At 38.2% G+C, this 72089-nt stretch overlaps 3 protein-coding genes, 1 long non-coding RNA gene and 1 other non-coding gene across 8 annotated transcripts; all 5 read left to right on the top strand.

Annotated features, from left to right (window-relative positions):
- Window positions 1–6177: 6177 nt before the first annotated feature.
- Window positions 6178–8432, top strand: LOC119988111. Of its 2 annotated transcripts, none has more exons than XM_038833045.1 (2): window positions 6178–7816; window positions 8149–8432. In XM_038833045.1, exons 1-2 carry the CDS (start codon window positions 7255–7257, stop codon window positions 8184–8186), a joined length of 600 nt encoding a protein of 199 aa, XP_038688973.1. In that variant the 5' UTR covers window positions 6178–7254; the 3' UTR covers window positions 8187–8432. The 2 variants fall into 2 exon arrangements, with proteins under 2 accessions (XP_038688973.1, XP_038688965.1); XM_038833037.1 differs by having other exon boundaries at window positions 6178–7852.
- Window positions 8433–12246: 3814 nt separating this feature from the next.
- Window positions 12247–14036, top strand: LOC119995264. Its single transcript, XR_005467642.1, has 4 exons — window positions 12247–12445; window positions 12560–12634; window positions 12837–12898; window positions 13654–14036. It is a non-coding gene; the product is annotated as an uncharacterized LOC119995264 (long non-coding RNA).
- A 4444-nt stretch (window positions 14037–18480) lies between these two features.
- LOC119995752 lies at window positions 18481–18598 on the top strand. Its single transcript, XR_005467711.1, has one exon. It is a non-coding gene; the product is annotated as a small nucleolar RNA Z247 (small nucleolar RNA).
- A 4570-nt stretch (window positions 18599–23168) lies between these two features.
- LOC119995183 (sodium/hydrogen exchanger 8-like) lies at window positions 23169–63021 on the top strand. 3 transcript variants are annotated; one of them, XM_038841602.1, is made up of 23 exons: window positions 23169–23584; window positions 25988–26038; window positions 26183–26274; window positions 30796–30873; window positions 30971–31128; window positions 31323–31424; window positions 31502–31619; window positions 32611–32663; window positions 32738–32803; window positions 39011–39055; window positions 40220–40275; window positions 41411–41595; window positions 42080–42127; window positions 47757–47864; window positions 48190–48418; window positions 56707–57009; window positions 57799–57896; window positions 58237–58368; window positions 58468–58686; window positions 58815–59021; window positions 59246–59510; window positions 61734–62023; window positions 62454–63021. In XM_038841602.1, the coding sequence occupies exons 1-23, from the start codon at window positions 23365–23367 to the stop codon at window positions 62763–62765; spliced, it is 3435 nt and encodes a 1144-aa protein (XP_038697530.1). In that variant the 5' UTR covers window positions 23169–23364; the 3' UTR covers window positions 62766–63021. The 3 variants fall into 3 exon arrangements, with proteins under 3 accessions (XP_038697530.1, XP_038697531.1, XP_038697529.1); XM_038841601.1 differs by having other exon boundaries at window positions 23172–23584; window positions 61722–62023; XM_038841603.1 differs by lacking the exon at window positions 39011–39055 and having other exon boundaries at window positions 23171–23584; window positions 61722–62023.
- LOC119995184 lies at window positions 50759–51928 on the top strand. Its single transcript, XM_038841604.1, has 2 exons — window positions 50759–51536; window positions 51764–51928. Exons 1-2 carry the CDS (start codon window positions 50792–50794, stop codon window positions 51790–51792), a joined length of 774 nt encoding a protein of 257 aa, XP_038697532.1. The 5' UTR covers window positions 50759–50791; the 3' UTR covers window positions 51793–51928.
- Window positions 63022–72089: the final 9068 nt, after the last annotated feature.

Raw genomic sequence — 72089 nt, 5'->3', positions numbered from 1 at the left:
AGCTCATTGAGAAGTTCTAGCAAGGTATAAATCCTTTTGTTCATGTTATAGTTCATCCGAAAATTCTCATCGCTATCAAGAAGAGATTGAAGTATGATATTAATCTGGCTTTCACCATCAATATCAGCACCAAGTACTTCGAGCTCATTCAAAAGACTCATCATCTTAAGAGTGTGCTCACTTACATTGGCTCCTTCATTCATCTGGGTGTTTAGGAGTGTTTTCATGGTAGTCTGTCTTGCGGCTCTGCCTTGATCACCAAACATCTCCTTTAGACTATAAATGATATCATGGGCACTTGTCATATTCTGGTGTTGTGTTTCAACACGTTTGACATTGATGCTAACATGTAGCATCTAGCCATTTCATCAGCCTTCTTCCACTTCTTGTGAGCACTGATGTGCTCATCAGTGGCACCCTCTTCATGCAATTCAGGACATACTTCAGTCAACACAAATTTGTACTCTTCAAAGGTGAGCACAATATCCAAATTTCTTTTCCAATTGACATAGTTTGTTCCATCCAACTTATGGTCTTTCAGTATAACAGATAATGGGTTGAATGAAGGCATTTTGAAAAAACTAAAAAATGACATATTCAAAAATTAATTTATGGCATACATGATTCAAATTATCTAAAACTGCACCCAAACTAATCATATAATTTGTTAACAATCGAAACACTTTAGCATGAAATTTCCTCTCCCAATGGGAGGATAAATTTCATGTAATTTAGTTCACATTAAATTTCATTGTCTAGATAACACGCCGTGTCAAATGTAAATTTAATTAGTTAACTTGCTTTGGTCCTATAAATAATGGTATTGATTTTGATGGGAAATATTTCCATAATTTATAGTTAAGTGTATAACCATCACTTGATCATAATCTCACCATCTTCATAAAACACCATTTTCATAAAATTTATTCCGATAGGAAAATAATTTTATAATAAATGACTACCCATTATGAATATCAAGAAAAATAAAAATCCGAGATATCTGTAGTCAAAATTTTCAATAGGGAGGAAGGTTTAAGCCAACACATATTTTCAATTACATCTCTATTAAATTTTCTATTTCTGTAATTCCAAAACTCCTGCAATAGAGATATCTTAAAAAATACATTGACCGGAATTTACGCATTTTGGTATCATTGCCCAAAATTGAGATTCGTTACAGATTTTCTCCATGAAGTGAAACCGTTATCGTAGCACCATAGGTTTTCAATTTAACGATTAATAAATCTAGCAACCAGGTCATTCCCAGGAAAGAGGGTGCTTTCCGAAAAACGGTGAGTAATTAAGTAATCTCAATCCTCGACAGAACTTTCTAGACATTGCATTGTTAATCATAAATTAGAATACTTAAATGCATGTCAGAATTGCACACTTTGGTTCCGAAAAGAATTTTAAGTTAAAAACGGATTTTCCCAAAATAATATCGTAGTCACATTTAATATCTCAACTTTCCGAATTTTATCATTACATATTTTTCTTTGAACCAATGATGGAGACCGTAGGGTGATGTGTAGCCCTTCTCCCACTTAATATTTTATTTTCGGGTGATTAGTATTTTAATTTCCATATTTAGATAACATCCATAAATAAATAGGAATCTTAATCTAGAATGGCGTTTAATTACAATCATACATGCAATTAAAATAGGAGACATAGTTAAAATAGGAAACCAAATCAATCAAGAGTCCAAGCTATCATGATCTTCAATCAAGCCCGAATCTTTACTCGATTAGGAATTCCTGTTTGGAAACCACTCGAAACACTACTGCCTGGACTGCCCCGTAGCCACTGCCCAATCTGCCCCCTACCACCCACATCTATCCGGCAGCTTCCGACAGTGACCGCCTGCTGTCCAATGCGCTACAACAGCTGAGAGCAACTACCTGTGCTGGCAGCAGCATTTCAACCCGCAAAAACAAGTTAGCAATAAAACCGAAGAACATAGATTATGCTAACAAATTAAATTTGATAATTTTTTTATTTTGTTTAGCATCGATTACGTATCTATGACCGCCTCCGATACCAATTGTTGGAAACATGGAACTCGCGAAAGCGTATAAGGACCTCATAGGCATAACGATAGCTAGACAAGTTTCAAAAATTTCTTATCAAATACTAATCACCATGGCATAAACCATATATCAATTAATTGCAAGTAGATTATTTACCTTGAGATCTCTCTGATTTGATCTCTAATAATCAGGAATGAAGGATGGAGTCAGCGAGTTTGATACTAAGCTCAAACCTGCGGATCTTCCACCGTATGCACCAATTCCCAAACTTAGATTGAGAGGGTGGTATCCTTTCTCTAAAAACCTAAAGAACACAAACCAAAACTAGTGCAAATGATTAGAGAGTAGAGAGGTCAATTGGTGTCTCAAAACTTACGAAACAAAACACACCTAGGGGCCAGCGCCTATCGCTCTCCCTCTCCTAATTCCAATCTGTTTTGGTTTTTCTGTATCTTCTAGTATTGCGCTTCTGGGCTACTGTGGGGACCAACTAGGAAAAATAAAACATGGGCTTCCTAATAAAATTATTTATCAGTCCAAACCCATGGACATAATTATAATTCATAAATTATAATATATTCCACAAAAATATTATAATTGCACTCCCCGTTTTATCTCAAATTAAATCTGAGCCTTTCGTTATACTTGTTCATAAAATTCCTCGCGTTAAGTTACAGATGCCCGTCAATTAAATATGCCACTGACATATAATATTTAATTGACATCTTCAAATATTTCCTTGAGTTGCCGCTTAACTTATTTGAATGTATCGGATTAATTAAAATCCACCTGCAGGGTTTTTACACAATCTCAAATCCTATAAGCATTCTCAAGAGGGTATCATCAATCCATAATTGGACAAAAATTTTATTAACAGATTATTTTCCATCGTACATTTAATACGGTGACCCAACTCACTTGGTGTTTGTTGGCCTGTACAAAAAGACCTCACCCTTTAGTAAATCAAAGTCCCGTACATTAAATGCACATGTACTAATAATCGTTAATAAATTAAGAATATGAACAATTCTATAACGTCTATGTGAGTGTACAACTTTCCATATAGTCAGACTGGGAAACTTGACTCACACGTAGTCCTGATCAATACACTCCGAGTGTACTGGTATAATAAGTTCAAGCTTTGTCGCACTCTGTAACCAGGATAGGTATAATAAGTTCAAGCTTATTTATATTCAATAGGAACTTATGAATTGATCTTCTGTGTGCAAGCTTAGACTCTACACACCAATTCATATACTATATAGAATAAAAGACACTAATGTCAATATTTCATTTCTCATATTACATGTTAAATATATTTTATTCAAATAAATAAATCGAGTTTGAATATTACATAAAATAATGGCGTTTAGCATACTATTCCTATCACTTACAAGTCTGCACAACTCTATCTTCCTAGGCCCAGCTAGGTCCATACCCTATTGAGCCCAGGAAAATCGAATGTTACATATATATATATATATACTATAATTTCATTGTATGCGTGGATTTAAAACCTGTGTATCATATCAAACCATACTTGCATGTACCACCTTCTTCTATGGGAGGAATCAAGATTGTTCATCAATCGGGAGCTCAACAAACTCCAAGGAAGAGACCACAGACAGCAATTATAAGAATGAGTCCAAGATTTTGCAAACAACTCTAGCAATCTAATTAAAGGAAGACAATGAGTTCAACAATCCCTAATACACCAAGGAAGGGTCCAAAAATATCGATGATCAAAATACCCCAAGGATTAGAAATTAAATAAATTAGAAGTCCAAGAACAATATACCATGTCCATTTAAAACACCAAGCCAATGCGAACCATGTATTCAAGGAATTCACTTATAGCCAAACAATGAGTGGTTTACACAAGGATCACCACCTGAAGAATAAGCAACAGCAACATTATTGAAGCTTAAGAGTCCAAAGATAAAAAAAAATCTCCTACCTCTCATCCTTTGTGTTTTACCTAAAATCACCACATCGACCCACATGCGCACCAACGCTTTCCAAGTACTATCCATTGAGTCAATTTTCCATAAAAAAAAAACAAAATTTAACATTAGCAACGTATGATAATTGATTCAAACCCAAAAATCCCGAAATACCCGTAACCCTAAAATCTCAAATCACCCAAATCCCTAATTTCAAGCTTTTAGGTTAAAGAGACTTACCAAGGGTGTAGAACCAAATAAAAGGAAGGGATTCAAGCTTCCTTTAGGCCTCCAAATATCCAAGAACACAAGGATTCGAGTTTGGGTTCAAATCTTGAAAATTGACAAAAGAGAGAAAGAATGGAATCATATAACTTAGAGAGACGGAATTCATAATCCATTTGAAAAAAAACTCATGTTAGAATAACCTTACCTTGTTTCATAAGCTTAGAAGAAGGATTTTTAAGAGAAAATGAGGTTTAGAAGTGTCTAGGTTTGAGTTTCTAACATAAAATCACGAAATGGGTCTTTTAGAAGCATTCACGAGTGCATATTTTAGTGAGTTGTCCGGACGGCTTATTAGTTGCACATGTTTTAAACAAAAGTCACTTAAGACTACTCGGACACCCCCAAGTCACTCGGTATTAATTTCTAGTAATTTTTAAACCTCAAATTTGACTATTCAAAGTTATCTACCCAACTCAAATAGATACGTACTTACCACGTGTCAATTCTACAAGGACTCTAAAAGTACAAGGTATTACAACACCGGTTCTTTTGGTGTGTTCCAGCTACACATATTTGGTGCACAATGATGGGGCTCCTAGATCTGGTGGAGATAAGTCTTTCTTGATGAAGGGGAAGCCAAGAATATTGATCTAATCCATGTGTGTTATTTTTGCTTACTATTTTTGTTTAATCTGTTTGGGTTTATCCCAAGACATAGTTATTTGGGTACATTTTGGGTGTTAGTCTGGCGTTTGTTAGGGTTTGTAAATTCCTAAGCTACTATCATGGTGCTAAGCACAACATTTATTATTATGGAATGAAGTGTTGGGTTAAACCCTTTTCAATATATATATATATAGTTACCGTTACAACATGTCCATTAATTAAAAAGAACTTCACTCTTTGGGTCAACTTACGAAGGTGACTTATCCATTCTGTGTTAATTATGGGAAGGTGACGACAGAAAATTAAACCAAAAGGTTCAATCATCGACCAAATGCCAATTATATGACATTTTCTAGAGCGTATGGTCTTCACCAAATTGACAAGCTCTAATGTTCCTGATATTGCCAAACAATTAAGGTTGGAACAACAGTTTAGTTTTGTAGCAATTATCATTCCAAATCATCACAAGAATATTAGCAATTAAGTCATTGACTAGCAAAATAGTTTAGCAGTAATAATCATTCAAAATCATAAGAATATTCCTCATATAGAGATTGACATGGAAATTTTATGTAATTTTAAATAAAATCAATATGATTATGAAATATGTTTAATTGAATTAAATTATTTCAAAATTGAAAATTTTTAATCAAGCTTAATCATGTCCATAAGTGTATTCTCTTGCTCTTTAAATTAAGATCAATAGGATCCAACAAGTACTCCATATCATAGTTTTTAAAACGATCTGTGTATTGAATCGTCAAAGCTGAAGGTTCAAGATTTTCAAGATTCAATCGTTACGATACCGGTTGAACCCTAGGTTTTTAAATAATCAAATAATAAATATTTAGCTATATAGTAATATACTAATTAGTAATTTAGTATATATACTATATAATATATATCAAAAATGACTTATATCTCTAACATTTTCATCCATAACCGGCTATAACAGTATTACGTTATCTAATTACATGTTATGACTGATTATGGCTGAATTTGTTAGGGATACGTAGCGCTACCGAATATATATGTTAGAGATGTATATATTTAGTATTTTTAGTCTTGAAGGGTAGTTTGGTCTTCTCATGAGTTGTTGTATATATACTCTTGTATACTCTTTCGGAATGATATACGCACATACAATTTCATCTCTGTTTTCATGGTATCGAGCTAGTTTTTTTTTTCTCTTTCGTGCGGCGGCCCTCTTCTTCTCCGGCGAGTTCACTGCCGTTTGCCACCGCACTCTACCTTTTTTTTCTTCGGCGAGATCACTCTCCTCATGCACAAGATCTATTTGGTCTGTCCAGATCTGTAGAGCTTCACATCATAAGCGAGCTTCTTGTCTGCCCTGGAGGGTTTATGCACCATCTCTGGATGATCTCTCCAGATCTGCACAGCTTTGCATCATAGGAGAGCTTCTTGTCGGCCTTGGAGGGTTTATGCACCATCTCTGGTTCTCATTCGACCCTCTTGAGATTCAAACAAAAGCCACCTGAAAGGTATAAATTCTAGGACGACGGAAGGCAGGTACTGATTGTGGCGGCTGACAATGTTGGATCGAACCAGCTCCAGATGTTATTTTTTTAAAATTTGCAATTTGGCCCTCCAGCTTTCTGACTTTACAGTTTGGTCCTCCAGATTTTTGAATTTACAGTTTGTTCCTCCCGATTTTTGAATTTACAGTTTGGTCCTCCAGTTTTTTTTGAATTTATAGTTTGGTCCCTCAATATTTTTAACATTGCAGTTTGGCCCACCCGATTTCTGAATTTTCAGTTTGGTCCCTCCAATTTTTTTTTACCATTACAGTTTGGCCCTCCAGCTTTCTGAACTTACAGTTTAGTCCCTACAGATTTCTGAAATTGTAGTTTGTGTTGATGGCAACTCTTGGCGGTGATTTTCCTCCCTTGTCGGGGACTGGTTCCTCCGCCACTCAGTCTCAGTCGAGTTCGGCTGTTGCTACGTCACTCTCATCCTCCTCGACGACTGTTGGCTTGACCATCTCTGAACTTCCTCGGGATTTTCTTCCCACTTCGACTGATTTTCGGCTCAGCGTTGCTAGTGATTGGCCTACCTGGAGTGCCACGGTTCGTAATGCCTTGTTTGGCCGTGGGCTCTTATCTTATCTCACGGATGGTCCACCCGTTGATTGTTCTGATGATGTTTTAGCTGCTTGGAGTCTTCGGACTAATCGAGTCTCCAGTTATCTCATTGAGTCTCTCGACCCGACTCTTCGACCTGATCTGGTTACTCGATCTGCCCATGTGGTTTGGAGGTCTCTTACTGCTTGTTTTGTTGAGTGCAGTGGGGCTCGTCAGTATTCTCTTCTTACTCAGGCTGCTGCTGCTCGTCAGGATGATAGGTCTATCCAGTAGTTCTATCAGCACATGCGTGGTTTTTGGCGTGAGTTGGAGGCCTTTCTCCCTGCTGACAGTCATATTGCTACTCATGTGGCCTTTTGGGATATGCGTCATATGTATGAGTTTATGATGGCTCTCCGCCCTGAGTTTGGTTCTCTAGTTGGTCAGCTTATACATCGTGACCCATCTCCCAGTCTTGAGATTGCAGTTGCTGAGTTGGTTGCAGAGGAGACTCGTCTGCACCTGCTAGGTGGTGTTAGGCCACCTCCCGCACCCTCTAGTTTCTCTGGTGTTCTTGCTGCGGCACCCTCTGGTATTTCCACAGCTCCTTCACCTTCATCTGGTCGTTCTTCTTGCACTCATTGCCTGCGGCCAGGTCATACTGTGGCTGACTGTTGGAAGCTTCACCCCGAGCGTCGTGTTGGACCTCGTGGTCGTGGTCGCCGTGCCTCCACTCCTATTGTTGCGGTTGTTACTCCTGCACTTCCTTCTCCTGCTTCTGCTATGTCTCCTATTGATATTCAACAGTTTCAACAGTTCCAGCAGTATCAGCAGCGTCTTGAGCAGATGACTGCTCCCACCAGCACTGGTAGCACTCCAGCACCCTCTGCTTTCTCAGCCACTGGTATGTCTAGTACTTGGATTTTTGACTCGGGGGCCTCTCATCATATGACCTCTGATGCCTCACTGTTGACTGATTGTAGTCCCACACCTCCTATTCCCTCTATTTACACTGCTGATGGTTCTCCATTGAGAGTCTCTCAGGCTGGCTCTATTACTACCACCTCAGAGCCCTCAGACCATCTCTCTCTACCCTCTGTTCTTCATGCTCCTCAGTTGAGCATGAATCTTATTTCAGTTGGTGGTATATGTGATTTTGGCTATGATGTTTTATTCACGCCTTCTTCTTGTCGTGTGCAGGATCCGTCTACCAGCCGGGTGATTGGCAGTGGTCGTAGAGTGGGTGGTCTCTATCATCTCCAGTCTCTCCACCTTCCCTCCTTGCGTCCCAGTTTTTGCGGTCTTGCCTCTCCTACTCCTGATATCTGGCATAGACGATTAGGTCATATTTCTGAGTCGCGACTGAAGAGTCTCTCCTTGTCTGGAGCTCTCGGTCGTAGTTCCTTTTCTGCTTTGAGTCCTTGTCTTGGTTGTAAGCTTGCTAAAGCTACAGCACTCCCCTTTTCCCCCAGTGTATCCCAAACTTCTAGCGTTTTTGATCTATTACATTCAGACATTTGGGGCCCTGCACCTCTCCCTTCTATTTGTGGTTATCGTTATTATGTTTCCTTTATTGATGACTTTACTCGCTATACTTGGGTCTATCTCTTACAGCATCGCTCTGAGATTCTCGATGTGTATGACCGGTTTACCACTATGATTTTCACTCAGTTCAATCGTCGCATCAAGACGCTCCGTTCTGATTGTGCTCTTGAGTACTTGTCTTCTAGTATGCGCTCGTTGGTCTCCTCTCACGGTACCATTTTCCAGCACTCATGTCCTCACACGCATGAGCAAAATGGCGTTGCTGAGAGGAAGCATCGACACATTCTAGAGACTACTCGGGCACTTCTCCTTTCTGCTTCTGTGCCTCGTTCTTACTGGGCTGAGGCTGTTCTCACTTCAGTAAATCTAATCAACATTACTCCCTCTTCAGTTCTGCCTGGTCGTATCTCTCCTTATGAGCGGCTATTCAGCTCCTCACCTGACTACTCTCGTCTTCGCACATTTGGCTGCACTTGTTTTGTCCTCTTACCTCCTCCTGAGCGTTCCAAATTGTCCCCTGTTTCTGCCAAATGTGTTCTCCTCGGTATCAGTGCTGAACACAAGGGTTATCGTTGTTATGATCCCTTGACTTGGCGCGTCCGTATCTCTCGTCATGTCTTATTTCTTAAGGATGTTCCTTATTTCTCCTCGACACCTCAGGATCTTACCTTTCTTACGCTTCCGCCCTCACCCATTCCTGACATTTCTCCTTCCCCTCCTCCTGTTTCCTCTACATCCATTCTAGATATTCCTATTTCTTCCACTCCCTCGGATTCTGCTCCCACTGAGCCTGATCCTCCATCTTCCTCCTCATCTTCTGCACCTGATCCTGTTCACACCACACCGGATCCCATTGAGCCTGATCCTTCATCTCCTCCACTTTCATCTGGTATTACCCCTTATCCTCTTCACTACACCCGTGATCTTGACTATGTCCCATCTGCTAGTCCTGATCCTACCTCACCCTCCTCGGTTACCTGTACATCCCCTGCTAGTATGGATCCTCCTGCTCCTCGCTATCCTCAGCGCGAGCGACGTCCTGTGGAGAGGTATGGTTATAGTTCTGTTTCTACTTATGCTCCACAGTTTACTGCTTTTCTTACTGCTCTTCATTCGGAGTCTGAGCCTACATCATACAGTGAGGCCTCTCAGTTAGTTCAGTGGCAGCAGGCTATGGCAGAGGAGTTTGAGGCTTTTAGGGAGACTCGGACTTGGGATGTGGTTCCTCTTCCTGCTGGTGTTAGGCCTATTGGCTGCAAATGGATTTATCGGGTTAAACGTCGCCCTGATGGGTCTATTGAGCGCTATAAGGCTCGTCTTGTTGCTAGAGGTTTTTCTCAGGTACATGGTATTGATTATGATGAGACATTTGCTCCTGTTGCTCAGATGACTACAGTTCGCACTTTATTGGCCGTTGCTGCCGTTAGTCGGTGGCCTCTTCTTCAGATGGATGTGAAGAATGCCTTTCTCAATGGCGATCTTTCAGAGATCGTCTACATGCAGCCCCCTCTCGGACTTCGCACTCCTCCTCAGCATGTTTGTCGCCTTCGCCGGGCTATCTATGGTCTCAAACAAGCCCCTCGGGCTTGGTTTGAGCGATTTCGTCAGGTGGTGACTCAGGTTGGATTTATTGAGAGCTCTCAGGATCACTCTCTCTTTGTCTGGTCATCCCCTCAGGGGCGAGCGATTCTGTTGTTGTATGTGGATGATATGATCATTACAGGTGATGATACCGCTGCCATTCAGTATCTTCAGCAACATCTTCAGTCTCAGTTCCGAATGAAAGATCTTGGATCTCTCCGGTATTTTCTTGGCATTGAGATTACTCGTTCTGATCATGGCATTCTGCTGTCCCAGCAGAAGTATCTCTCCGACATTCTTAGTCGGGCTGCTCTCTCAGATACTCACAGTGTTGACACTCCTCTTGAGCTTAATGTGAAGCTCCGGCCGACTGATGGTCAGCCTCTTCCTGATCCGACTCGCTACAGGCAGATTGTTGGTCAGCTTGTGTACCTATGCATCACTCGTCCGGATATTGCTCATGCTGTGAGTATTGTGAGTCAGTTTATGTCTGCTCCCAGCTCAGTTCACTATGGTGCTCTTCTCCGGATTCTCAGGTATCTCAGTGGGACTATGACTCGGTCCCTGTTCTTATCATCATCTTCGTCTCTCACTCTTCAGGCCTACTCAGATTCTGATTGGGCAGGTGATCCTACTTCTCGTCGCTCTATTACAGGCTACTGTGTGTTTCTTGGTGACTCTCTTATATCTTGGCGTAGCAAGAAACAGAATGTAGTATCTCTTTCGAGCACTGAGGCAGAATATCGTGCTATGGCCACTACCGCTAAGGAGATTGTTCATCTTCGTCGTCTCCTTAGTCACTTGGGTGTCCATATTCCTGGACCAACACCGATGCATTGTGACAACAGGAGTGCTATTCATATTGCTTGCAATCCTGTTTTTCACGAGAGGACGAAACACATTGAGATTGATTGTCATTTTGTTCGTGAGCAGTTTCTGTCGAATGTTCTTTCCCTACCTTTCACTTATTCTGCTGCACAATTGGCTGATTTCTTCACGAAGTCTCACACTGTTTCTCGTCATCAGCTTCTCATTGGCAAACTCTCGGTGTTTGACCCACCTTGAGTTTGAGGGGGGGTGTTAGAGATGTATATATTTAGTATTTTTAGTCTTGAAGGGTAGTTTGGTCTTCTCATGAGTTGTTGTATATATACTCTTGTATACTCTTTCGGAATGATATACGCACATACAATTTCATCTCTGTTTTCAATATATATAAGAATATAAAATTAATAAGTTTGTTTAAAAAATGAAAAACCTAGAGCTTTTGAAAAGCTGCTTTTTGTCCAACAATGGAAAGAAATCTCAATTGATCACTTGAGAACTTTTCTGTAAAACCTGTAGTTTTTGTCAAGCTACAATCTGTGCGAGCCTCCCAAATGATGGGTGCGCTTTTGGGGCTTTTAGTAATAAAAAAAGTTGTGTAGTTAAGCTAATTCTACGAACCAACAAGTTTTTAGCAAACCGGACGATTCACGTTTGACTGTTTTTACGGTTTAAATCATGGTTTACGATGGCTCAATGCTTAAACGGTTTGATTGTATGAAACGGCCCATGAAGACCTTTGGTTCATGGGTCTCACGATTCAACCAGTAGGCCGGTTTGAGTCTCAAAACTATGCTCCATAATTATTACAAACAAAAGTGCGTAAGAACATTGCAATGCAAAAGAAAATAGCAAGTTGATAAAGGCCATATCACTTGACTTCCTCTTGCATCCAATTATGCATCATGTGTAAAGTAACGTTTGGTTGATCCATTGGAATCATATGACCAGCTTCAAAAACCTATTTTTAGTTATTATAGTTATTAAATCATTGATCTTCTCAAAAAAGAGTATTGTTGCATGCTGGATTTTAGGATTTGTCAGTCCATTATCAATGGTGAGACTGTAATACCCCGTCTCTATAAAAGAAGATAAAAATAAAATAAAAATAAAAATAAATAGGGACTTAGTTTATGAAATAAATAAAAATGAGGGTAGAAAGAAATTTCAAAAGGGTTTAAAGGATATTTAAAAAAATCAATTTAGGGTCAAAAGTAGAAAATGGGAAAATATTGAGATTTAATTAAAAAAATGAATGAAGAGAAAAGGGTGCAGTAGCACCCGATTGGCCGATTCTCACAATTTAAAAGAAAAACAAATAGAAAGATTTAAAAAAAATAAGTAAATAATAGAAGAGAAAAGGGTGCAGTAGCACCCGATTCTCATTTTTACAAAAAGACAAAAGGGTTGTCTTTCCTTTTTCTCTCCACCACCTTCGGCAGCCACTTCTGGCGACATTTCGGTGAGTTTTCTGGCCGTTCAAGGGTTCTCCAAAGTTGAAACTACACCCACACTTCACTTGTCTAAATAAAAGAGAAGAATTAAGGTAAATCTTTGAATCTAGGGTTGCGGGTTTAATGGGTTTTGGAGATTTTGATTCAAAGAGAGTTTTCTTTGTACAATAACTCGAAATTAGGCTCTAATCTTCCTATATTATTAGGTTCAAATGTGATTCTTGAACCAATTCAAGAGTAGACTATGTTTTCTTGATTTGGTTAAACTAACAAGTTTCAAGGTAAGATTTCTTGATCAAATTGTTCTAATTAAAATTTGGTTAGGATGACAATAATATTGTGATAGAATTTTAATGGTTTAACATTGAAAAATTAAGGTAGAATGTGAATATTTAGAAATGGGTTGGATTATAGAATATGGAATGTGAGACTTGAATGGGCTGAGTAATATGAAAATTTAATGAAGCTTATTTTATTGAATAGGTTAGTGAATTTACGTGGAGTATACGTTGCTTTTGTGGTAAGGGCTTACAATTCACTTTGAGGTAGGGATTTTTCCCATTTTTGTTGGATTCTTCAAATTCCGTAAAAGTACCTTGAATTTTCTCTTCTTGGATATCATATTATTGTTAGGTTTAGTAAGTTCATTTGGGCTGCTCTTTGTTTGTTCCAAAGAGGGTTGAGCCTTGATTTTATTCCTAGTATTTGCTATCTCTATAATTGATTATTCATTGTACATTAAACCTTGGAAATGTCAAGCTTGATTGACATGTTTGAAAATGCTCTTCATGAAATGTTGATGTATGTAGACATTGCATTTATTTTTTGTGCATTATTAGTGGCATGTATGGACTCGGGCGTTTCACGTCTGGTGTTGGTGAATTGGGGGTTACTATGGTATTTGGGCCAACAGGGTGCTCCATATGTTCAGGACTCTTGTGTCGGATTTATGTATATGTGATTTTTGGCCAAGAGGGTGCTCCATGTGATTGGGACTCTTGAGCCGGATATTAGGAGAAGAGGGTGCTCAATGTGATCGGGACTCTTGTGCCTAATATTTGACATTCTCAAGTATTTATCAGTGTTTTGGATATTCTGGTGCCTGTAAATGCTTGAGAATGATGAGCTGCTGCTGGTTGATCATTGGAGGTGAGTTTGGAGGTTTGGTTGGATGGTCCGGGTGCATATTTTATCATTGACATTTGGTGCATTTACTTTCTTGAAACTTCAGCCTTTATTTATACTCTATTTTTATCACTACTGGGCATTTAGCTCATACCCTCCTTTCTTATCCTTTCAGGTGAGTCTGCTTCTAATGTAGGTCCTCCATATCAATAGGAAGGGGCGTGATCATGGTGGCATGAGCGGATGATTGACTTATATTTTGGACTTTGGGTGTCTTTTATTTGATTGAATACATATTTATGTATTATGAGATTGTTTCCTCTGGATTTATGTTGGATAACCAAGAGGGTGCTCCGGATTATTGGGACTCCTGTGTTGGGTAGTATGGAGGTGGTTGTGGCCTGTAGGCCCTGAGGGTCTTGAATTGGATTGTTTTTTGATGTTGGATTATGTTTGGGTTATGTTTGGATATTATGCTATTTTTGGATTTTCTATCTACGTGTAGGATGACATTCTCCAATTTATGGGGAGATGTTGTCCGATTTTCTTCTTGTTTTATTGTTGTGTGTGGTGTTGTTGTGTGACTTTCTCATTTTCCTCACGCTCCGAGGGTTAGGGCGTAACAGAGACCATGTGACGTTAAAGGGCAAATAGGGCTTGGCATCGGACTTTTTTGGGCCCAGGCCCAGCCCCGGCCCGGGCCCAATTTATTTCTTCGGGCCTCGGGTCGGGCTCGGGCCGGGCCAAACTGAGAATATGAGGCCCAGGCCCATAAAGCTCGGGTTTCGGGCTCGGGCTCTGGTTAGGCTCCCACGGCCCGTTACTATTCATTCTCTTTGGAAATTATAAAATTAAATTGTTCATCATAGGATTCGAACTTGGGACTTTTAGATATGAGAGTAATGAACTAACCAACAAGTCAACGCTACTTTCATGTTATACTAGTCAACTAATTAAATTATTATCTTTACATACCACATGTTATATTTTTAACGCAATTAAATAATTTTAGTTTTACCTAATGAGTATTGATTTTAAATTTTATATTATACACATCTATAGTTTTAAATAGTTTAATTTTATACTTATTTTATAAAATCTTAGGGTCTTAAGATTTTATCAACATTTATGAGTAGATGGTCATATTATGGCTTTAGGGTTAGTGCTTAGGTTTAGGGTTTAGGATTTAAGATTTTTAGGGTTTAGGGCATTTAGGGTTTAGGGTCTTTAGGCTTAAGGGTTTAGGGCTTTTAGGGTTTAGGGGTTTTGGGTTTTGGAGTTTAGAGTTTAGGGCCTTTAGGGTTTTGGAGATTAAATTCTCGCGGGGCGGGTCGGGTCGGATTGGGGCGGGGATAAATTGTCATCCCTACTTATAATTGATTAATGCCATAATTGTACTTTAATTTTTATACAATTGAACAATATTTTATAGAGTGAAATATATGCATATTATGTGTATATATATATACACATACATTGCAATAATATATATATATATATATATATATATACACATATATTATATATTATTTATACATATATACATATATATGTGTGTGTATGTATATATGTATGTATATATATGCAGACAGTCTGCATATGTATATATATACACAAATACACAGACCTTGCATTTGTGTATATATATACATTAATTATTTTTATATGTACATAATATGTAGATATATATGCATATATATATACATACATACACACACATACTTATATACACACACGCACAGAGACAGTGTGCACTGTCTGTGTGTGTGTATATATGTATGTATGTGTCTGTAAATATATACATATCATGTACATATAAAAATAAATACTGTCGGGCTTGGGTCGGGCTCGGGCTCGGGCTCGGGCAGGGCCAAAATTGGCCCGAGGTGTCGGGCTTCGGGTAGGGCCCGGCCCAAAAAATGGAGCCCAGGCCCGGTCTACTTTCGGGCCGGGCCTAGGCCCGCGGGGCAAATGGTGAGCCCTAAGGGCATAAAGATACTTTTCTTTACTCAACTATGAGACGAGTTTCATTTTCGTCCCTAAGTTTTTTTTCTCCCATTTTCATCCCTCAACTATTGGAAAATACCATTTTCGTCATTCAAATGAGATTGGGGTTGAAAAATGTTTACGTGGCAGCTATATCGCACGTCGGAGAAATCTAATCTAACGAACAATAGGATGCCATGTTGTATTTTTCCGTCACTGGATTTATTCGAGGGACAAACGATGAACTTTTCCATAGTTGGGGGACAAAAAGGGGAGAAAAAAAAAGCTAAGGGACTAAAATGAAACCTGACCAATAGTTGGGGAATGAAAAGTACCCTTTTGTCGAGGTTAAAGGGTTGAACAAATATAATAAAATAAGCAAGTAATAAAACTTAATATTTTGACATGAGACAAAAAACAATGTGCCTAAAGGTTTATATGAATTCCTTCTTTTGCTTCATTTCATTGGAGTATTCGAGAAGCTATGGCAAAAGCAAAATGGTCAGCATAAGATTGTTCAGTTATATAGAAATCATTTTGAGCAAAATCAAGCCGATCTTGAAAGAATTGTTGTCATTGATGAAAAATTGGCAAAATATAGCATTTTAGTCCCTCAGCTATATCACTAATTACAATTTCGTCCTTAAACTTTTTTTGCTCTTAACTTCGTCCTTCAACTATTGAAATGAATCTATCTCGTCTTTCAAGTGAGAGAGTAGCCGGAAAAATCCAATGTGACATCTATTTGGCGTATCGGAGTAATCCTAATTGGCAAACTTTGACAAACGTAAACAATTTTAGGGGTTAGGCTATTAATATCTAGCATTTTTAGTACTTAAACTATGCAACACAATAGTTTGGGATTTTGAATAGTTAGGTATTTTGGGGTTTTGTGAGGTGATAGATGTAAAATTTAAGCCAAGTGAGATGACATGTGTAAAAATTACGTCAACTGGGATGCCACGTATGATTTTTCTTCTGATGTCGAAATCATTTGAGGGACGAATGAGGTACCTTTGAATAGTTGAGGGACGATTTTAAGAGCAAAAATGAAATCAAGGGTATAGTTGAGGGACCAAATATATATTTTTGCCATGAAAAATTAGTGAATTTCAAAAACTTTTTTTTAATTCAAGTATCAAGAATAGATATAATAAAAATGAGAAATATACCTGCAAGAAGTTATATAGGTCTTCAGTAAGGGCTGCGCATGGTCCGGTAGTAACGGTTTTGCATATTATGAAACCAAAACCAAACCAAACCATGAACCACCAAAACTGGTGATACAGTTAACCGATAAGTCGGTTTGGTTTCGGTCAGGTTATGATTTTATAAGATATGGGCCTCAAGGAAAACCAATGCCATTGATTCACTAAAAATGAAATAAAATAATGCAAAATTCATACTTTGAAACTATAAAGTTCAAGCAAAATCAAGCAAGTTTCAAAATACAAGCACACAATTAGGTTTTACCCCTATTATAGTCATCCTTATTAGTTATTAGTACAGTCATCCATGTATCAAACTCAAAGTAGCAAACCACTCTTTTGGGAGTCAAACATGCTCGAAAAGGATTCACAACCCGTTTTGTAGCACTAACTGTAGACTCTGAAGGCACACTCGATACTGGAACAATAAATACATCCCTAGCAATCTTGGATAAGATTGGATACCTTACCTGATTTTCTTTCCACCAATCCAACAAAATAAATCCAAGATTTTTAAGGTTCTCAGTCGCCTCTAATAAGTACTTATCAACTTCATTCCTAATTAACTTCATTCCTAATTTGAACCACATCTCTCTCCTTTTTCCTTCTCATAAACAACTCAAAATTTGCATTAGCCTCCTCCTCATTTGCATTCCCCAAACTCTCATTACCAGCTACCACATCAGGTACTACAACTCTTGAAATATCATTTTTATAATCTTTACACATGCAAAATAAAAAGATCTTTCACCTTAGAGACACCAACCCTTGAATCTTGGAAGCATCATCTTCCAAATACTCAAAACCACATTGAACTAAGTCTAGCTTGTAGCGAGGATCAAGGAGTACTACCACAACAACGATGGAAGCCTGGAACTCTCTACCTCTCTGAAAGGTTCTCACTGTTTTAGGAAAATCTTAGTATTTGTCAGCTTGGGCTATGATTGTACTGCTCTAGTGCTGCCATTGTGTTGCATATGAATGGTGATAAAGATAAATCCTCCTCATGATTATTCACCGCATTAAGTCTGTATATATCTTCCTTAATTAGATGCATGATTATCTCCTCAGTCAATTACATATTCATCTCCTTAGTCTAAGTCTTGTAATATTTTCTTACCAAAAGTTTTGTAACGTCTACAACCCTGATGGGGTCTCTTGTATTATATATTACACAAACGATACAGTCAAGAAATAAGAAAGAATTTACCTTCTTCAACACATTCTTTTATGGTATCGAAGTTTTGATTCTTGGCTATCATCTTCCTCCTATTTTTCTTCATTCTCTATTCATCTTCCCAGATTCAACCATGGCCAAATACGACTCCCAAGCTATCATACCCAATACCCATGAACCCTCCAAACCTCTCATTGTTGTGACAATTCATAGCTCTGTCAAACTCACAACTACAAATTATCTCTCTTGGAAACTTCACATTGAGGCCATCTTGATCGGCTATGATTTATACAAATTTCTTGATGACACACATCCAGCACCACCAGAGACAATCATGGACAAAGATGTCACTACCGACAACCCTGCATATCATACTTGGCGTCGTTAAGATAAACTAATTTTTGGTGCACTTGTTGGCACACTATCTTCCTCTCTTATTCCTCTTATCAATCAGTCAAAACCCTCCCTTGATATCTGGCAAGTTCTTGCCAACACCTATGCTCGGCCCACACACCGTCATATCAAGCATATCAAAGATCAAATAAAAAATATCAGCAAAGGCTCTCAAACCATCACCAAGTACATGCAATTTATCAAGACTCTGGCTGATGCACTTACCGCGCTAGGCAAACCGTTGGATGATGAAGATCTTATTGAAAAGATTCTTGATGGTCTTGATGATGACTACAAACCCATTGTTGACATCATCAATGGTCGTGACACTCTCATCGCATTCGATAAACTCCATGAAAAGCTGATCAACAAAGAACTCTCCTTGAGTACTCATCAAACCAACTCCAATTGACTACCAGTTTCAGCCAATCCTACCAATACTCGGTCCAAGTCAGGGAATTCTGGAATCGAGGGCCAAGAAATCCATGGGTACCTGGTCTGCTACCATCACCAAGACCCTCCTTTAGTCATTCTCATAACCGAACCCCACCTCGTCCTTATTTGGGACGTTGCCAATGGTGTCAAACACAGGGTCACATGGTACCCTAGTGCCTAGTTTTTCGTCAGTCACAACCTCATCAGCCACTACTGCCGGCTCCTCGCAGGCCTTCTCAATGGCAGTCACGACCTCCTATTCCCTGACAGCCGCAAGCCAACTTGGCAACTACCAACAACCTTGACAACAATGCATGGCTCTTGGACAGCGGCGCATCCCACCATGTCACCACTGATTTAAACAATCTCTCTTTTCATGCTCCCTATGATGGTTCTGATGACATCATGATCGGAGATGGCATAGGTTCTCCGATTACCCACACTGGTTCCAAATCTCTCCCTACTCCCACACGCATCTTTTCATTAAATAATGTTCTTTATGTACCTACCATGCAAAAGAATCTCATATCTATATCTAAATTTTGTCAGTCCAATAATACTTCAATTGAATTCTTACCCAACTCTTTTCTTGTGAAGGATTTTCGCACCCGGGCAGTTCTTTTGCAGGGTCGAACTAAGGATGGTGTGTACGAATGGTTGGTCTCCACTACCAAATCCTCACCACTAGTTGCTTTCTCCAGTGTCAAAACCACTCCGTTGGAGTGGCATCAAAGACTAGGTTATCCGTCGTCTAAAATTTTCAACCATGTTATTTCCAATTTTAAGTTAGATGTCACGAGTCCCCTAAATTTTAATGTCACTTGTAATTCTTACTACTGCAATAAAAGTCATAAACTTCATTTCTCAACTTCATCTATTGTCTCTACTTCTCCTCTTGAAATTATTTTCTCTGATGTGTGGACTTCTCCTATTCACTCCATTGATGAATTCAAATATTATATAATTTTTGTGGATCACTTTACAAAATATATATGGTTATATCCACGCAAAAGAAAATCTCAAGTTCATGATGTGTTTGTTCGTTTTAAATCTCTTGTGGAAAATCACTTCTCCAAGTGAATTAAAACACTCTACTCGGACAACGGGGGAGAATACCAAGCACTTAAATCACTTTTAGCACTCAATAGTATTTCTCACCTCACTTCTCCTCCACACACGCCAGAACATAATGGCTATTCTGAACATCGTCATTGTCACATTGTTGAAACGGGGTTGTCACTTTTGTCTCATGCATCCCTACCTCTCACTTATTGGTCTTATGCTTTTGCAATTGCAATCTACCTCATAAATCGTCTTCCCACTCCCACACTTTAATATCTTTCATCATATCTCAAACTCTTTGGTAGTCCGCCTAATTATGCCAAACTTTGCAGTTTTGGTTGTCTGTGCTATCCTTGGTTACGACCATATTCGGCACAAAAACTCAATCCGCGTTCCACTCCTTGTATTTTTCTCGGATATTCCTCCTCTCAGAGTGCCTACCTATGTCTTGATCCCACCACCTCCCGTATATATCAATCCCGTCATGTAAAATTCATGAAAATAGTGTTCCCCTTTACCTCTCTCCAATCTCACCAAAACCGGCTAACATCTTACACCATCACACATTGGTCCTTCTTTATGTCCTTTCTTCCGATCACCGGCACACCACTCTTTACCTTCACTGCTGCTCCCCTTGCAAGTTCCACTCACACTGATGACCAAACATCCCCTCCCCACATTAGCCCCACTACCCCTTCTTCACAAATTAATTCACCTATACACTCCTTATCCCCACCTATCACCGTAGCTACCAACACTTTAACATCACTACCTCCACCTACCTCTCCACCAACCCACTCCACTACTAATATTTCACCTGACACCAACTCACCAATCAACTCCTCCACTACCTCTACCAACCCAGACACCAACTCATCACCAATACTGCCTCCCGAACCCTCCCGAATTATTATGATTCACAAGCCCATCACCAAATTAAACCTTACTGCCCAGTTCACTTCCAAAACCAAACTTGAACCCACCATAGTCACACAAGCCATCAAAGATCCCAAATGGCGTCAGGCCATGTCAGAGGAGTATAATGCTCTTGTTCATAATGAGACATGGGAATTGACTTCATCGGAATCAACACAAAATCTGGTTGATTGCAAATGGATTTTTTGTACTAAATATTTACCTAATGGTTCTCTTGATGGGTACAAAGCTCGGCTAGTTGCCAAGGGGTTTCATCGACGGCCCGATATTGACTATCATGACACTTTTAGTCTAGTTGTTAAGCCAACTACAATTCGACTCATACTCAGTCTAGCAGTGAGCCGCGGTTGGAAACTTCGTCAACTCGATGTTAATAATGTCTCCAAGGCACCTTATCAGAACATGTGTTTATGGCCCGACCTCAAGGCTTTGTTGACAAAGACAAACCACAACACGTGTGTAAACTCCAGAAAGCTATCTATGGTCTTAAGCAAGCCCCACGTGCGTGGTACCATGAATTACGTCAATTTCTTGTGCACTCTGGATTCACAAATTCTTGGGCGGACCCATCCCTATTTGTTTGCATGCATGGCTCCACTATTCTTTATCTACTTGTATATGTCGACGATATAGTTATCACTGGCAACAATGATTCTACTGTTCAGAAGTTCATTCAACTCCTATCTCAGCGATTCTCACTCAAGGATCTTGGTCTCCTCACTTATTTTCTTGGAGTGGAAGTCACCAATCATTCACAAGGTCTTTTTCTCTCTCAAAGAAAATACATTGCTGATCTTTTATCTCGTACTCGGATGATTGACTCTAAGCCAGTGGCTACACCTCTTGCTACTGCTCCCATTCTCACACTATACTCGGGCACAACTCTCTCAGATCCCCTAGAGTACCGCACCGTTGTTGGCAGCCTCCAATATTTGTCACTCACGTGCCCAGACATTGCCTACACCGTCAACAAACTCTCTCAGTTTATGCATTGTCCCACTACTGAACATTGGACCGCCGCAAAACGCTTATTGCGTTATCTCAGTGGAACTCTGGACCATGGTATTGTTCTGTACAAACATTCTCCAACATCTCTCCATGCCTTCTTTGATACATATTGGGCAGGCAACCAGGATGACTATACTTCCACCGGGGCCTATCTTATCTACCTTGGCCGTAACCCAATTTTCTGGAGTTCTAAAAAGCAACGTACAGTAGCCCGTTCATCTACTGAAGCCGAATACCGTTCAGTTGCCTCCATCGCTGCTGAACGGGGCCATGATAGAGATAAATCCTCCTCATGATTATTCACCACATCAAGTCTGTATATATCTTCCTTAATTAGATGCATGATTATCTCCTCAGTCAATTACATAGTTATCTCCTTAGTCTAAGCCTTGTAATATTTTCTTACCAAAAGTGTTGTAACGTCTACAACCCTGATGGGGTCTCTTGTATTATATATTACACAAACGGTACAGTTAAGAAATAAGAAAGAATTTACCTTTTTCAACACATTATTTTAAAAGGAATCAAGGAAGTCAAGCCGTCAAGGAATGAAGGAACTCTCAAGTCTTCTCAACTCTCTACATCTTTGGAAAGTCAAAAGCCATTTAGCATTTTAAGATTTTTGCGTTTCAACTTTTGACTTTCAAACATCACTTTTCAATTTTCATTTTCAAAATAGAGTAAGAGTTATACTAGTTTAATTAATTATAATTATATAATAATATAAAGTATAAACTTACATTAAGTTCTACTGTTAGTCTGTTATGTCTACATAATTATACTATTATATTTACAGATGTGAAATATTAATTGTAATTATATATAATTATATATTTTAATTTAATTGTTATTAATATATACGGTTTGGTCTGGTTAATCACGGTTTTAAAAAAACAAAACCATGAATCGAACCATATACCACTGTTCTAGTTGTATATCCATTTGCACAACTAACACTAGTAAGATTACAATGATGTCACTTGTCTATGTTGGATAAGTGAACAATAATCAAAAGGACAAAAAAAAGAGGGAAATTTCACTTGTGTGAGGGAGAAATCATTAAGGGTGTGTTTGGAAATATTTTTGTTTTTTTGTTTTTAAAAACTGATTTTAAGTTTAGATTTTGAAAGTAATTTTTAAGAAATAATGATGAAAATAAAATTAATTTGATTGAAGATTTTGCATGGAGAAAGAGAAAAGAGGAAAGTGGAAAGAATTTTATAAAACACAAAATACTAGTTTTGATTTTTTGATTTTTTTTGGTTTTGAGTTTTACAGAATAATTTCTAAAAACATCCACCCAAACGAATTTTCAATCCCATTTGAATTTTCAAAAACAGAAAACAATTTTAAAATTTTTAACCAAACATGCCCTTCAATTTATTTTCTAAAATATTCTATTGCACTTTTGTTTTCTAAAACCCAATCCGATGATGTTTAGGTAATTTGCAAAAGGGAAGTTTCGTGGGAAAATTCTACCGAACGAGTTTAAGCTCACTCTCTCACTCACTCGGAGAAACACAACAACTCAGTCCACCACGCCTTCCCCAAATATCATCCCTATTAGTAATCCACCTCTATCCACCTCTCTCTCTACGTACGCACACAATTGAAATACAGAGAGGGAGAAAGACGAAGCCAATATTTAGCAACTGAAGCGCTCTACTGCTGGTCAACTGCGATGGCGAGTGTGATAGAGGCGACGTTTCCGTTTAGAATCTTAGACGAGGCCAACTCTAAATCTTCTCCGTCGTCATCTTCTGATTCGAAACCAGCCGACGCCGTTATTTTCTTTGGATTAAGCTTGGTGCTTGGGATCGCCTGCAGGCACGTCTTGCGTGGCACAAAAGTCCCGTACACCGTCGCTCTTCTCGTCGGCGGAGTCACCATTGGTGCTATTGGTATAGGTTTCATCTTTCTATGCTTCTTTGCCTTTTCCCTTTGTATTTTTTTATGTGTCGTTGTTTTCTTATATGTACTTCCAACTAATTACTGGCACAGGGTAGCTACAACTTTCATGTTTTATTTAGTAACTTGTATTTCAGAAGATGAAGACTAAATCTACCAATTGAACTGTGAAACTACCACTTGAAGAAAATGAAGATCGATTTTAACTTGATTACTGTAACCTTGAATTTCCGCTACTTGGGTTTAACCAATCTATTGGTCTTCTCCCTTGTTTCTTTACTTATAGCCTTGTCCCACATGCTTTGCTGCCTTGGTTCCTCACTGCTATCCCGTTGATCCTTGCTGCACATGATAAAGCCCTATAATGAACTTTCTGTCATCTTGTATTGGATTGATTCGACATTCAGCTGATCCATATGTTTCCAATTTTAGTTTCCTTGTTTTGTTTTGATTTGCCGTTCTGCTGTAGCTGATGCATTTATCTCCAATTTTTACAATCTTAGCTGGTATTGCTTCAACAGCCTACTTACCAAAAAAAAAAAAAGCTTCAACGGCCATGTCTTTGGTTGTGTAAACAACTGAAACAAAACTCTTTTTTTCCCTCTTCAATTCTTGCTGTTCTATGTTGTAAAGCTTAGTGGACCTTATAACTGACTTGATCTTAAGTACCTTTTCTTTCAACATAAAACATATATAGATTACTTTCGCTTTGGAGGATTTTCTCTTCATCAATCCCTGTAGAATAATAGTCGAACTTCCATATATCTATCAGTGTTGACACCAGGCGGTTAGGCGTGCGCCTAGGCGCGCCGGGCGTGCACCTAGGCTAAAAAGAGGTAAGTTGAGTGTTTTTTAAAGATTTTTTTCATTCTGTTTTAAAGATATTTTTTAAAAACTTTCATTTTATTTTTGACAGACACAGATGTCAAATTGTCCTAGGCATTAAAAACACAGGTGCCAAAAGCTTTAGTTGTCTAAAAATACATGTGTCAAAAGCTTAATACATGTGTAAAAAGCATATGAATTCTACATTACTTGTCTAAAAATACATGTGTCAAAAGCTTAATATATGTGTCAAAAACATATGAATTCTACATTAGTTCTTAACAGTGCAGATTTTGAAACAATCTCTATTATGACATGTGTATTTTTGAGTGGCTAATTTATTGACGTGTCTCCGCTAAGGTATTAAAAATAATAAACTAATATGTGACTAGTATATAATAAATTTATATATATATTTATTGACATGTCTCTATATTTATTTATATTTAAAGTAAAATTGCTCCTAGCTCCGGTCGGGTGTGCGCCTTGCGCCTCAGGTGTTTAATGGGTCGTGTGCCTTTGTGCGCCTTTCGCTTGTAACAACATTGATATCTATATCAGACAACTGTGCTCCTCGCATCCTCCACAGTTGTGAGCCATCGTTCTTCTTTCATTTTACTATTTTTTGATATGAGTTTCAGGCTGAAAAGTAATTTTATTTGCAAATTACAATGCTGTGCTAATATAATAAGATATTGCTAAATCATATCATGAGATATTGTTTTTGTCTATGATGTAAGTTCCTTCATCTCTGTTTTAGTCGAGTTCCCATATTTAAATATCTACCTTTTTTCATGGTGATTATCCTTGTCTCACTTTTGTCTCATTGTTTTTTGTGCCTTACAATTGTGAAGGTACTTGAGTATGAAATTTTGTACAACAACTACAATAATGAGTCACAATCCCAAAGATTTGTAAGCTAAATGAACCCTTATTCAAAGCTATACTTGACCCCAGATGGAGCACATTATTATTTAGAAGTCATTGCAACAATGCCTATTGTTTGACTGATTTCTTCTGAACTTTTTTAGTGAGTCCAGCTTGTAGTTTTCCTTTTTTCTTTTTGTTAATTGTCACAATGATTATAACAATACAGCACTAGTCGTGAGAAATTTTCAGAGTCCTGGAATAGATTATGAGCAATTTTCTGCTGAGGCTTTTCCAAGGTGTGCAAGTCACAAAAATATTCTCATTATGATCTGTTGTCTAGGACTTTATGCGTCCAGCTTCCTTAATTCACTTCTGATACTAACTTTTATAAATTTTCCTTTTAGTCAACATTATAATTCAGTTGGTGTCTATTTACCTGTTGCCATTGGATGCTTTTGATATCTATACAAGGGCAACCATTTGTTGGAATGTTCAGTTTGGTACTCATTTTTGTTTTCATTTCATTATGTCATTTAGATCTTGTATGTGCAGTATGGAGTAAGGAGGCTAGATATGACTGCCAAATCATCCCCACAAGCTAGATACTATGTTGTGCCTTTTTGTTGTAAAATGATAATTGTGTGCATGCTGTCACTAATCATGTTGTTAATGCTATGCTAAGTGAATTTTTTTATTTGCAGAATATGGTACAAATCATCGACTGGGAAAGATTGGGAATGGCATTCGTCTATGTAAGTTACTAATTCTCTCTGGTTCCTTTCTCGGTGTTATTGTAACCAGGTTCAATTGCGGCTCAACTGTCATATAGCTAACATTATCTTTACTAAAAGTCGTTTAGCTATAAATTGTGGCCTTTCATGTATGTGTATTTGTAGGGGCAAATATTGATCCTGACCTCCTTTTGGCTGTTTTTCTTCCTGCCCTTCTTTTCGAGAGTTCATTTTCTATGGAAGTCCACCAAATAAAGGTTTGTTTTTCCTATTTTGTTCTAGGAATTGAATGCCGTAAACTTTTATTATTCTAGGCGTAGCCATTGTAGTTTTGCAGATTCCCCCTCCCCACCTCTGTCTCTCTCTCCGTCTCCATTACCACCCACCCTACACACACAAAACAAAGGGTAAGAATGCATGCACTTTTTTGGATGTTTAGATTGATTTAATTGAACAACTTAAGAACATGAGAACCCTCTATTGATTGCATGATTGTAGCATAAACAAATTGAGAGAACATGAACGCTAGAAGATCTCTTGCTTCTGAAAATTGAGGAATCAGATATCATAAGGTTTGCATGTGTCTTCTCTTAGAATTAAATTACTCAGGCCCTACTTACTAAGCCATGTCAGTTCATCGAGCCAGAAACTTAAAAAAATGAAAAAAACTCTCTTGGATTGGGACCCAACCTTCATATGATGGCTTAAATCCATATCAATCTACAAACTGAAACACCAGTTGACTTTCTTTAACGTTTCTGACGAGAATTGAAACAAGACCATGCTGATAGTTTCTTAAACTCATCTCCTTTTACATCTCTCTGCACAGAAACTGTGAACAAGTCCTTAAACTTCAAATCTTGCTTCAAGACTTTCTGGCTTGAGGCCATTGCTGTAAGAGCTACTCCCCTCTATTAGGAGCCTAAGCCACTTCAATAACTATGCCTGGGTAAAAAAGAAGCATCTTTTGCTTCTCATAACCTTCTGTGTGACTTGTGAGGCAACTATTTTTGTTGCTTCAAGCTCTTTTTCCTGAAACTAAGCAAGGTGATATAGCCCAAGTTTAGGGTTAATTAAATCTAGAATTAAAAATGGAAGAGAATCAATGGCATAGAAAACTTGTTTGAGGAACATAAGTAGGATTTTTTTTTTCCTTTTGAGAAGAGAAAAATAAAAGGAAAGGTATTAGGCCAGGTGGGCGAAAAGAGAGCATAGAGCTCTTTTACTCAAATCAGACTTTTTTATTTGCCAAACTTCATATTCCTTTGGATCTAAAGGCCTACCTATTTGACAACGAAAATCATCTGTAGTAAGAAACTAAAAGCTGTAGAAAAGATCTATTGAATCCAGTGTTTTCAAAAACGTTTGCGATGCGCGTTTCGGTGCGCGAATTGGTGCGAAATGGCATGAAAAAGCACCAAAACGTATTGATTAAACGAAACCAATTAAGTGTACGTATTTTTGAAGAAATACGTAAAATATGATAATTCGTTGAAGCGTGGTTCAACGTACGCTTCACAGGTTTATGAATATGCTACATCGTTTTGCCTGGTTTTGGGAACAAAAAAAATCCAGAAGTTAGGTTAGGTCGTAAGTCGAAACCCATGAACTGCAGTGAATCAAAAATCGAAATAGACTGTGACCTCTGACCCCATTTATCATCTTTGCAACTGCAACTGCGATCTGCCACCTCCGAGCTGCGAGCTACGACTGACCATTGCAAGTAATCCCCGACGATAGCAAGATTGATTCACTTGGAGCCACGTTGCCACTTGCAAGCTGAAGGACATTATTTGCTTGGAGCCTGCAAGTTGTGATTTGATTTCACGATCTCTCTGGGATCTTCTTCTCCTTCAGTGGGCTTAGGGCATTATTTGCTAGGAGCCTTGTTGTGTTATCTGAAGGAAAATGTCTTGCCTTGGGCTTCCTTTCTTGCATGTTATTCAATTGGGCTTCTCTTATTACTAGCCCACATGTCTTCTTGTTAAAATTTAAAACGATACAGTTCATATGTTGTTGTTTGACTTTGAACTCATATTTGTTTATTCATTTTTGTATCACAGTACAAAGGCTAATGTCTCCATTTTGGAGAGAAATTAATCAATCAAGACCATTTTAGTACCTTAGATTTTTTTTACATGAATATGCATATAATTCACATATAGAATTATTTTTAATGAAAATAAAAATATATGATATTTACATATTTTTTTAATAAATATATGATATTTACATATTTTTAATATAAAAAATAATTTTCCGAAAAAATTACGCCTCAACGCATCGATACTTACGCCTTTCCTTGTAGAGCCGATAACGCATCGCCTTACGTTTTCGCATTTGAAAACACTAATTGAATCTAAAGGTCTTGACATGCAAGTATAAGATTCTAGATGCAGATGCAGAAGATTTTCACAGTGACTTTTGTGTGCTAAATGATGGTTTCCTGGTCTTTTCTTATAGTGGTCATAAGTAAGTGGAGAAAGGCAGATTATCTTACTAAATTTTTGTGGAAAAAACTTGAAAATAAATATTAGAAATATGAAAAGAGAAGTGTTTTCTAGTTATAGTAGGGCTTTAAGATAAAGAGTAAGTTAAGGTTTCAGTAGGAGTTGCATTATGGAATCTAGTTTTTATAAGATCATTACAGGACTGGTAGCTAAAAAGTATTTCTGAGTTAGTCAGGCTGCTGTTGTGGTAAAAAGGTATATGGTCATGGTGTTGGAGCAGAAAACTAGGCAGATACTTTCTTAAAGGAAATCTATCTTTTTGAATCGGAAAGATATTTCCTGCATGAACGTATAATTTAAAGGAAATAACTCCGAAGTTATATCTTTTTATTTATATCTTTGGGCAGTCTATAACTATTTCAAGCTTTGATGCGTAAGTTCTAGTTGAAAGCGATTATAAAGTTTGAGGTATATGATAAGGGTCCATATGGTTTGAAATTTTTTTTATATTCATCTGGATCTGTATGTTCATACCATTTGAGTGGACAATGCCAAATGCAAGTATGTGAAAAAAATGCTCGAGAAATATTTACCTAAGCATAATCATTCATTTGCTTGTTTGGCTTTATAATGCAAATCCTTTCAGAAAAAATTAAATGAAAATAGAGATTTTGAGAGATGAATATGAAAAAAAAGAGAGCAAACATTTTGAATGCAGAATAAGGGGATTACCCTTCCTGGCTATGCAGATGGGCTTAATAGAGGAAAATTATATTAATTTGGCGAAGTACCAAAAACCAAGTCGATTATATCGATAGCAGTTCCTTTTATAAATGAAATTCCTGATAGCAAATTGATTGTTGTTCTTTATAAATCATTCAATCTTAATGTAAAGTCTCATATATTCATCATCATTGTCAAAGTCTTTTTCCCAACCATAATGGTGTCAGATACACTAATCCATCAGAGAAATTTTATTCTTAATCCACTACATGAATTCTCTCTAATCATTCCAGTCCAAAACTGCACTTCCCACTAAAATTATGCTGTCCATTTATCCTGTCACTACCAACCATAATGGTGTCTTATTTTTCTATCACTTCCATCCATACTTATGCAGTCCAATCTAAAATTATGGCGTTCATTTATCCTATAGTGACCATGTCTTTATTTTAATCGCTTCTGTCTATGCCATATCGGAAAACTGAATTGGGCAAAATAAAATAAACCCAACGGCCATACAATAAAATAAGAAAGCCTAATTGAGAAAAATTGCAATAGTTACTTAACTGTGATCATACTCTACCCTAATATATTACAGTCCTTATAATAATAATTATTATTAGTCTTAGGGTCCGTTTGGCTGACAATTTCTTCAATAGCATATATGCTAGAAATAGAATATATGGTGGTAGTATATACGTTGGTAAAAATGGTAGAATATATGCTGTCTGAAATGTTGGTATTGTTTGGTTCAACTTTTGTTAGTAGCATATATGTTGCGAGAAATTACGTGTAGGGGTATTATGCATTTTAGTTGTAAGAAATGCAAAGAAATAGTGAAACAAATAACAAACAATTTAGATAATAAAGATAAATAATTTTACTTAATTAGACGATAAAGTAGATAGTAAATATTAAACAAAGTAATTAGACTAGTTCATAATTTTACTTAATTAGACAATAAAGTAAAATTTTACTAATATTTGAAATTAAATAAGACGGTGTTAATTTCGGTGTTCCATTAATAAGACATGGACATATTGGTCATGAAATATGGAATTGTCCCAAAATTGTCCTCGTGAGAACAATTTTGAAATGGTTGCTTTATTGTCCCAAAATTGTCTAGAAATTTGTGTGTCAAAATTGTTGTTTGGTGCACCATTAGCCTATATGCTACTGAATATGGTGCACCAAATGCACCCTTAGTATTTGCTTTTGCTCCTCTATCACTTGGCATCCTAAGTATAAGATTAACGTATTTATGTATACAAGAGCTATAGGCTACAACTGCTAGTAACTGGGGCTGGAGACCTTACTACATTTTAAATTTCGACTCTAGCAAATACACATGGCTTCCCTCCATCCCTTTCTTTCGTACTTTGTTTGTATGTTATATGAATGTTCACATTTACTTGTATTTTTTTTGATTCAGTTTTTTGTTTTAATTCCTTTGTAATTGAATTGTTTATGTCCTTGGGAAATAAAGGTTGTTGGATGTTTCTCCTCTATTTGTTTCCATCGGCAGATTTATTTGGTTTTAAGTGCTAAATAGTATAGTTTTCAGAGCTTCAAGTGAACCCGTGACTTTTACCTTTTTCTGTACAGAGATGTATGCCACAAATGCTTCTACTTGCTGGGCCTGGAGTTATTATTTCAACATTTTGTCTTGGATCTGCTTTAAAGGTACCATGCAATCTATTGGTTGACCTATGTTTATCTCTGTGTACGTATTGTTTGTATGTACGAGTGTAATGTAAGTGCTTCTTCAATCATTCTGCAGCTCATCTTTCCCTATAACTGGGACTGGAAAACATCACTTTTGCTTGGGGGACTACTAAGTGCTACTGATCCTGTGGCTGTTGTTGCTATGTTGAAAGAGCTTGGTGCAAGCAAAAAGCTAAGTACAATAATTGAAGGAGAATCCTTGATGAATGATGGGTAACTAGATTTCTTGTTCTTCCTTTATTTCCTTCAATGAACTGTCGGTAGAGAACTTTATCTTGGTATTCAAATTGGGGAGTTGCTTTACTTGAAAACTTCTTTTGTTCTAGGCTAAGCTAGATGGATTTTCTATTATTTCATTTACATCAGGTCTTTTCTGACTTCTGAGTCCTCATAATTTCTATATCCAGGACAGCAATTGTGGTCTATCAGCTATTCTTTAGAATGGTCCTTGGAGAGAACTTTAACTGGGGTGCTGTACTCAAGTTTCTGACACAAGTCTCCCTTGGAGCGTATGTATCCTATGTACTATTTTGAACAATGTTGGAAAATAAGTTTATGAGGGTTATGGTTTCTTTCCTTGGTCCAGTGTAGGCATTGGTATTGCTTTTGGAATTGCTTCTGTTTTGTGGCTTGGATTCATCTTCAATGACACGGTGATTGAGATTGCGCTGACATTTGCCGTGAGCTACGTTGCTTATTATACTGTATGTTCCTGGCCAACTTGCAAGATCTATGTATAGATTTATTAATTTAGCAAGTCCAAGAAATTTCAAATTGGTCTAACACACCAAGTAATCCATCATCCAAGGTTTTTACTTTTTAGTTGATTTTCAAAGGAAAGGTAAAGTTGATGCATGTCTGGGTTTAGCGTCCTAATTTTATTGCTGTCTTCATGCTTCTAACCCTCCCTCTTTATGGCTGGTTTTTGTTTTGGTTTTTTCTTTACTTTTCTGTTTGTCCTCCTTTCATGTGTTATTCGGCTTTAAATGCTTTTCTCAACCTTTTATTCTTGGTTAGCAATGAACCTCTTTGTTTATTTCTATTTTTGATATGTGCTTGTAGGATACAGGTCTAGTTTGTTTGAGTTATACGCAAATGAATTTCTTAACTCTTTTCTGATTCAGTGGGGTACAACTTCCAGAGATTAAGAAATACCTCCTATTATTCCCTTTATTTGTTATTGTTAAGATTAGTTACTTTGTTGTTCAACCCAATAAGTTAATTTGTTAGGTTTGGGCATTTCACATCATCTATACATATTCTAGCACTCTCCCCTCATGTGTGGGCTGGACAATCTGATAGCCCAACACTTGCACAACAAATGAGACCCGATACTAAGACTACTCTCACACAAGGCCTTATTTGTGGCGACAACAAAAGGTGGTCAAAATTGTGGAAGCTAAGAACCCGAGACCTCTCGATCCGATAACATGCTAAGATTAGTTATTTTTCCATTCAACCCAACATATTGTTTAGAAGAGAAAGGTTGGGGGATATTTTAATAGCCCTTTTGTGAAAATCTTTCATCCAAGGAGTTTGACATGGGAAGGATGTCATACTTGATGCTGTACCAAAATGCAGCTTAAAATAGTAATGTGCTGCTATTATTTTGTTTATTTAGAACATTTTGGAGAATCTATTTGTCTTTTGTAGATTAAGAAATTTACTATCTTCTCCGTGTCTTCTATGTGCTAGGCTCAAGAGGCTGCTGATGTTTCTGGTGTGTTGGCAGTAATGACATTAGGAATGTAAGCAAATTAATTTTTTGTCTTTCTTTGCTACTTGAGCAAAGGTTATCTCACATGTTAGAATATCTTAACAGGTTTTATGCCACAGTTGCGAGGACATCTTTCAAGGGTCAAAGTCAACAGAGCTTGCATCACTTCTGGTATGCTCTGTGCCTCTAACTAGAACTGAAGCATCCATGTGATAAGCAAGTGCTATTACATTGTGGGATATGACAAGGATAGGAATTTGTGCTCTAAATGTTCAAACAATCTTCACCATTATGCACTGGTTGATCAGCAATTAATCAAGGAAAAAACTGCGTATTATAGGGTAAAGAAGATACCTGTACAATCACATCCTACAACCTAAACTTGTAACATTCAAAAGAAAAAAAAAAGCATGATTGTCTATAAAGGCTTAAACTATGAACAGACGGAATCAAATTATATAATTTCAAGAACTTTTTTCTTGTATTGTTTTAGAAATATTGAACATCATAACATAATTGGCTGGAATATACTATTGTATTTAATAGCTTATACCCAATTTAGCATATCCTAACTCTGTAAACATCTTGACTTTCCCTTGACTCCTTTTCTTTTTGTCCTGTCCTGTCCTGTCCACCAGCACCATGCTTTATAGCTTTTAACTCAAGGATTAAGTGATTTTGACGTTATCACCTTTAGAGGGGTCAAAATAGTATACTAGAAATCATGGAAATTTTTTTTCTTATTGTTTGAACGGACAAAAAGAACAAAATAACTATGGTGAAAATTACAAACAAATCTGTAAACCATACACTGTTTTCGATATGCGTTTTTTTAAGATTTGGATAAGTCATCAGTAAACAACGGGCATATTCTCTCAAGCATTTTTAGTTCGGCTGCATGAATACAAAGAAAAGTTAATTGGCATCTGCTCTATGGATTCTCCATTGCTGTTTATTCCAATGTAAAGTTATTCATTGTGCTTATCATATATCATCTGTGTATTTTTTTTCAGTACTTCCATTTATGTCTTGTTTTGGTATCAGTATTTTTGAAGCATTTTCTATTCAATTCTTCTTAACTTTCTTTTTTTGAGCACTGACATCTTACTTTTGTACATGCCTTAACAGTCCTAAACAATTTTCTTTCATCCCTAGAGACTCCATTCAGTCGATTCTATCGTCCCTCCGTCTAATCCATTTGTTCAAATCCATATTTTGTTATTCCTTATTGTTGTATCTAATTTTCACTACATCAAATTGGTATCAAAGAGCCCAAAGGTTTGAACTTTAAACCATGGTGGGACATGGTAGAGTTCACGATCCAAGAAGAAAATTGCTTCAACAAAAGGAGATGGCTGAGATGAGACGTAAGATTGAAGAATTGTCGCGGGCTATACAAGCTCTTCAGTGACGGAGACAGGCAAAAGCCTGAATGGAGAAGGAAGAAAATTAATAGAACAATTGGAATCTTTTGTTAATTGGCTAACTGATAATAAATTGCGGACAAGTTTGGAACATAGAGAACAGACTATGAGATTACAGATAAGAGATGTGGATACTCCCTTTTCCTATAACAGGTGAGAGTGTTTAACTTTGATATTGTCAGCACAAGGTGAGTGTAGAAAAAATATGATAAGTACCAGTTCTATGATTGGATGCACCGGAATCAATAGTACAAGCATTTCTAGTTCGGGAGGTGATACTTAAAGCCTTTAGAAAATTACTTTTGAGAGTATAGTTCATTGTAGTATAGTGGTGAGTATTCCCGCTTGTCACGCGGGTGACCCGGGTTCGATCCCCGGCAATTGCGTAAAAAACTTAATATGAATTTAATTGCAAGCGCACAAATCGCACAAGTAATAAGATGATGAGTAAATTATCGTTTCCACGATGATATGTTGGCAATTAAAATCAATGTCAAAGCAAACAACAAGTATGTACATTGGGGAAAAGGATTTGTGGTTGGTTTTGATTTTTTTAACTAAACCAAATCAAGTAGTAAAAGAGCAATTAAGAAAGCACAAGTCCAAACACAAATGTAATCAAGGATGGAAAACACTAGGGTCACCTATCCAATTCAACTCCCTTGATCCCTGAATCCCTAATTCATCTCTCAATAATGACAATCGGTCTCCCTAACCTACCCAATGCTCTATGTCTAGTCACATCGAAAGTATCTCTATCTCTAATCCCTGTTATGTGTAACAATCGGATTGAAAAGACAAAGACCCATTAAGATTTATGGATTAACCATTTAGCGATTGCATAGGTCACGCCCCTATATTTCTATGGTTCATGCACCTTATGTCATCTATGGCTTGAGGCAAACCTTAGAAATCTCCTTCCGGTTTCAATCTAAGCAACAAATAATCTAGATGGTGATCAAGCATCCAAAAGCATTAAGTACACTCATAGACAATCAATAAGAGAGAGAAATCAAGAAATAAATAAACTAAGTTTATTGAATCTTCAAGGTTTTGTTACATTAGGACCCTAGTAAAGAAATCTAGCCATTCATCGCTTGTAAGTATAGCACTGAACATAGTGGTTGGTGTACTAAGCAGAGTAGAGACCCTCATGGATGCAGCTTGTGGAAATTCATTAGAAAGGGTTGGGAGGTCTGGCTTGCTTTGACTTATTATCAAGCTGGTAAAGGAAACTCTATAAGCTTCTGGAATGACGTCTGGATTGGAGACACTTCTTTAAAGGATTTGTTCCCGAATCTTCACTGTCTAGCTACACAAAAGGGGGCCTCCATCTTACAGTTGCTTCAAACTCATGATAGAGATACTTCTTGGAACATCACCTTTACTCGTGAGGCCCAAGATTGGGAAGTGGAAATGTTTACTAGGTTCTGGCAGTTGGTTTATGGTGCAAAAACCTATCCCACTAAAGAAGACAAAATCTGCTGGAAGTTGGAAAACAGTGAGTTGTTCACGGTGAGCTCCTTTTATAAAGAGCTTCTAAAGGACCACATGCACCTTGGTAACAATCGTTTCCCATGGCTCTGGTTATGGAAGTCTAAGGCTCCTCCTAGAGTTATCTTCTTTAGCTGGGAGGTTGTTTGGCAGAGAATCTTAACTCAAGACAAACTGCAAAGGAGGGGCTTCTCTCTTGTGAATAGATGCTATTTGTGTAAAGCAGATTCGGAGTCTATTAATCACCTGTTCCTGCGATGCCACTGGTTCAGAAAGGTCTGGGAAAATGTTTGGAAGATGTTGGGGCTATGGTGGGTCTCTCACAATACTGTAGAAAAAGAGCTACTTGCGTGGGCTTCTATTGGAAAAGACAAGCACCAAAAGAATTTCTTTCAACTCATTCCTATGTCAGTTATGTGGCTGATTTGGAAAGAAAGGAACAACAGAATCTTCGAAAATAAGGAATCCTCCCTAGACTTGTTTATTGTAAATTGGTTTGCTTGTCTAAAATTCTGGAGTCTGTCTTTCCCTAGAAATGTTTTTGATCTTATTAACTACTCGTCCTTGTTGTAGTTGTGGGTTGCACCCCTTTGGTGTTTGAATAAATTTTTCTATTCAAAAAAAAAAAAGAGGAGAGAGAAAACCCCATTGTGAACCCTCTTCTTCTCCAAGCTCCATTGGTGGCCTTCAAACTCTCCTTCTCTCCCCAAGAGTCTAGAATGTTGTGGAATCCCTAAAACCCTAAAAATCTACCTATATATACCCCCTAAACCCATATGTCGTTTATAATACCTATTGGTGTCGTTCTAAGTCGGACCTACATGAGTTTAGGGCGTTTTCGAGAAGTTGAAAACTACAGAGTCGCGATTTGGGTATGGTCCGATCGATCGGGCTTGACCTCCGATCGATCGGAGTTGCTCTCTGTTATGCCTTCGTTGAAAGGGTCCGATCGATTGGAGTTAGGGTCAAATCGATCGGCCTTCAGCTCTGCCATTTTCTGCATGTGTCTTCAATCTTCGATCCACTGTGACTCCTTTTCGTCCGATGTGTTCCTAAACACCTGTAATGTGCAAATATACATTCTTTAGGTAGCATAAATCCCAAATTGACTATAAACGATACAAGATTGCATATAAAAGGGTGCATAATTATATGTATATAATTAGCACATCATGTGCTAACGAACTTGAGGGCACATTATTGGATGACTGACTATATCTTTGAAGATTAGAAAACATCTTATAGAGCTGCTTCACTGTTCTTGATTAAAGGCAATATTAGACGGGCCACTGTTGTGCGCTTCAATTCTCCTTTCAGTTGGGACATCCGTGGAGACTTGATATCCACGGGTTCTGGTTTTCCTTAGTTTCCAATCAGGTGGTTTTCTATGTTATTCCCAGCAGGTATCCTCGTGTGTCTAGGTTTTTTTACAGTTCTCACACTAGATATTTTTCCTCAATTGATTTGAGCTCGATCCATTCGATGCTTCAATAGTCATGATAGCTAATATCTCGTCTAGTACTCCCCTGCACAGAGGAGCCTTCCTTCATCATCACTTTGCGCCTGTTTGCTTCACGTCGCACCTTTGAGAACACCTCACCCGTGGACGGGAAAGGTTTTTTGCCCAAAATCTGTCCTCTCACCTCGTCTAAGTCACGATTTATGCTAGAGAGGAATTCGAACAACCTCTCGTTCTCCAATTTGCGTTTGAATCGCACGTTGTTATCGGTGGAGCTCTAGTCTTCATCGTAGCTTAGATCAAGTTCTTGCCAAAGAGTCTTCATCTCAATCCAATAATCAGTGACTTCTCGGTCACCTTGCTTAGTTGCCATAGGTGAGTCTTAAGTTCTAAAATCTGAGAGGAATTTTTCAGATCGGAGTATGTCTCGCGAACAACGTGCCATTTATCTTTCGCCATTGGAAGCAACAAATGCATCTTACCAATTGAGGGCTTCATGGAGTAACCGAGCCATGCAATCACCATGGAATTCTCTGATCATCAGAGAGGCATCTGTTGAGGCTGGCTTCCTTATTTCGTCGGTGAGGTAACCTAACTTCCCCTTGCTGTCAATTACTAGTTTGATTGATTGAGCTCACTCAAGATAGTATCTTCCATTGAGCTTCTCAACTATGAGTTGGAAGGACGAGTTATCAAGTCCATTTGAACTCATGGTACCCATGTTCTCTATTTTGGTGCCAGTAGTCGCCACCTTGTTGTGAGTGATTTCCGCCATGGATTACCTAGGGTTGGCACTGCTCCGATACCATGTAAACTGTGAAAGATGTACACAGGAAGTGCTTTTGTATATCATGATGTTACTGTTGTATTTGTTACAGAGGCAATACCCTATTTTATACAAGTACAAAGTAAGTTTCTCCATAAGTATACAAGTACAAATTTGGTAAGTTTCTCCTTGATTTATGGAGAGTAATCCTAACAAGTCAATTCCTATAATCATGCCATAATTAAATCATACAATTATGCTAACAATTAAGTCTTCCAATCACTCCAATATTAATATCCAACGATCATGCTCGTATTTTTTCAAATGATCGGATGAAATGAGACTATTCAATCTGTCTGAACTTTCCTTTGGCTGCCGACTTATCAAAGCCCCCTTCTATGTCGTGGCTTATGACCAGCTGTATTGCCAAGGGTAGCTTGTTATATATATATGTTATATTCACACGCACCCAAAAGTGAATTTCAGGTATTTTTTTGTATCTTTTGTAAATAGCTATTTAAATCTAAATATAGCAATGCTGCTCATTTCACTATAGCGCATAGCAATGTCGTAGCTTTTTTTTTTTGGTGTTTGCTTTTATTTTCTTGCTTTATTTTAGTTTATGCTTAATATAGTATGTTTTAAGAAGTCATGTACTAGCATGTAACTTTTATTGATGTTGGGAGGTTAGGATTAATTTAAGACGAAGGATTAAGATTCTAGGGTTTCTAAGGCTACAATTGAATATGATTTTTGTTTTTTGAATACAATTGTAAGCCTCTCTTACTTATTGTAGGGTTGATTCTATTTTCTTTGAATGGTCACAAACTTGAGTTTTGAGCTCTCTGCATCCCTAGGTTATATTAGGCCAACGACAATCTTATAGCTTTTGTCTGTCCATTATGATCTGTTTTGGATTTCCTACTTTGGGTCTGCATCACCTTCGTATTTATTAGCTTTTATTGTGGTGTAAAACTATTGAACTATGGGATATGATCACATAACTTTATTAATATTGTTTTATGTGTTCAATAATAATAGATATGTGAATGCTGGCTGTGTGCATTTTGAACATAATAGAAATGTAGATTCCCTTCTAGTAGTTGATGCACTTCTCATATGTAATATAAGAAATTGGTTGAACTAAATCAGATATGCTAATTCTATTTTCGTTTTATGTCCTGAAAGTGTCCACTCTTTGACCTGTTATATATATTCCTTTTCTTTTTATTTAGGGAAATGGTTGCTTACATTGCAAATACATTAATTTTCATCTTGAGGTAAGAGCTAAAGTTTAGCACTCTTAAATTTTATCTATTTCTTAAAGTGTTGAAGTGATGTATTAGACCGAAACATGCCATTTGAGTTTACTATATATTGAGAGTCTACCTCTTTTTCCCAGCACGTCACAATCAATAAGCGAAAGGCATTGTTTATTGAATTTGTCTATGCAAGATTGTAAAATTCATTCAGGGCCCATAGATTTTTTTTCTTCTCTTTTTTCCTGATTGATGGATTAAATTGCTTTAATATTTTTCTGAGAATTCTTATGTACAAAATGATTCGCATGTTAAATGATTTTTTTATAGAAGTACAATCAACCGATCTTGATTTCTTGTTAAGATTGTAGAAGAACAGAAGTACCAAAAACCATATGAAAATTGCAGCTCGTTAGTGAATTTGAAGATGAGTAATCTTGTTTTTGCCGAGGCTCGTTTGATATCTGGATCTTTTTTGGGCAGTGGTGTAGCCAACAACTCTCATCGTCATTTTTGTTAATCGTAGTATTGCGAGTGAAGTTTCTATTGTTTAAGCCCTGCCAGTATCAGGATTAGAAAGAGAGATAGATTCAAGAAAAGGAGAGACATATACATCTATATGTCTTTCAGATTATTGAAGTTCTGAATAAAAACAATTACTTTTATCGATATAACTTTTAAAAACATGAGCCCTTATCCCTGATGGAAATTGCAAGTACTCTTTCATCAGATTAGAAATAACTCTTAAAGGCCAAGAAAGGCCAAACGAATCAATGGCAAAATAATGCCTGGCGCTTCATGCCATTACATTGAGTTTATGCATATATCATGTCATGAGATTATTCTGTCATTACAAATGATGGATTGCAAAAACCCTTTAATCTCATCTGAACAAGAGCTTTAATGGCTAATAAAGGGTTGCGCTACAAACATCTAGCAATGATGACCTTATTATCGTTGTCAGTTTTTCTTTCCTCAATTGTAAATCACCGTAACATTTCAATTTCCAGAAGCAAATTTTTCTGGGAAGGGAAAAAAGTTGAGAACTAAAAACTAAAATTCTGATTTAGTTCTCCAAATTCCGCGTACTTTTCTTGTATTTCTACTCAATGAATAATGCAAGTAAATTTCTACATTCTTATGAAGTTACTCATTAAATTGCTTTCTTGACTGTTGTTCTTGTAGTGGTGTTGTCATAGCGGAAGGTGTTCTTGGTGATGAAGGCGTTTTCCACAACCATGGTAGTAATTGTTTTCAAGTCTAACTGTCTTTGTTATGAACCTTCAATTTGCATGAATATTACTATTTACCATTAGTCTATTATTTTGTTTTATACTTTTGCTATGATAATCTAGCATATGGATTCTAAAATTTGCCTACACGAACATATTCAATATGTTGGGTTAGGCGGCCTAACCCAAATGCCCATTTTTCAAAATCGTACAAATCGAGCAAAATCTACGATTTTACTGCCTGGTTTGCACGATTTCAGCTCACTTACGATTTGGGTGCGATTTTCGTAGTTTTAGTTACCTTAATCTTACGATTTTATGATTTAAATAGCGATTTTGACTGGCTTCGTTAGGCTGGAACAATATTTTAATTTTGGAACGTAGAAAGAGAAGGCACTATATTTTTGAGATAAGATTGAATAGTAATTCTGTCCTGATACCATCAAGGGTTTTTTTTTTATTACTTGTGTTATGGTCCAGCAGTGTGGAGGCAGGCAATGGTTTCCAAATAAGTCTCTTGGGCATCAGATGAGTGCTAATAATTAGTGTTAAGTGGTGGCAATAACTAATATGTAATTTGGTAACTAGATCATTGCACATGCTTGTGGTTCTCCTTTCTTTGAACGTGTACAGATGATTGTTGATAAATTACTTTTCAAACTATGGCAGTTCTTATTGCATAAATTAGGTTTCATGGTATTTAACAAAAGTTCAATGTCAATTTGTAGTTTCTTGCAATATATAACTAACGTAATTTCAATGGGATTTTCTATTAAACATCATATACCACGTAAGGATTTCTCACTCAAATTTGGTTTTATATCGATCCTTTCATGAGTAGTTCATTTATTATTTTAGATGCTTAACACATACTTGCATAATCATCTTCTTTGAAGGTTGATGCGATTACCTACTTTTAATAGGGTTTAAGCAGTTGCAACAAATTTCTTAGGCCTGTATTATGGTCATATGATTTGGTTTGCTTACTCAATCCTCTGGATGGAGTGAAAATAAAAATCTTTGTAACTTTAGCTTGCACTGTTTTGTTCCGTAATTCTTGCCATTCATCATCTAATCATGTCATTTTTCTCTCATGTCTTAAACTCTTAAGATGTTCCAATAACCCATTCTTGTGGTGTTTCAGGAAATTCATGGGGCTACCTGATTCTTCTCTACATATTTGTGCAAGTATCCCGTTTAGTTGTTGTTGCAGTATTGTTTCCCTTTTTACGGTATTTTGGCTATGGTTTGGATTGGAAAGAAGGAACCATTCTAGTGTGGTCAGGTCTTCGAGGGGCTGTTGCATTATCACTTTCATTATCTGTCAAGGCAAGTCTCCACATATGCCATCTTAAATTGATTAATCCAGATTTACTTGCTGAAGGTTACTTATTAATTAGTGTTGCATTCCTTTCGTTTAAAAATTTTAAGGGCTCATCATTTTAAAGCCATCAATTTCCTTCTGGAAGTCTTTGTGTTTCGAAGGGAGTATTTTCCTTATTAACGTTGAATTTTGCACAAGGATGGCTACAGGGAAAGAGCTTTTTTTTTTTTTTTTTTTAGGTTAGTTCCCTTTTAAACCAACATCATCTGGAATATTTTTGTCAACAAAGTTGTGGATGTGACCATGAATCTGATGGTTTTAGTTGACTTTATGACAAATCCTTTCCAACGATTGTAGTATATATTTTGTTTATTGAGAAATCCTTTCAAGTCTTCTCAGGATGAAAATGATTTAAATGTATTTAATGTTCCACTTTTGATGTCTATAAATATATTTTCTTATAATATGTTCACTTTTTTCTTGTTTTAGCGCTCTAGTGACAGCTCCTTGCATCTGCTTTCCAACACAGGAACCCTGGTAAGTTCTCAGAACATGACTATTGTCAGAGTTATAAATATCTAAAAAAATCACTCATTGTAACTTTAGCGAATAATATAAGTGATGTAGGAGCATAGTGCACTGTTCACATCACCGTAGCGGAACAGTGACTAATTTTCTGGATTGTTTTATTTAGTGTTTGTTAGAGATGTGTATTTGTATATTGTAGTCTAGAAGGGTAGTTTGGTCTTTTCATGTGTCGGACTTGTCTATATACTCTTGTATTCTTCTTTCGTATTCAACAAGATACATACACGATTTCCTCTCTGTTAACATGGTATCGAGCTAAGTTTTTTTTCCGACAAATTTTTTTTTTCTCGTGCGGCGCTCTTCTTCTCCGGCGAGCTCTCTGCCGTGTGCCGCTGCACTCTCCTTCTCCGACAAGCTCCCCGCCCTGTGCCACTGCTCTCAGCTCTCTCGGCCAGTTCTTTGCCCTAGTTTCGTTGCTCTCTCTGCCACCAGTTCTCTTGGCCCAGCTTCTGGCGTGCACCACTGCACTCTGTTTTTTTTTCCCGACGAGATTCCTGTTGTGCGGCACTCCAGGTTTCGGTGCTCTCTGCTCTGTGTTTTTTTTTTGGTCCTCTCTGCCAGCTCAGTTTCCTCGGCCCAGATCTCTGCTTTCTACCCCTCGTGCCTTCTGCTCCTCACTCACATTGTGCCGCACCACCAGCACTGATCTGGGTACACCTCAGCCACTCTTTAACTTCTCCGGTGGTATTGGTTTTTGTTTGTTGTGACCTGGTTTAGTGTATTTTGGTATATCTTTGTGAGTTTGAGACTATGACCACTCTGGGCAGTGATTTTCCCCCCTTGCCGGGGACTGGTTCCTCCGCCACTCAGTGCTTGTCGACTTCGGCTGTTGCTCCGACACTTTCATCCTAATCGATGGCTGTTGGTTTGACCACCTCTGATCTTCCTCGGGATTTTCTTCCCACTTCGACTGATTTCCGGCTTAGCTCCGCAGGTGACTGACCTACTTGGAGTGCCACAGTTCGTAATGCCTTGTTTGGCCGTGGGCTCTTGTCATATCTCAAGGATGGTCCACCTGTTGATTGTTCTGATGATGTTTTAGCTGCTTGGAGTCTTCGGACTAACTGAGTCTCTAGTTATCTGATTGAGTCTTTCGACCCGGCTCTCCGACCTGATCTAGTTACTCGATCTGCTCATGTTGTTTGGACATCTCTTACTACCCGTTTTGTTGAGCGCGATGGGGCTCGTCAGTATTCTCTTCTTACTGCCCGTTTTGGGATATGCGTCACATGTATGAGTTTCTGATGGCTCTCCGCCTTGAGTTTGGTCCTCTGGTTGGTCAGCTTATCCATCGTGATCCACCTCCCAGTCTCGAGACTGCCGTCGCAGAGTTAGTTGCTGAGGAGACTCATCTTCGTCTATTAGGTGGTGTTAGGCCACCTCCCGCACCCTCTAGTTTCTCTGGTGTTCTTGCTGTGGCACCCTCTGGTATTGCATGCGGCCAGGTCATACTGTGGATGACTGTTGGAAGCTTCACCCCGAGCGTCGTGTTGGACCTCGTGGTCGTGGCCGCCGTGCCTCCACTTCCATTGCTACAGTTGTTACTCCTGCACTTCCTTCTCCTGCTCCTGCTATGCCTCCTATTGATATTCAGCAGTTTCAGCAGTATTAGTAGCGTCTTGAGCAGATGACTGCTCCCTCCAGCACTGGTAGCACTCCTGCATCCTCTGCTTTCTCAGCCATCGGTATGTCTCGTACTTGGATTTTTGACTCTGGGGTCTCTCATCATATGACCTCGGATGCCTCACTATTGACTGATTGTAGTCCCGCACCTCCTATTCCCTCTATTTACACTGCTGATGGTTCTCCATTGAGAGTCTCTCAGGCTGGCTCCATTACTACCACCTCAGAGCCCTCAAGCCATCTCTCTCTACCATCTGTTCTTCATGCTCCTCAGTTGAGCATGAATCTTATTTCCGTTGGTTGTATATGTGATTTTGGCTATGATGTTTTATTCACACCCTCTTCTTGTCGTGTGCAGGATCCGTCTACCAGCCGGGTGATTTGGCATAGACGATTAGGTTATATTTCTGAGTCACGACTGAAGAGTCTCTCCCTATCTGGAGCTCTCGGTCGTAGTTCTTTTTTTGCTTTGAGTCCTTGTCTTGGTTGTAAGCTTGTTAAAGCTACAGCACTTCCCTTTTCCCCCAGTGTATCCCAAACTTCTAATATTTTTGATCTATTACATTCAGATATTTGGGGCCCTGCACCTCTCCCTTCTATTTGTGGTTATCGTTATTATGTTTCCTTTATTGATGACTTTACTCGCTATACTTGGGTCTATCTCTTACAGCATCGCTCTGAGATTCTCGCTGTGTATGAGCGCTTTACCACTATGATTTTCACGCAGTTCGGTCGTCGCATCAAGACGCTCCGCTCTGATTGTGCTCTCGAGTACTTGTCTTCTAGTATGCGTGCGTTGCTCTCCTCTCACGGTACCATTTTTCAGCAGTCATGTCTTCACACACATGAGCAAAATGGTGTTGCTAAGAGGAAGCATCGACACATTCTAGAGACTACTCGGGCGCTTCTCATTTCGGCTTCTGTGCCTCGTTCTTACTGGGCTGAGGCTGTTCTCACTTTCGTCAATCTCATCAACATTACTCCCTCTTCAGTTCTTCCTGGTCGTATCTCTCCTCATGAGCGACTATTCAGCTCCCCACCTGACTACTCTCGTCTTCGCACATTTGGCTGCACTTGTTTTGTCCTATTATCTCCTCCTGAACGTTCCAAATTGTCCCCTGTTTCTGCCAAATGTGTTCTCCTCGGTATCAGTGCTGAACACAGGGGTTATCGTTGTTACGATCCCTTAACTAGGCCCGTCCGTATCTCTTGTCATGTCTCCTTTCTTGAGGATGTTCCTTATTTCTCCTCGACCTCTCAGGATCTTACCTTTCTTACGCTTCCGCCTTCACCCACTCCTGACATTTCTCCTTCCTCTCCTCCTGTTTCCTCTACCTCCATTCTAGATATTCCCATTTCTTTCTCTCCTTCGGATTCTGCTCCCACTGAGCCTGATCCTCCATCTTCCTCATCCTTTGTTGCACCTGATCCCATTCCTACTGCACTTGATCCTCCTTCTCCTTCCTCTGCTATTACTCCTTAACCTCTTCACTACACTCGGGATCTTGACTACGCCCCCTCTACTAGTATTGATACTACCTCATCCTCCTCGACCACCTGTACATCCCCTGCTAGTATGGATCCTCCTGCACCTCGCTATCCTCAGCGCGAGCGACGCCCTGTGGAGAGGTATGGCTATAGTTCTGTTTCTATTTATGCTCCATAGTTTACTGCTTTTCTTACTGCTATTCATTCGGAGTCTGAGCCTAGCTCATACAGTGAGGCATCTCAGTCAGTTCAGTGGCAGCAAGCTATGGCAAAAGAGTTTAAGGCTTGTAGGGAGACTAGCACTTGGGATGTGGTTCCTCTTCCTGCTGGTGTTAGGCCTATTGGCTGCAAATGGATTTACCGGGTCAAAAGTAGCCCTGATGGGTCCATTGAGCGCTATAAGGCTAGTCTTGTTGCTAGAGGTTTCTCTCAGGTGCATGGTATTGATTATGATGAGACTTGCTCCAGTTGCTCAAATGACTACAGTTCGCACTTTATTGGCAGTTGCTACAGTTAGTCAGTGGTCTCTTCTTCAGATGGATGTGAAGAATGCCTTTCTCAGTGGTGATCTTTTAGAGATTGTCTACATACAGCCCCCTCTTGGTCTTCGGACTCCTCCTCAGCATGTTTGTCGCCTTCGCCGGGCTATCTATGGTCTCAAACAAGCCCCTCGGGCTTGGTTTGAGCGGTTTCGTCAGGTGGTGACTCAGGCTGGATTTATTGAGAGTTCTCAGGATCACTCTCTATTTGTTCGGTCATCCTCTCAGGGGCGGGCGATTCTGTTGTTGTATGTGGATGATATGATCATTACGAGTGATGATACTGCTGCCATTCAGTATCTTCAACGACACCTTCAGTCTCAGTTCCGGATGAAAGATCTTGGATCTCTCAGGTATTTTCTTGGTCTTGAGATTACTCGTTCTGATCATGGCATTCTGCTGTCCCAGCAGAAGTATCTCTCCGACATCCTCAGTCGGGCTGCTCTCTCAGATACTCGCAGTGTTGACACTCCTCTGGAGCTTAATGTGAAGCTCCGTCCGACTGATGGTCAGCCTCTTCCTGATCCGACTCGTTACAGGCAGATTGTTGGTCAGCTCGTGTATCTATGCATCACTCGTCCGGATATTGCTCATTCTGTGAGCATTGTAAGTCAGTTTATGTCTGCTCCCAGCTCAGTTCACTATGGTGCTCTCCTTCGGATTCTCAGATATCGCAGTGGGTCTATGACTCGGTCCCTGTTTTTATCGTCATCTTCGCCCCTCACTTTTCAAGTCTACTCAATTGCTGATTGGGCAAGTGATCCTACTTCTTGTCGCTCTATTACAGGCTACTGTGTGTTTCTTGGTGACTCTCTTATTTCTTGGCGCAGCAAGAAACAGAATGTAGTGTATCTTTCAAGCACTGAGGCGGAATATCGTGCTATGGCCACTACAGCTAAGGAGATTGTTCATCTCCGTCGTCTTAGTCACTTGGGTGTTCATATTTCAGGACCAACACCAATGCATTGTGACAACAAGAGTGCTATTCATATTGCCAGCAATCCTGTTTTTCACGAGCGGACGAAACACATTGAGATTGATTGTCACTTTGTTCGTGAGCAGTTTCTGTCAGATGTTCTCTCCCTACCTTTCACTTATTCTGCTGCACAGTTGGCAGATTTCTTCACAAAGTCTCACACTGTTTCTCGTCATCAGCTTCTCATTGGCAAACTCTCGGTGTTTGACCCACCTTGAGTTTTAGGGGGGTGTTAGAGATGTGTATTTGTATATTGTAGTCTAGAAGGGTAGTTTGGTCTTTTCATGTGTTGGACTTGTCTATAGACTCTTGTATTCTTCTTTCATATTCAACAAGATACATACACGATTTCCTCTCTGTTAACAGTGTTCATTTAATTTTCTAAGCTATATTTGATATTAGGTTTAATATTTATATGTTAAGTGAATCATGTGACTAGCATGTGTTAATATTATTGAATGGTTAGGAATTGTTATAATTATATTAGATGGATGGTTAGCATTCTAGGGTACTAAAGGGGGTTTATAAAAGACTTTTTAGGGCTGTAGCAGTCAGTTTTTGCTTCTACGGTATATTAAAATTCCAGAACTGAGTTCTTGGTCTTTTGGTACCTAAAATTGGTACTGTTATAGTTCCAGCTTCAATTATACCTTATAATCTTGCTGGTTTCTGCTGTTTATTGTGTTTTTCTTCTTCTACGCTGCATCAATAAGAGTTGAGAAGTTGAGAAATAGAGAGAGAGAAGTGAAAGAAAAATAGAGAGAAGAGAGAGATGTAGCAGGATAAGAATTGGGTGATTGCTACACAATGTAAGCCAGTCTTTTTATATTCCATACAATAAGGTCACATAATATTTAATACAACCATAAAGTACAGGACAATACAATTATAACAATAAGTAGTTTCTCTCTTGGCCTTTAATTGATGGGTTTTTTCTCAACTAATTTTGCAGTTTGTCTTCTTCACTGGAGGGATAGTATTTTTGACACTTCTTGTGAATGGATCAACAACACAGTTTCTTTTACATATTCTAAATTTGGATAAGCTATCTGCTGCAAAGGTGAGGATTCGACTTGATACCCAAAAAAAATGTTTTTTTCTTCAAGATCCTTGAATATGGTGCCATGATTTTGTTGGTCAAAGTTTTGCTGCTCCAATATACAATGTGTTCCTTAGATAAGTAACCCTCATACAATATTACTCAATGTGTTGCTTATGTAACTAGACTCCATTTATCTATTACATTCACACAAGTGTGTGTAGTTCTGTTCCAAACTATGTCGTATCTTCCTTTGAATTTTGAGTCTTTGTAATATTATTTTCTTATTAAATGTCAACTTATTTTTTGAAATTTTAGTTCTTAAATTTGTTTCCATTTGAATCAGAGGCGAATATTGGACTATACAAAGTACGAAATGTTAAACAAAGCATTAGAGGCTTTTGGGGATCTTGGTGAGGATGAGGAACTTGGACCTGCTGACTGGCATACAGTTAAAAGATATATTGCTAGCTTAAATAATTTGGAAGGATGTGTGCACCCTCATTCTCAAAATGAAAGTGATGATAATCTAGACCCTACAAATGTGAAAGATATACGTATACGCCTACTGAATGGTATGTTATTTTGTCGCCACTCTGCAGTTTGTTATTTATGCAGTTTATCTTCCATCCCTGGCAGGTTTCTTTCTCAAGGAAAAAAATTCCTCTCTTTTCCTTATCGATTTTCTGGCAAAGAAAATAACCAATGTTGTCAGCTCTTTCGTTTGAGACTGTTCATATTGTATTGTCAGGGGCAGATCTAAGAACATTGCTCAGTAAGGGAAAACATATGGCAGCATATAATATTAGTATATTTCATTTGAATTACAAAATAATTATATAAGAAATGTAAATAGGTATATATTCTTTTCAAGACAAGGCAACTTTTGATGAGAAAAGCAGGTGGAGCTTGAATTAGAAGTTTATAAGCCACTACTATTATTCATACTTGTTCTTAGTGAGAGAAGCTTATTTCTTAAGCATGACTTGATATGGGAAAATGTTACGTTGAGGCAGTTCCTAATGCACTTATATTTGGAGCTTGGTTTCGAGATACTTACTATGCTGAACTATGTGTGAGTGGTTTTGGAGGCAATCTGATGAGCAAAATTTTTCTTTTGGGCTAGTTATGTAATTAGAACAATTGCATAGATTTGTAGAGATTACATTCTTTTGTAGTTTTCCAGATAGGTAACAAGTATTTTAACAATCTGTACCGTCCTTGGGTTAACTTTAGCATGTTTTGGAAGAAGGGAGTATGAATTTGTTTGCTTCAGTTTCTTTGGAAATTCCAAGGTAGAATATATCATTGCATGTAGAAAGAAGCATCAAATTCAGTTATTTTGGTGTTTCTGATGTGTTGAAGCTACAGAGACTTTAAGAGAAGCTGAAGAATCACATTTCAGTAAGTTTTGATGCTTCTTTTGGATTTACTTTGCAACTAAATCGAAGTACTTTCATAAAGATCACGAAAATGTTTGAGAGCTGATACATGTCAAATGTCCAGTAAAATTAGTTCATAAGAGGATGTTTATGAGGTTTTCCTTTTTTAGATCTTGTGGATAAACATTTGTCAACAGTGCCTTCCTGCGATAAGGCATATTGGACTGAAGAAATGTATAATTGTGGTTGAACTCTTCTTCTTGGGGCTTCACAACTGCATGCAGTTCTTTGATTGACAATTGAATTTGTTGAAGACTAAGATATTTGGCTTGAGATCACTACAAGACAAATGTATTAATATCTTGTTACACTAGTGTAAAAGATATTGGTTCTAATACCAATTTGAAATAAAAAACATAGAGATGCACACTAACTGTCAGAGAAGAGGCGTAGCAATAGAGAAGAAAATAGATGTTTATTCACTCTCTGTTATTAAACTTTAGGTTTACCAATACATAAATAGCCTATCACTTAAGACATAGAAGGTGTTATGAGAAGTATAAAAGGGTACTATGGTAATTACAGTAATAAGTGTAATTCTGTATATATATTGAAGTATGGTAAATAAGGAATAAGATAACACGAGAGAACTCTCTCCTTTCTGCTATTCCTTCTACAGCTGTACTCTGCTCTTCTTTCTGCAGCTGTGCTCTTCTTTCTGCAGCTATGCTCTGCTTCATATCACAACCCATACATCTGAATACGTCTGATCCAGTTTCATTGCTTTGTTACATGGAATCGAAGCTTTCCTGGTAGACATCTGCGCTGGTTGTCCACTTCATCAAAATCTGATCTGGTTGTTCATTTCCTCGATCTACGTTGATACAACGGTCGGATCAGCAAACCTCATCTTACAAAGATCTTCGTCGGAGGTTAGTGAGTCCCGGCGGAAGGTCAGCGACCTCATCGCAGAGGCGCGCACTGTTCACGCGGCGCGCACTGTTCACGCGGCGTGCACTGTTCACGCATGATGGCTGGTAGACATGCCGTTGTCGGGATGTGAGTTCGAAAACTTGCTGGAAATCCACATCTTGGTCTTCTTCTTCCGCTGTGAATGGGGCTATTGGTGTGTGTTGGAATGGTTTGCCCAGCTCTGTGAAGTGGGTCTTTGTGTTGATCTGTATTTCAGTTTTGTTTGGTAGTGGAAGTGTAGCAACTGAGACTTTATTATGAGTGAGACAGAACACAAAATGGGATCTACTGAGGTGGTTGCAGCTTCTACCAAGTTGACTGACCAGAGACTGGTTGGTCCTAATTATCAACACTGGCGGAAAATTATCCAAGTTACCATTCGGGGAATGGATAAGGAAGACCATCTTACTGGTACAGCACCTGATTCTACTAATCATGCTACTGACTATAAGGTGTGGATGCGTGATGATGCACGGCTGTATGGCCAACTGTTGAATTCCATGGACCGGAAGGTCTCTGAATTGGTGACACACTGTGATACTGTGAAGGAAATATGGGAATATCTGGGAGTTTTGTATTCGGGAAAAAAATGATATGAATCGACTCTATGATGTAGCATTATCTTTCTTTCGGCCTGAACAAAAGGACTCGAATCTTAGTGAGTATTTTGCTTCTTTCAAGAGCATTTATGAAGAGTTTAATACTTTGATGTCTTTAGATTTAGATCTGGAAAAGAGGAGACAACAACGAGAGAAGTTGGCTATCATTGCCTTCCTTAGTGGGATGAGGTCTGAGTATGATTCTGCACGTTCCCAGATTCTTGCTAGTGGCGAGACCTCCCTTACAGAAGCTTTTTCGCGGGCTAACCGTTCGGTTAGGCCTACCTCTTTCAACCCCGATCTCTCTGAGAGGTCTGGATTAGTTGGTCATGCTTCTTATGATGCTGGTGGTAGCCGTGGGGGTCGTGGTGGCCGTGGGGGTCGTGGTCGTCGTAGTGGTCGGGGTTTAGATGGTAAATTTACATGTTATCATTGTGGGGGAGTGGGTCACACTCGTGACAGGTGCTGGAAGTTGCATGGCAAACCACCACAGGTTCGCTCTGCAAATGTAGTTTCTGGAATGGATATGGGCATCCAAGATTTGAGTATTAATTCTGAGTCCCCAAGTGAGGGACGAGTGAGTTTGTCTGCGGCTGAATATTCTCATCTTATGAGTCAGATATCTACTTCTGCTCCCGCTACTACGTCTGCTACTACGAATGCTTCGGCATTCATGTCAGTTTCTCCTCATACGTGGGTGATTGATTCTGGCGCTTCCGATCACATGACTGGGAACACAGGTATCCTTACTTCATATTCCTCTACATCGTCGTATCCTGCGGTGCGTGTTGCTAATGGCATGTTTGTGGAAGTCAAAGGAGTTGGCAGTGCATCTCCTACATCTAGTTTGCAATTGGATTCTGTTTTGACTTTACCTTCATTCCCATTCAATTTACTATCTGTGAGTGCTCTTACGAAGGCACTTAAATGTTCAGTAACATTTTTCGATGATCATTGTGTTTTTCAGGACCGGTCTACGAAGCAGATGATTGGTAGAGGTTCTCTTACTTCCGGGGGATTGTACGTCTTGGATGTTAGACCTTCTTCCTTGTTCGTGTCAAGTCCTTCTTCTCCTATGGAGCTTCACAATCGTCTTGGTCATCCTGCTCTTCCTAGTTTAAAGCTTATGTGCCCATCTTTATCCTCTTTAAAGCAGCTGTTTTGTGAGTCTTGTCAATTTGCGAAACATCATCGCAGGTCTTATGTGTCTAGGAGTGTTAAACGAGCTTGTGCTCCTTTTGACTTGGTTCATTCCGATATCTGGGGTCCATGTCCTGTTATGTCGAAATCTGGATTTCACTATTTTGTTATTTTTGTGGATGACTATTCTCGTGCTACTTGGGTATATTTAATGAAAAAGCGTTCAGATCTCTTTTCTATTTTTTGTTCCTTCTATGCTGAAATTAATACTCAATTTTCTTTATGTATCCGTACTCTTCGGAGTGACAATGCGAAAGAATATGTGTCCACAGCTATGTCCACTTTCTTGTCAAATAAGGGTATTATTCATCAATCTTCGTGTCCTGATACCCCTCAACAAAATGGGGTTGCTGAGCGTAAAAATCGCCACCTTATGGAAGTTGCCCGTGCCCTTATGTTCCACATGAAAGTTCCCAAACAATTCTGGGGTGATGCTGTACTCACTGCAGCCTATTTAATTAATAGGATGCCATCATCTGTTCTTCATGGTAAAACTCCCTATCAAATCTTATTTCCTCACGAAGTGCCTCATCCTCTCCCTGTTCGAGTATTTGGTTGTGTTTGTTATGTTCGGGATATTCGTCCTCATCTTACGAAATTGGATCCTAAATCTTTGCGGTGTATGTTTTTAGGATATTCTCGGACACAAAAGGGTTATAGGTGTTTCTCTCCTGACTTGGGTAGATATCTTGTTTCCTCTGATGTCATTTTCGATGAGTCGATTTCCTTTTCCTCCCATTCTTCTTCTTCCTCCTCATCATCAGTCTCACCAGATCTTGATGAATGTCTTGTTTATGATCTTGTCAGCGTACCTGCTCCGTCTTCACCTTCTCTTGGTCCTCCGCCAAGTCCTAGACCTCCAGTGTTGCAAACCTATACCTGTGGCCCTCGCTCGGTGTTTCGTTATCCTTCTTCGAGTCCTCCGGAAGTGGTCCCCTCTCCATCTTCTGCTCTACCGACTGATCCTGACCCTGATCCTGATTCTGCTCCTGCACCCGTGGTTCAATCCAATGTTGATCTACCTATTGCTCTTCGCAAAGGGAAACGTCAGTGTGCCACTTATCCTTTATCTGCTAGTATATCTTATGCAGGGATCTCCCAATCCCTTCGGACATTTGCTCTGGCTATTGACTCTATTACCATTCCTCGGTCTGTGTCTGAGGCTCTTTCTGATCCTGGGTGGCTCACTGCTATGAAGGATGAAATGTCTGCTTTGGAACAGAATCAGACCTGGGATCTCGTGCCTCTACCTCCTGGCAAGAGGTCTATTGGTAGCAAACGGGTGTACACTATCAAAACTAATCCAGATGGTTCTATTGCTCGCCTTAAGGCGAGGCTTGTGGCCAAAGGGTATGCCCAGACCTATGGCGTTGACTATACTGACACCTTTTCTCCAGTGGCCAAGTTTACTTCTGTTCGTCTTCTTATCTCCCTTGCTGCCACTTATGATTGGCCTTTACATCAATTAGATGTGAAGAATGCGTTTCTTCATGGCAATCTCCATGAAGAGGTTTATTTGGAGCAACCCCCTGGGTTTGTTGCTCAGGGGGAGTCGGGGTTGGTGTGCAAATTGAAGAAAGCGTTATATGGTTTGAAGCAATCTCCCCGGGCTTGGTTTGGTCGGTTTACCGAAGTAGTACAAAAGTTTGGTATGAGACGGTCTGCCAAAGATCATTCAGTATTTTATCAACAATCTAGTGCAGGGAGTATTTTACTGGTAGTGTATGTGGATGATATTGTGATTACGGGGAGCAATACAGATGGTATATCTGCAGTGAAGACATTTCTTCAACGTCACTTTCAAACTAAGGACCTAGGTCCTCTTCGGTATTTTCTAGGTGTGGAGGTAGCCAGATGTAGGCGTGGGATATTTTTGTCCCAGAGGAAGTATGTCTTAAATTTACTACAGGATACAGGGATGGTTGATGCGAAGCCATGTGATTCTCCTATGATGGTTGGAATGAAACTTCATTCTGATGAGGGTGAAATGTTTGATGATCCTGAACAATATCGACGTCTTGTGGGTCGATTGAATTACCTTGGAGTGACTCGTCCTGATATAGCTTTCTCAGTTAGTGTGGTGAGTCGGTTTATGTCTAGTCCACGAGTACCTCATTGGGAGGCTGTTTTACATATCCTTCGGTACCTTAAGGGTGCCCCTGGTCTAGGTTTGTTATATGCAAATCACAATCATGTGCGGATTGAGGCATTTTCTGATGCTGATTGGGCAGGGTCACTAAGTGATCGAAAATCTACTACTGGATATTGTGTGTTTGTCAGTGGTAATCTCGTTTCTTGGAAGAGCAAGAAACAATTGGTGGTAGCTCGATCTAGTGCCGAATCAGAGTATAGGGCTATGGCTCACACGGTAGCTGAAATATGTTATGTGAGACAACTAATGAAGGAGTTAGGCTATGGACAGCAGGCTGGGTCTAACTTATGGTGTGATAACCAAGCTGCGATTCATATTGCTTCAAATCCAGTGTTTCACGAGAGGACAAAACATATTGAAGTAGATTGTTACTTTGTGCGTGAGAAGGTACAAATGAAGAAAGTTGTTTTAAAGTCTGTACGAACCAATGATCAGCTGGCCGATATTCATACCAAAGCTCTAGCTGGTGCTCGGGTTAATTTCATATGTAACAAGTTGGGCATGATTAACATCTATGCTCCAACTTGAGGGGGAGTGTTATGAGAAGTATAAAAGGGTACTATGGTAATTACAGTAATAAGTGTAATTCTGTATATATATTGAAGTATGGTAAATAAGGAATAAGATAACACGAGAGAACTCTCTCCTTTCTGCTATTCCTTCTACAGCTGTACTCTGCTCTTCTTTCTGCAGCTGTGCTCTTCTTTCTGCAGCTATGCTCTGCTTCATATCACAACCCATACATCTGAATACGTCTGATCCAGTTTCATTGCTTTGTTACAGAAGGAAACTAGGAGACTATTACATATAGGAAAATGTAACCTAAAGGAAACCCAACTCCAACAAGGTTAAAGAAGCACAAAAACTTGACTGATTTGGGTGTTACCTTAGAGATTTAGGTACACTTCATTTGGGTTAAAGAAGCACAACTTGGCTCTGAACAAACAATTGAATTAGATGGAGAAGTACCAAAAAGTAAGGCTTTTATTTATATTGGATTGATTTTTCAAGAAGACAAAGACATAAGTGATGATGTAGTTAATATGATTAAAATGGGTGGCGCAAGTTGAAGAGTGTATCCGGGGTTTAATGTGACCGAAGGATTCCCTTAATTGAAGGGAAAATTCTATAGGTTAGCTATACGACCCACAATGATGTTTGGTTTCGAGTGTTGGGCTATCAAGAGACAACATATCCAGAAAATGCATGTAGCATAATTGCAAATGTGTGGTCACACTAGGAAAGATAGGATATAAAAAAGAGATGATTAGATCTAAGGTAGGAGTAGCACCTATTGAAGATAAGTTAAGAGAAATCATTTAAAATGGTATGAACATGTTCAACGTAGAGATATCGGTGCGATGGTGAGAAGGAACGAGAGAATTTGTATAGGAGAGAGTAGGAGGCGATGAGGAAGACCTAAAAAGACATGGCTTGAAATAATAAGAAATTATATGAATTTAATAGGAGTGGATGAATGTATGATTCATAATAGAAATGAATGGAGAGAACGAATACATGTGGTGGATTCCCATTGAAATTCTCATAAACTCATGTAGCCGATCCCAAACTTTTGGGATAAAGACTTTGATGATGAACTTGGCTCTGACCTTTTCATTAATTTCTTTAGGTTCAAACTGACACCAGTCAATAAAGTAGGAAAACTTGCAACCCTAAGCTCGTTTACTTTAGGTCGGTTGTCTAATATTGCTTTGATATTGCAGGTCTACTTATTTGTTGTCATTATCTATAGCTCTTACCTTCAATTGTAAAGTTTTTTGCTTTCTGGAATTTGGTGTTTCAACTTTCTTGAGAATAGGGAAACCGTCCAAAGGATGGCGTAATGGGATTTACCTCCAGAGAGTAATGACCGGATATTGGCAATCACCCAAAACCACCATTGTTGGTTAAATCCAAGTTACAATGACACTTGTACCTAAGACCTTTACTGCTGGTCCTATAATCTCCTTCCCTTGTCACTATGCCACCCTTGTTCAGGTGACATTGGTATTTTGATTAGCGCAGGCCCATTTCTATTCAGTATAAAAGGAAGAAGCCCAAGCCCAGAGTTGGAGAAGTGTTAGATTCAAGTGAACAGATCTGAACCGCTCTTTGATGTTGTGATCGAAGGGTTCTGAATGTGGTAGGGTTTCGTTCTTGGGGAGGAGAAAAAAAAGAATTACAGTGAAGTGTGTTTTGGAGGCCTTAGCACCCTCGAAGTTGCTACTATCTTTATTAGTGTTTCCTTCTTGTTATATGAGCAAGTTGTAACAGATTTAGTGATTATTACGGAGAAGTCTTGCTACTGTGTTGATTTCCTGGAAGTATTTGTTGAATATATCTGCTGACGACTGATCTGATCTTATCATATTTCAATCAACAAGCTATTAATTTATTGAAATAGATTTTTGTCCCAAACTAATGGCACGGCATAGTTTCAGATAGAAAGTCCTTGTTCAATGGATCCTTGAGTTTCATTTGATCTGCCTGCTTTCTTGCATTCAAAACTTGGTTATCAGAAGAAATGTATTTGGTAATTCAAGAAAGTTTTCTACTAGGTGTCCAAGCTGCTTACTGGGGAATGTTGGACGAGGGAAGGATAACACAGACTACTGCAAATATTTTGATGCAATCAGTGGATGAAGCGATTGACTTGGCTTCTCATGAGCCATTGTGTGATTGGAAAGGTTTGAAAGCTAATGTTCATTTCCCAAACCACTACAAGTTCCTTCAAGCGAGCATTTGTCCACAGAAGCTGGTTACGTATTTCACTGTAGAAAGGTTGGAATCTGCTTGTTGTATTTGTGCTGCATTTCTCCGTGCCCATAGAATTGCACGAAGACAACTACATGACTTTATAGGTATAAGTCTTTTTCACTCGGGCTGTTTTGTTTCCCCAATTTGACCTTTTTTTTTTTAAATGACCTGTATTTTTCTCTATTGTCTAGTGGCCAAAGAATAGCTTTCTGTGATGTCTCTCTCCACCGTACTTAAGGGATTAGTTTCTTTTAAATTTAGCAAAATCTTATTTAGATTGCATATTGTTTTACCTGTTTTTAGAAAGGCCAAAGAATAACTTTGAGTTACATCTTACTCCATTAGCTCCATCCCAAATATTATGTTAAGTTTCTGAGACTACTGACTAGAATACCATTGCAACTTTTCTTTGTACATGTTTGTTATGTATCTGGAAACATGAAATGCTATGGTTCAAGATGAGCCAAATTTATGGAAATCTGCACTATAATTTTCCTGGCATTTCTGGTATCATTTATGAATGTAGTTTAGATGGGGAAAGAAGATTTGTTTAACAATTTTCAAATAAATTCTAAATTAAGAACAGTCTTTTCTGTGTGCCAAATTGGGCATGTTGGGGTGTGCAATTCTAGAGAATTTAGTTTTGAGTTTACTTTTCGCATTTCTGCAATAGCTTGGAAAATGAGGAAATCTCTTATCATGAGTTGCTACTATGTAGGTGAAGTAATTCCATATCAAATACTTGTTTAGGTTACTCTTCTATTTCTCCAGTGATTTTTGACATTGTCGAAATTAAATGGAAAAAGATATATTATTCCTTGGAGTTTTTTTTAACTGCAAAATGTGTTGTATCTTGTAGCTCATTTGTTGCTTCAATACCATTTATCCTATAGGTGACAGTGATATTGCGACTATTGTCATCAATGAAAGTGAGGCAGAAGGTGAAGAAGCGAAAATGTTCTTGGAAGATGTTCGTGTAACCTTTCCTCAGGTTTGTTTGCCAATTTGTTATACTCCACAGTGGATGTGTTACTCATGCTGTATTCTGGTTGGAATAGGTCATCTGAGGGCCAAATGGACTATCATCCTTATGGAATTTCCTTTGATTTGTTTTGAAATTTTGGCCTAGTGAATACATTTAAAACACATTTCTTGGGATGGCTGATCTACCTACAGTCCTAACCTTAAAAGAATTCTGCCTAAAGTAACTTCATTTGAAATTTAGGACCACGTACTTTTTTCTTGTGAGCCTAAGGCTTTACTAGTACACCAAATCAGCCTCTTCATCTTTGTATGATATCTAATTTAGTGCTTTCTATGATTTGTTTTAGGTTTTGCGTGTTGTAAAAACAAGACAAGTTACATATTCAGTGCTGAATCATTTAATTGATTATGTACAAAATCTTGAGAAGGTTGGGTTATTAGAAGAAAAGGAGATGCTTCATCTTCATGACGCTTTTCAGGTACTCTTTGGTTATATTTTCATATGTGGTATTTCACTTTCTTCTATGTTTTACAGCTACTTTATTTGACTGAGAATGGGGGTATCATCTTTTGTGCAGACTGATTTGAAAAGGCTTCTGAGGAATCCTCCTCTTGTGAAAGTTCCAAAAATAAAGGATTTGATTAGCACCCATCCCTTCTTGGGGACCCTTCCTTCAGCCATCCGTGAACAGCTAAAAGATTCTACCAAAGAAATAGTGAAGTTGCGCGGTGTAACACTTTACAAGGAGGGCTCAAAGCCAAATGGTATCTGGCTGATTTCTAATGGCATTGTCAAGGTAAATAGACATTTGAATGAGTGAGTTGGACTTTGAGAAATAATTATTCAGGTTTAAAATACGATGTCCAACTTTAGTTTTTACTTTTTACTGGTAATGCATCACCAAAGATAATTATGGTTTGGCAGTGGACAAGTAAGAGCATAGGGAATAAGCACTCGGTACACCCTACTTTTACGCATGGGAGTACATTGGGCCTCTATGAAGTTCTAATTGGAAAGCCTTACGTCTGCGACGTGATAACAGATTCTATGGTTATGTGCTTCTTTATTGAAAGTGAAAAAATACTTTCAGTTCTAAGGTCAGACCCCGCAATTGAAGATTTCCTTTGGCAGGTATGTCATTTTGTAATGTGGATATCATGAAACAAAAAATTTTCAAAGATCAAACTACGTGTTCTATTGGCATTGTTGAATTCACCGAGACGCATATATTCATCAATTGATATATTGAGATTTTGATATGGTACTGCCATTTTGAGAAGCATGTACTGACATGTCAGAATATTATTATCACTCTGTAGCTGCATTCTTTATATTTTCTTTTCCTTCTTTAACAGGAAAGCGCCATTGTTCTTTCCAAACTCTTGCTTCCTCAGCTATTTGAAAAAAGGGGGATGCAAGACTTGAGAGCCCTTGTTGCAGAGAGGTCGATGATGACCACACATGTAAGGGGAGAAATTATAGAAATAACTTACCACTCTGTTGCTTTTTTATTAGAAGGATTCATAAAAAGCCACGGCGTGCAAGAAGAATTGATTACATCACCTGCCGCATTGTTGCATTCACACCGGAATTTGAGCTTCAGTAACATAGAAACATCAGGTAAATTAAGCTGAAAGCTTTAGCACTCCTCATTTTTTAATATCTTTATCTTCCAATGTTTGAGTTAATGTGCTTCATGTGTTATAAATGGTGAAACACTGATGATTTTAGCAACTCAGTATGTCAGTTCATTTATACGTCGCATTATAACTACACAAACATTCTGATAGAATAAAATTCCAAGTTGATATATCTTTGATTTGTTGTAAACGATAATCCCTCGTATGTTCCTTTATGTAATCAATCATTTAAGAAAGAATGAGGAAGAGAAAAAGATCCGGATGAGCAAGCCTTGCCAGGTGGTGATTGCCATAGTTGTCGTATACTAGGGCTCATTGACTATAAGTTATTAGCTTTTAATAGTTTGGATATGTACTTAATAGACTATTATCCTCAATAATTTTTGCTCTTTCCTAAAGGAGTTGCCTGAAGGATTCGAAACTAAAAGAGTTTTGGGGGGGGGGGAGGGAGGGAGGGAAGGAGGGCTTTTGAAAAACCAAGCTAGGACTATCTTCTGGTTTTGTAGAGCAGACCTTAGATTCGTGATATTTGCACTTTTCGATGCATAACCTTTCTACATTTATTTACTGTACACATCCTCCAGCTATAGCATTCATATCCATCATACCTATCTTATGTCCTGTCCTATCTCAGGAAAATTATTTCTTCAACTTGAAAATTTTCTTACTTGTATATTATGAAGGCAAAGTTGTTAGGTAATTCTTAAGAATTTGGACAGTTTCGAGGATGGAAAATGACTGCAGAATGATAGGATTAGCCATTGGGAATTTGGGATAGAACTAGTTGAATTGGCACTGTAGGAGACTTGCTCTTGATTATACATGTGAACATATACCTTGAACTGTCTGATGGTAGAATTTACTAATTTAGTTCTGCATGCAACGGGTAAGGAAAAGTTTGACTCCTCTAATCCTGTTTGGAGATAAAAGAATGGGGTTTTTAAAAAAGTGTTACCCAAATGCTCTTAGGACTAGGGGTTCGAACATTGATGTGCTTTTGTGCATGAGAATGTTCTACGGATTGATTTGGTGACCTTGGATCAAATTTGTCAATGGCCGAATCAAGGGTATGACAAAACACACACACACTCAAATACTGTAAGGAAGAAAATCATATGGAAAATATATTCAATGGGATGGCCCACAAACGGTGGAAGATTCAAGATTGCATCACCCCGAAGACTTTCAACGATAATGTGTTGGATGATTGTTGTTCTAGCTATTTCCACAAGGTTTTTGAGTTTATCCTTTCCTTTCAACCCAATTTTGTGAGGGTAGGCGATGGGGAGAATCTTCAATTAAGAACACCAGTAAAAAAAAAAAAACTGTTCAAGAGAGACCTATGACATACTCAAAAGTACATGTGGATATACTGCCACGTAGACCTGACATTGTTAAGGCAAAATAGATTGGACTAAAAATGTCTCAACATGAAACCATTTGTGAATCACTGAACCCGCAGGGATCGAAAACTGTAGGGAGTGAACACTAATAAGTATCCGGATTTTTGCAATAAGGGGCGACATATATGTGGTTATGGTAAGTTGATTAACACATTGACCACATTCCAATATTACAAAATGAAACACAGTAATGAATGGAAAGGAAATAGAACACAAGTTACTGAATCTATCATAGTACATGGGGAATATTTGAATGTTGATGTTTTGCAATTAATTCCATCTAAAGTTTAACAAATTGCATAGAAGATTATAAGCGTTGCTCTACTGTATTTCATCTTTATTTAAATGACATGCAATTCATATTTAGAAATAATTTTGGCGGGTTTTGTATGGTACTGGTCCCATACTCCCACGGCATTCTATTCTTAAGTATGACACAAAAATCTAAAATATTGCAATCTAAATAGAACTTCTTCATCATACTTTAATTTACACCTTCCATAGATTGGATTGACTTGTCGAAATTGTCTGATCCTTTTTTTTACACTAGAGTGAAGTTTCTTTTTTTGTGAGGTACCATATTTAGAAAAGCTATTTTAATGAAAAAGTAAATTAGCCCACCGTTCATCTGACCCCCTATTGCCGGCTAATTGGACTGGAAAAAAAAAGTTTAGATTGCTTTAATGCTTTTATCTATTCTAATTTAGTTCAGTTATACTTATTGTTGATCATTTATCTTGACTATGAGAATATTGCATATTTAAATTACTGAACCTGATGGATGATGGGTGCCGGAGCAGCCAGTTTTTCTCATCAGGCAGCATGGTATCAGGTTGAGACAAGGGCAAGAGTAATTATTTTTGACATTGCTGCAATTGAAGCCTGCACTCCATTGCTGAGAAAGTCATCCTCAGTTGTACCACATTCAGTTGAGCCCCATCAATCTCAAAGTAGAGAACATGGTGGGCTGATGAGTTGGCCTGAACATTTCTTCATTGCACGACCTCATAAAAAAAATGGTGATGGGACTAGACAACCAGAAAACAATTTATCTGCAAGAGCAGCACAGCTCAGCATCTTTGGCAGCATGGTATGTTAAGGTTGTGTTTTATTGGGAATCTTTTGGTGGTAGCTTTTATGGAGTTATTAGTCAAAATGAACAACTTTGGTTTTTTCAGGTTTGTTTGGTAGTTAGAACTTTCATAATACAAGGCCATTGCAGTAATTGGTTTTAAGTTGCTGAATGTTTCAAGTCAGTCACTTCTTTTCTTGATTTTACTGTTTTTTCTTTTCCTTTTCTTTTTCTTCTTAAACAGACATGGGAAAGAGTATAGCTTAGGGTGCATCAGAAATTATTACAACCTCATAACTTTTTTTAAAATGCAAGAGTGTATATTGTTTGTTCTATTGAATGCCATGTTATTTGTCATTCAAAAGTTGCCAACTCCAAAGGCTTCTTGAAAATGCAGTCATGGGCTGTTCTTTTTGATCATAACCATCTTCATTTTTTCTTTGGAAAGGTTGACACCCATCCATTCAGCCACAGTTTTTCGATTGACAAAGTTAAGAGATCTCATAGCCTGTCCCATCTGAGATTTGCATCGCATCCTGGCCCCCCACTGGTTTCAGTCAGGTCAGAAGGGGCTACTACGGTGAAAAAGAACCCCAAAGCAAGAATGTTGGGAGGGCAAGTTCCCCAACCCCCATTGCGAAATGTAGACACAATTGAGGGTCAAGTCAAAGATACTTCCAGTGATGAGTCTGGTGCCGAGGATGAACTCATAGTGAGAATTGACTCTCCAAGTACGCTTTCCTTTCATAACACTTCTTAAAGGTTGTGGTAACAATCAAAACGATAACACTTGTATTTTGTATTTGACTACACGTTTTTATGTATTTTGTTGTACATATATATGGCAATGGTAATAGTGTGAAAGAGATCCATTGAAGGCTTGCAATGCAATTGATGTAGCTTGGTTTGTAGCATCGAAGGTTCATGTCATCTGCATTTGTTGTTTATATGGAAAATGCACAACGTTGACCTTGTTTGTTTCAATGCAGATTTTTTTTACTTCTGCATAATTTCCAGAGTTTGCTTCATGATTTTCACCAAGTTTACCATGCACGCAAGCTGTAATATTTTGTGATAATTGTAAGAAATGAAAGCAGAGGTAGGTAAGAGAGAGATGAGACTGAGAGAGGAAGAAGTCAAGTAGGAGAAGAGTTTCAAATATTCATTTATTGCTTAAAATCCAAAGAGCAAGAGAGAGAGCATATATAAGCTCTGTCAAGGTACAGCGGTGACAAATATGCAATGGTAATGTAAGGTGTTGTGTGTCGCACGTGCTACTCATCTATTCATATTTTAACACTCCCCCTTCAAATCCAAGTACTGAATAATATCCAAATTGGATTGATCAGTTCCCGTAGATGCATCGAGCTTGCACAGTTTTTTTGCTCATGACTTTCTGGACCGTCTCACTAACGATTCTTAGGCTCAAGGATTTGTTTTTACTTGACTGTCACTTAACGGTACTTGAATCCAATAATAATACTTGGATCTAAAATTTAATGGTAAACTTACACGCACGACACTAATTACAAAACAATTGGGAAACAAGATTAATACTTGAAATAAAAAATAAATTATCAGTAAGCCCAATATCAAGTCCAAATGAATAGGCTCATGAAGGATGACTAGGGATGGCAACGGGACAGGGGCGGGTATGCCATCCCATCCCATCCCCATCCCTTGAGATTCGAGGATCCCAACCCCGACGGGGATGGGGATACCCGATCCGACGGGGAGAATTCAATTTTTTTTATATTTAAACTAATATTTAGAGAATTAGAGTGTTAATTTGTCATAAACTTTAAAAAGAAATTATACTAATATATAAAGTATTTAATTATTTATACTGTATAATTTATAAGGTTTATGACTTCTGGCTTAAGAAGGAGGACTTGACCTTGAACACATCGAACCTCAGGGGGCAAGAATGAAGTTGAAACCTTGAAATCGAAACCACCATATCCAATCGAAACCACCATGGCATGGATCCCATCAAAATCTAGACCAGTACGACTCTAATTGTTCTCCAAATCTACCTATCTTTTTTGGAATCGTATTAAGGCTTCTGAATGGAATGAACTGAATTTCTTTAATGTAGGTGATGGACATGGAGAAAGGGAAGGCATAATTTGACGCCAATTGGGCGACCATGAAGGTGAATCCGGGTTTATGATCCAGAGGGGGCAGCTTTGTACGGCGAAGCACCACAAATGCAGCGTCAATAGTCCTAATTTTATCATCAAATCAAGAAAATCATTAGTGGACGGAGATGAAAGTTTCACCTAACATTGAACATTAATGCAGGAAAAAAAATAATTGGAAGAATTTTATTTACACCACAAAATTACTTAGCTTTTACACCATTTTCAAAAAAAATTTAAGAGTATATCCCTATTTGGAATGACAAATATAACTTTTATTGAAAATAAATATTAAATACATATTTACATATTGAATTAAAAACTTCTAAGTTTACATACCAATTCACTCCAAAAAAAAAATTACATGTCAGCAACAATTTCTTTTAAGGCATTTCAAAGATTTAATCATCTCCAAGGTGCTACCAAGAACATCACCTACAAGCCCAACTTCTAGTAGTTGAACAGGGCTCCTCTCCACCATCAAGCATCAACCGCCCAATCTCTCTCAAGGGGATCAAACTTTCCAAAATGACACTGGCAAATAGGCCACCAAGAAATTCTGGTGCCTTCGGGGTATCATTTACCGCATCTTCCGAAGTGGTGAGAACCGATTTAAACATGGGGAATTGCAAGTATTAAAGACATGTTATAATTAAGTAAACCGCAAAGTTACAGAGTGTTTCAATTTTATTATACAAATTGTTAAAAGCTTTTCTACCCTTTCATGAGCAGGCCTCGACTTAGCACAGCCGCGGGGGCTTTGTAAGGTTGACAAGAAGCTTAGCTAATAGATCACGTTCCATGTACTTTCTCTCAAAGGAGTCGGTGACAGAAGCATATCAAATTGAGATGGATCATGATAGAAGCAGTGATCTCAAGCAGAAAGAGTAGAAAAAAGATGGCCACAGGGAGGATAGATCAAAAGGCCGGGATGATAACTGGAGTGACAAGAACAGAGAATGGGCGGATTCAAAACAGGATGTGTAAACTTAATATTTTGTTAATCACAATTTTACAAATGAATGGTAGTTTAGGTTATTCATTAAATATTTGGTGTAAACTTATAGGATTAAAATAGGTGGTGTAAAGTTAGTAGTTTATGTGGTGTAAATAAAATTTCTTAAACAATTAATGTGTAAAAGGTTTTATAACTATGTCCCTAATTTTAGAATACATAAGTTTACATAGCGCCTGTTTTGTGCACAATTTTGCACCAGAATTAATGCTACCTAGGTGGTGCATCAAATAGCAATTTGGAGGCCCAATTTTCTAGACAATTTTGGTGGGTCAAAATAATTGTTTTGCAATTGTTCAAGATTTTTGGGGCAATTTAGTGAAAAATTGTATGAGCTTCCCTAATTTAACATTGCTTAAAATGTGTCATACCCAACTTAGGGCAATGTGACTACTTGATTCAGGTGATGGAAGTATGTTCTGGCTAACATATAGTCTTCAAGTTACGTACCTAACCTAACAATGGTATGGATGCAAACAAAATATGGATGATTGATAATGAAATTAAATTAAACTAACAAGAGCAACAATTCAAATTGTTACCAAGAAGAGAAGAATACTAGGGTAATGATTTCACCTATGAATCCTATTACAAACATTCAATTAACAAATACACAATTTATGGTTCCAATTCAAAAGTTGATTATTTCTTAAATATGTACTTTCATTCGTTCGCGGTATCAACAAATATCATTAAACAATGGACTAATCTTGTTTGTTCGCAGTCGTTGACCCAATGCTAATGACTCATTACGATATAAAGAATTATAACAACCAACCAATCCCCTAAGCCGTGTACTTAGCATTCGATAATTGATTTCTCTAATTTTAGTTCCACTGAGACACGTGAATTTTGTTCGTTCCTTAGTTTTAGCTAGATGAGCCTAATTGTATACCCAACTAGTGATCAAACAATCAAATAAACAATATACTATAAGCATGGAAATTAGAGACAAAAATTATTGAACCAAATTAATGCACTTATCAAATTGAAATACTTGTAATATTCATGCTAAGCTACATCAAACCCTGGCAATTGAGTTTAGTTACAGCCCATCATCCAAGAAACAAAAGCAAATCTAAAATAAGTATACATTGAAAAAAGATGAAGAAACCCCCTTGAGATTGATGGAATTGAAGTTGGAAAGTGAGTCTTGATTCCTTGAACCCTTGCAAAGCTTGGAGATAGTGAGGTTTGCTGTCCAAAAACCCAAAAAAATATTGTGTTCCTAAATTGCATCACCCCCTTTTATATAATAGGGTTTAGAAAAAGAAAACCTAAAAGAAACAAAAATCTATAGTTTTCCCCCCGGGGACCACTGGTGCGGCCCAAAAACTGATTTCTAGTGAAATTTTGCAGTTTTTGAGCGCTGGAGCACTCAAAAACAACCCTTATGCATTCGTTGGAGCAGCCATCTAATGCATTTTTAGCTTGATTCAACTGTTTCTCCGCCTCTTTGCTCCGTACCTTTGCTCCAACTCTTCTACAATAAAAACACAAGGAATTTAAATAGTATCAACCCAGTTTCATCGAAAATTACCAAGAACGTAATGGAATTAAGCACAAAAGTGTGGTAAAATATATGCACATCACATACCTTCAATAATTGAAGATCACATCTAGCATTTGGGATTAGACACCAGAAAAGAGACTTAGCTGCTCACGATCTTTGCAATAAACATGAATTTTGTTGATTAAAATTAAAGTTTACACAATAAATGATGAGAACCACTAAGAAAACTAGAGCCAGAAGCTATAGAGAAAATAAGAACAAATTATGAAAAATATGAAGAATGATGAGAGTAAACCATTGGAATAGGGTTTTACCCTCTCTCCTAACCTCTAAAATACCAAATTACCCTTACAAGATCGATTATTATTGGTTACAAATGTTAGTTCCCAAAAACCTATTAAAAATATGTTCTCGGATTGCAGATCACGAACTCTTGTCCGTACAACCTTTTGGAGGTGTCTGGACAGATTTCATTATGTGTGTGATTATGAGCTTCTTATATCTTCCTTATTGTCTAGACAGGCTAGTTGAACTGTCTGAATAGTTTTTCCTGTCTCAAACTTGAACTCTACTCATTTCCTCTCCTGTTTGGACAACTAATTTGGGTGTCTAGACAGATAATGCTTTGTCTAGATTTCTGGATGCAGCTTCGAGTGGCTTCTGTTGATATCTTCTGACACTAGTTTGGACAACCCATGGAGGGTGTCTGGACAACATATGTGTTGCCTCACTCAATTAGCAGAAGAATATCTTCAAAATGTTCACTTTAGCCATGTTCCCTACAAATCCAATGAGAAACACTTGTAAGAGTAAAACTAAACTAAAACAAACGTAATTACATTGATTAAGCACTAGAACACCTTAATTCAATGATATTGGAACCTTAATTTAGAGGTCTCTAATAAGGTGTCAGGGGTGGATTGAGAGAGGGAGAGAGAGCATACTCTTCGTAATTAGGTTATATATATTTCGTTAATACAAATTTGACCTCTCAAGTTTTGTGTTTTCCAAATTTCATCCCAAATTTCAAGATTAGTTCAACAAGACTCCTCTAAATCCAGGTTTCAGAGTCATCTTTAGTGATCTCTTATTATCAAAAGAAAAAATAGTGGGTTGTGCCAGATTTTGAAATATGAACACATGCTTTTGTACTATTTTTCATATGGACAACTAATTACCATCTATTGGATCCATTGTTAAAAAGCAACATTTGTAGACATATGCGTGTTGAGAGTTCGTTATTGTTGTCTTTTGTTCTTAAATTGATTACTTTTTTCTCATGACATGCATGTGATTGTATATATTGAATGGGAAAAGACTTATTAATAAATAAAAATGCTATGTAGTTGATATTTTCTCTAGCAAATACGACACTCAAAAAGTAGAGGACGAAGTTGGATGAAAGTCTATACTCTCTTAAGGACTAATTGGAGCATGAGGCTGCAGCCAAAGTCGTAGACATGCCTATGGAGATGGACCATACTAAGATTTTACATCTGCTTGAGTCCTCTGATGTTTTGAAGTCAAAAAGTCACTGAGGCAATGGAGGTCCTACATAGCATCGTTGTTGAGCAGCAACCGAACAATAATCTTGAGTAATGACATGCTAATATGTATGTGGATTTAAGTGAACAGGATGTTGACCAAAAGTTGTTAGCAAAAGACCTTAAGGTTCATTATGCTTATTTGTAAGATCATGGGAGTGAGAGACACTATAATGCTTTGTTATAACAATAGTTTTCGTCATTCTTGAATTGTTACAGCAATGTAATAGCAGTGAAGAGCAACTCTATATGAAGTTAGCATGGATCTCACCTAATAATTCTTGTCAATTATAAAAGAGAAATCTCTTTAATCTTACGAATATCAAATTCACCTTCCAGTCAAAAACAAACACGTGGCACCAAAACACAACCAAGACATATCTCGATAAGCTCTTACTCGACTCAGTACAATTGAAATAGTAAGTATCAGAATGGACAAACACCAAAACAAGAGTTATCTCGGAATGCTTACATTGGCATTGAGATACCTATTTCGATATAAGCCCAGAAGCAAACAGAATCTGAAGCAAGATATGATTCTTAAAGAAGAATCCTATCCCAATTGAAGAGCAAAGAGCAAGTGTATCCTAAATCAAATAGTAGTTCCTGAAAACAAGGTCATACTCTATTAAGGAATAGGACTTGTCCAGTTACTATAGAAGGCACCTCCGGTCAAGTAAAATATTCATTCATAACTTTCCATATTTTTCTTCCTAAGAGCTCCGATGTACGAAGTTCATAGTTCATCTCTTCCTTACATTCTAACTTAAGCATCAGAGTGTCTTTCCTGAGGAACACACCTTGAGGAGACTTCTTAGCTTATGCTTGTTCATTTTGCTAGAAAGTAGAACATCATCAGCAACCGATGAAGCATGGTTTGGCTGACATGTTATGTTTGTAAACCAAGCAAGATTTGCAGTCATCAGATTGACACCATCTATGGGAAAGAATAATCAATTTCCCAAAACTCAATCCTGGTTAAAACTATGTCAACTCATGCTCAAGAAACTGAAGCTGAGGGAGACCAAGGGGACAACCCTGAGCATCATAATGATCCGCCAGCTACACTCAATCCACCTATCATAAATCCACCTACGGCTAACCCATAAGTTGCTAATCTCGACTCTGTTACATACGAGCAACTCGATGTCCTCATACAACATATGTAGCAAGAAATTCAATAATAGTGCAAACCTTTTCCCAAAGGCTTAACATGCTCCAGACACCACCCTTACAAGAGGCTACTCCATAACAAGCTAAAAACAATAAAGATGTTCCCCAAGACTCTCATACTGGGGAATCTATACTTCGAAAAAAAAAAGCCCTATGGATAGTAGTCAAAGAAATAAAACTACCTACAGAAATGAAGAATGCAAACGAATTGAAGATATGGTAGATCAAAAGATTGTTGCCATAAAAGAAGGTCTAATCTTAGACCCTGCTTGGGTTGAGACTTTAACACCTTTGACATTGGAGATACAGCACACCCAGATGCCGAAGAATTACACAGTTACCATCATAAAAAGGTACGAAAGAAAAAGAGATCTAGTGGACCAAATCATTGATTTCAAAACAATGATGGATTTCCAAGAAGCTGCTGAGTTTTGGAGAGGGTGAGAGACTTGAGTGTTTTAGAGACAGAGAGATGCACACAAATCAAATTTCTATTTTTCTCTCTTACATTATCTCTTTTACACGGCAGCCCATATATAGATATACATACACAATTCTATACTTCTCTAAATACATTATCTAGCCACATATACATGTGGTTGAAACTTAAACATGTATGACACACACATGTGAAGCATAAGGCACGTGACTTCAACACTCCCCCTTGCTTCAGATGTGTGTGATCTCCATCAAGCAGCCGGTTTTCAACAAATCCGTGACGCCGTCCATCTTGGCATTCACCGGAAAACCAAACCTGCATTTTACACATACAAACATACATACAACACTTTGCACTGGTTCCAGCAACCACATCAACATCCATTTTTTTTAAAACCATTTCTTCAACCCATCTCCTTTTTTTTTAAAGTTCTTCTTCTTCTCTGCCAGTGGAGCTTTATCACCAACATTTGGTTTCAAGCAACCACAACAACCAACCCATTGCCCTTCCAATTTAGAATCACATTCGCCATTGCGTTTGCCGAATGCTATTCCAGGACCAGAATCCCTCCAACCTTAACCTTTAGGGTTTGTAGTCTTCCTTCGACAGAAAACCCCTTCTATCTCGGGTATTTTCGCTTAACCCATCTTCTTTGGACGACCATTAGGTCCTCCACGATGCAGTTGTCGTTTGGCTGTCACCAATTCTCGGGTTTCTAGAGGAGACACATGAAGCACTTTCTACTTCACCGGAGGTTTCCTCAAAGCCTTCAACAATTTTTATTGAGCTGTGCCATGGGTCTTTGACAAAGATGAAATTGCAACTAGAACCAGGCTACAACACACAAATCAACACACATACATATATTATTCTCTTCTTACCTTCCTGCACCTCACAATTAAATATGAAATTAGGTTCTCTGCCAAGCCCGTTTTGCAAGCTACGAGCTTTTCAAAAAGTCTTCCCTGACCAAACCCATCTTCATCACGGAGATCCATTTGTTCTCCTTACGATGTCGAGCACGGCGACGACCTCTTCCGCCATGATCGACTTCTTGACACACAATGGAGGGAAGGAATGCCTACACAAAGGTCTTCACAAAATTCTGGCATAGGAAGAGATAAATTAAAACTACTGCTGCTGCCATGGAGGTTATCATCAATACTGCCACCACTACCCACCACCCCTAAGGAGGGCGGCGATATTACGGAAGCTTCTCTGGTCCGGTAAGACCCTTTGAAGCTCTGATACCACTATTGAGTTTTGGAGAGGGTGAGAGACTTGAGTGTTTTAGAGACAGAGAGATGCACACAAATCAAATTTCTATTTTTCTCTCTTACATTATCTCTTTTACACGGCAGCCCATATATAGATATACATACACAATTCTATACTTCTCTAAATACACAATTCTAGCCATATATACATGTGGTTGAAACTTAAACACATAGGACACACACATGTGAAGCATAAGGCACGTGACTTCAACAGAAGCATCCAAGAAAGAATGCTGCAATGCTCGAGAAAAAAGGAAGATGACTCACTTAGAAGACAAAACCAAGGTACAACTAGTATAACTAATGTGATCATAAGAGAGTTAACAGAAGGAGGAGAAAGCTCTTTAAAATGAAGAGTCTATGCTCGGACAGTTAACCATGTTGACAATATAAAGAAACAAAATAGGGAAAAGGAAGCAATTATCTTCTTCAAGAAATACGGTAATGACGTCAACATTCCATATGACAATGCACTGGTAGTCGAGGCAATAATCTCTAACTATATAATGAAACAGATACTAGTCGAGGTGTGATATTATTTTCTATTACGCTTTCAAATAAATGAATATTTTAAAGGAGAATTTGAAATCTTTCTCATCTATACTTTATGGATTCGTTGGAGAACAAGTTCTACCTCTCGAGGTAGTAACATTTATGGTTCTCTTGGGGACACATCCTAAATCAAAACTATCCTCATGTGATTTTTGAGTGGCTAATGTTAAAACTCCCTACAATGCACTCATCAGAAGACCACTAGTCAACAGAGCTCTGGAAGTGGTATCCACATACCACTTGAAGGTGAAATTCTTTACCGACCGTGAAATACTCAGTGGTTAGCCTAGATATCAGAGAGATTACTAGCCCAAAACCTAGGCCCTTGAGGAATTAGTTCTTATAATTATCGAGACAGGTATGGAAAGGAAACTCTATTTTGGTTCTGAGCTAACCAAGAAACTCTTTGAAGAACTTACCAGTTTTCTCC

This window comes from Tripterygium wilfordii, chromosome 3 (genome assembly GCF_013401445.1).
Source record: "Tripterygium wilfordii isolate XIE 37 chromosome 3, ASM1340144v1, whole genome shotgun sequence".
NCBI classification, from domain to species: domain Eukaryota; kingdom Viridiplantae; phylum Streptophyta; class Magnoliopsida; order Celastrales; family Celastraceae; genus Tripterygium; species Tripterygium wilfordii.
The sequence above is the reverse complement of the archived record's forward strand: the minus strand, read 5'-3'. Positions and strand labels throughout refer to the sequence as shown.

Coding starts and splice junctions, on each gene's coding strand:
- LOC119995184 (XM_038841604.1), top strand. CDS start 50,792: ATGAATCGACTCTATGATGTAGCATTATCTTTCTTTCGGCCTGAACAA. Junction 51,537..51,763: donor TCACATGACTGGGAACACAG/GTATCCTTACTT, acceptor TGTGTTTTTCAG/GACCGGTCTACGAAGCAGAT.
- LOC119988111 (XM_038833037.1), top strand. CDS start 7,255: ATGCGTGGTTTTTGGCGTGAGTTGGAGGCCTTTCTCCCTGCTGACAGT. Junction 7,853..8,148: donor CTCTGCTTTCTCAGCCACTG/GTATGTCTAGTA, acceptor TGTCGTGTGCAG/GATCCGTCTACCAGCCGGGT.
- LOC119995183 (XM_038841601.1), top strand. CDS start 23,365: ATGGCGAGTGTGATAGAGGCGACGTTTCCGTTTAGAATCTTAGACGAG. Junction 57,010..57,798: donor ACAACTACATGACTTTATAG/GTATAAGTCTTT, acceptor TTTATCCTATAG/GTGACAGTGATATTGCGACT. Junction 58,687..58,814: donor TTTCTAATGGCATTGTCAAG/GTAAATAGACAT, acceptor ATGGTTTGGCAG/TGGACAAGTAAGAGCATAGG.